This window comes from Homarus americanus, unplaced genomic scaffold (assembly GCF_018991925.1).
Source record: "Homarus americanus isolate GMGI-L3 unplaced genomic scaffold, GMGI_Hamer_2.0 scaffold25827, whole genome shotgun sequence".
Lineage (NCBI taxonomy): Eukaryota > Metazoa > Arthropoda > Malacostraca > Decapoda > Nephropidae > Homarus > Homarus americanus.
The window spans coordinates 11,298,145-11,370,233 of record NW_024738300.1 but is presented as its reverse complement, the minus strand read 5'-3'; the positions used below and the strand labels follow the sequence as shown (position 1 = coordinate 11,370,233).

At 45.8% G+C, this 72,089-nt stretch overlaps 1 protein-coding gene across 1 annotated transcript; it reads right to left on the bottom strand.

The window, feature by feature from the left end:
• Positions 1-18,948: 18,948 nt before the first annotated feature.
• LOC121873982 (mucin-2-like) lies at positions 18,949-66,481 on the bottom strand. Its single transcript, XM_042377863.1, has 7 exons — positions 66,344-66,481; positions 65,866-66,050; positions 65,588-65,763; positions 64,890-65,047; positions 61,064-61,437; positions 30,758-30,803; positions 18,949-19,011 (listed from the first exon to the last, which is right to left on the bottom strand). Exons 1-7 carry the CDS (start codon positions 66,479-66,481, stop codon positions 18,949-18,951), a joined length of 1,140 nt encoding a protein of 379 aa, XP_042233797.1.
• Positions 66,482-72,089: the final 5,608 nt, after the last annotated feature.

Here is a 72,089-nt window from a genome sequence, read left to right as displayed (position 1 = left end):
GGGTAGGGGTGTCAGGTGGGTATGGCACAGGTCTCAGGTGGTATAGGCACAGGTCTAGGGTTAGGGTGGTGGGTATGGCACTAGGGGTAGGGGTGTCAGGTGGGTATGCACAGGTCGAGTAGGGGTGTCAGGTATGGGTATAGCTGGAGTCTAGGGGTGAGGGGGTGTCAGGTGGGTGGCACAGGTTCAGGGGTAGGGGGTGTCAGGTGGGTATGGCACAGGTCGTAGGGGTAGGGGGTGTCAGGTGGGTATGGCACAGAGTCGTAGGGGGTAGGGTAGGGGTGTCAGGTGGGTATGGCACAGGTCTAGGGGTAGGGTAGGGTGGTCTAGGGGGTCAGGTGGGTATGTGGGGGGGTGTCAGGTGGGTATGGCACAGGTCTAGGGTAGGGGTGTCAGGTGGGTATGGCACAGGTCTAGGGTAGGGGTGTCAGGTGGGTATGGCACAGGTCAGGGGTCAGGTGGGTATGGTAGGGGTGGGCAAGGTGGGTATGGCACAGGTCGTAGGGGGTAGGGGTGTGGGTATGGCACAGGTCGTAGGGTAGGGGTGTCAGGTGGGTATGGGAGTCTGGGGTAGGGTGTCAGGTGGGTATGGCACAGGTCTAGGGGGTAGGGTGCAGGTGGGTATGGCACAGGTTGGGGGTAGGGGTGTCAGGTGGTGCACAGGTCTAGGGGTAGGGGTGTCAGGTGGGTATGGCACAGGTCTAGGGGTAGGGGTACATGGTGGGTATGGCACAGGTGGGTGCGCGGTAGGGTAGGGTGTCAGTGGGTATGGCACAGGTCTAGGGGTAGGGGTGTCAGGTATGGCACAGGTCTACAGTGGGGCACAGGGTCTAGGGTAGGGTGTCAGAGTGGGTGTAGGCAAGGTCTAGGTCGTAGGGGTAAGGGTGTCAGGAGGGGGTGGGGGGAGGTAGGCCGTGGTGTGGTTCACGGTGTGTGGCCGCGTAAGGAAGCGGCGGGCGGAAGTAACGTGAAAATGGCCGCCTCCTCTGCTCTGTCCCTTTAATATCAACTTGGCTGGCAACTGTGGTTATTGCAGCGTCTCTCTCTCTAATTTAGGGCCTTTTCATCCCGACGGCACCGTCGGCATGCTTCCTCCCGTCCTCCCCGTCCTCCCGTCTCCCGACACTCCCTCCTCTCATGACGGTGGTGGTGTTGGTGGTGATGTTGATGAGTGTGGTGGTGGAGGTGGTGGTGATGATGATGATTGTAGTGGTGGAGGTGGTGATGGTGGTGGTGAAGATTGTAGTGGTAGTGATGGTGGTGGTGGTGAGGTGGGTGATGGTGGTGATGAGGTGGGTGGTAGTGATGGTGAGTGATGGTGAGTGATAGTGATGATGGGGTATTGATGATAGTGGTGAGGGAGAGATGTTAATGGTGTTAATATTTAAAAAAAAGATAATTAGTTATATTGTAGGTTAACTAATTTAATACTTCTCTTTTTTCGTTTCTCCTTCAGGTAAGAGAGAAGGAAGGTTTGTTTATGTGTATCCTGTTACCTGATTGGTCAATGTTTGCAGGTAAGAGAGAGGGAGGGTTTGTTTATCTGTCTCCTGTTATCTGATTGGTCAATGTTTGCAGGTAAGAGAGAGGGAGGGTTTGTTTATCTGTCTCCTGTTATCTGATTGGTCAATGTTTGCAGGTAAGAGAGAGGGAGGGTTTGTTTATCTGTCTCCTGTTATCTGATTGGTCAATGTTTGCAGGTAAGAGAGAGGGAGGGTTTGTTTATCTGTCTCCTGTTATCTGATTGGTCAATGTTTGCAGGTAAGAGAGAGGGAGGGTTTGTTTATCTGTCTCCTGTTATCTGATTGGTCAATGTTTGCAGGTAAGAGAGAGGGAGGGTTTACCTAGTATCTACTGTTTCCTCATTGGACAATCCTACTAATTCTTACAGGTAATAAATAAATTGTCATCCAAATGAATAAAACTTAGATAATAATAATAATAATAATAATAATAATAATAATAATAATAATAATAATAATAATAATAATAACAATAATAATAATAATAATAAGCGTAATAAGAATAATACGAATAATTAATCTATGCTTCTCTTTCATTACACAGTACGTTAAATAAAGAATAACATTGGTGTAATTATCAGGTTAAATTGAAATACAAAAGTTGATAATGCTTTGACGGTGTTGAAAATTTGTTAGCCAATGGAGAACCGGATGACCTGACCACTAAGTTTGTTTCTCCTATTATGTAAAGTGTTCAAGTTAACACAGATAATAGAGAGTTTTAGCTAAGCGGTGTGAGTTTACGTAATCAATATGTATAACCCCTCACATCTCGTTATTAAACTAGCTAGTCAAGGTGTAAATACCATATTTTACTACAGGAATCCTTTGAAAGTTCTCCGATTTATTGAATGGTAATGAAACTTTGATGAAAAACTTTAAATCAATACTTGAAAAATCTTAGTTGTCAGAGCGGCCATGTTGGGAACTGGATTGAGAGAAAGGGCTCGTTAAATATCATTAGTCCAACTTCTGCTGCGACAGGTTTCTTGAAAATGCACACAAGGGTTTCTAAGAACACACACACACACACACACACACACACACACACACACACACACACACACACACAGCTGAGACTATAACTTTATACTCAAGCTACACCTCCACATGCCAGACACTACATCAGTCACATGTGCCCTAGTGACACCTTTCCTGTGCAGGTATGGGGGTGAGGAGGTCGCTGTCCACTGTCTGAAGAAGCTAATCTGACCCCACTTTTCTTCCCTCACGTTACAAGACCACAGCAACAACAACAAAAAGTAAAAAACAAAAAACAAAACAAAAAACATTACTTAAAACAATAAATATCTCACATATCTCACACCATTGAAAGTTATTCGAGGAGTTTGTTAATGAGAGTGACAACACGTATATAAGTCTTGTGAATACAGAGAAGAATACAAACAGGCGAGGGTGGTGATCGTCTGGTAAGATGGTGGACGGTGCTGCGTGAAATTCTTGGTATAGGGTTTAGTCAGCCCAACACCAGGCTCTCTTGACCTGACCAGTGTGGGGTTTTTTTTTTTTTTATACGAGGTGGATTTTTCCCCCCATGGCTTAACGCACCAGTTTTGATCTTGGTATTCCTTGCTTAGAAATTCTGTTGAGGAAAAATATCGTATTTTGGAAATCTAACTTGACATAACCTAAGGAGCGGACCCAACCTGAAACTGAAGTAACTTACCTCGGTTTCTGTAGTCAGGAGGAATGATTGCGGGCCGGGCTAAAGTTCATTACTGTAGATAGAGTGTTGTTACTTAACCCACATATAGCAGGAGGTAAGTGATCAAGGGTACGTACCTTCAGCGTCCTCCATCCCTCACTCGCCTAGGTGACAAAACGGGTTCACAGCTTCCTAGGTATGAGGACTACACACACACACACACACACACACACACACACACACACACACACACACACACACACACACACACACACACACACACTGAAGGGGTAGGTGTGTGTCTTGATCTAACTGCATAGCTTTAAACCATTGTGTGGAAGGCAAGGGTTTTAGGAGTCTTTAAAGCAGCAGTGTGTCAACCTTGGACTCCAGCAGCAGGTGGTCAGGAACCTTGACCCAGCAGGGGTGTGTGTCAGAACCTTGACCCAGCAGCAGGTGTGCTTGTGGGAAACCTGACCAGTGGTGTGTCAGGAACCTTGACCCAGCAGCAGGTGTGTCAGGAACCTTGACCCAGCAGCAGGTGTGTCAGGAACCTTGACCCAGCAGCAGGTGTGTCAGGAACCTTGACCCAGCAGCAGATGTGTCAGGAGCCTCGACCCAGCAGCAGGTGTGTCAGGAACCTTGACCCAGCAGCAGGTGTGCCAGCAGCCTTGACCCAGCAGCAGATGTGTCAGGAGCCTCGACCCAGCAGTAGATAACATAATCCCCCTTCGTCAGCAGCAGAAGTAAGACCAGGTAGCGGTCGCCCTAGTCAGCGCGGCCAGCACCATCCACTTGTCTCAGCCAATTAGCGCATCAGCTCAAGTGGCGGCGCGCGTGATTGGTGGGTGCACGTAACCAACAATCTTCCCCAGGAGATGCCAGCCAAGATAAGACAACGTAAATGACCCGCTGATGAAAATCCCCGGGAGTAGTCCGAGAGCCCAAGCTTAGCGCCCCGTGTCGTGGGAAGTGGGAGACCAACAGGAAGGAGAGGGAAGGAGGAGGAGGAAAAAGGAAGGGAGAAGAATGAGGGAGAGGGGAGATAGAGGAGGAGGAGGAGGGAGACGTCATCACCGAAAACTAATTAACCCACAATTAAACTATTGACCATAGATTCGGAATCCACATACTCAGGAGGACTTATACTGAGATTCTCAACAAAATCACACAGATCGCGATGTTTTTTTCCGGCCATGAAAATACCCTCACACGTATTTCCACCCAAATATGGCTTTTCTCTCTAACTAAAACTAACCCCCCCCCCCCCAAAAAAAAACATTAAATGGTTCCCAAGTTAAATTCCCCCCAAGCTGCAGATGTATGATTAAAAATATTAACTCTGAGGTCATTTCCAGTTGCCCCCTTGTTTCCGTATTATTGCAAATCTTATTTTGGAAACCTTTTGAAAATCTTGACCCAGGAAGACAAGACTATGTAGAAGACGGTGGTCGGCAACCCTCTGATTGATTCACACCACCATGTAAACATTACCTAATACCAGTACAACACGCGTAAACTCCGAAACCACACAAATATCTTTCTCTTTTATCTTTCTCTTATCAAAGGAGCCGACCCGGGGTAGAGAGGAAGACACCGACAGCTAATCTTGCCCGAGAAAGCTTCAGTCCCTGTTTGTCTCACTCACGGATCGCTGCTTACAGTGAGACGGGCTGAGAGATTATTACACTACTTCTACTGCTTCAGGTGTGTTGTGTTGAGCGGTGTATCAGGTGTAGGGATCATGGTGGTGCCTATATCTGATGTAGGGAGTCATGGTGGCTTCTGTTATACCCTTGGTGGAGAGAGAGAGAGAGAGAGAGAGAGAGAGAGAGAGAGAGAGAGAGACAATCGGTCACTGGTAGCATTAAATCGCACGTGTAAACATTCCCTCACTTACTAATAAACAATATGTTTTGGTCTGAGGGTTGGATACCACGGCCCTCTCCACCCTAAAAAGTGATGTACAGATTGTCTTTCCCATTCCTCTCATTTAACTCTGATTGCCCAGGTGTAACTTGAGGCCTGGATGTTAATCGATTAGTGGAGCGTGTTCTGAGGTAATGGTATGCCAGTGCAGTCGTCGATGCGTCCGATCTTCATGGGATAATCCTTGACACCTAGTTCATATACCTCGCTAACTTAAGGCGTGGTGCGGTTGTGTTGGCGGGACCTTTATAAATTTCCACACCATAAACAAGTTTCCCCAAGGTGTCCATAAACACAGGGACGACCAATGTAATTCTTCTTATGACTTTAAGTAAAATTTAGTCTAATAAGGTCACAGTGTGGATTATAAGGTCACAGTGTGGATTATAAGGTCACGGTGTGGATTATAAGGTCACAGTGTGGATTATAAGGTCACAGTGTGGATTATAAGGTCACAGTGTGGATTATAAGGTCACAGTGTGGATTATAAGGTCACAGTGTGGATTATAAGGTCACAGTGTGGATTAGACATCAGGTTATATCCGCCTCTCTCAGGATAATCAATTCATCTCAAACGGGTGAGTCAGCTAAGGCGCCACATTACTGAAAGACCTGCTGACCCAAGTGGAAACAGTGTAGACAGAATGACACTAATGATCTGACAGGTATAGGTTAAAGGTAGTCCAGGTGTATGATAAAGGTACTCCAGGTGTATGATAAAGGTACTCCAGGTGTATGATAAAGGTACTCCAGGTGTATGATAAAGGTACTCCAGGTATATGATAAAGGTACTCCAGGTGTCTGATGAAGGTACTCCAGGTGTATGATAAAGGTACTCCAGGTATATGATAAAGGTACTCCAGGTATATGATAAAGGTACTCCAAATGTTCTGCTACAACAACGTACACACAGCCTTCCATTTTGACCCCTAGATGAAAGGAAAACAAATATAAGCTTTGAAAGGTAATTGAAGGTCATTTTTCCATAGTAATTAAATGTAAGTTCAACCTTGTATGTATTCCAGCGTCGTATATTGACTCTCACAACTGACTTGGTTGAATGTATAGAATGTACAACTGAACAACTTATTAATTTCCTTTATAAACTAAAAATAAGTAAATTAGGGGAATATTAAAGTGTCATGTATTTTTCTTTGCCATAGTTTGATAATATAAATGTTTACTACTACTCCTACTACTACTACTACTACTACTACTACTACTACTACTACTACTACTACTGCTACTACTAAAACCATTCACCAGAGAGTTACAGGTTTGAAAACATTAAAAATACACAACTAATATAAATTTCTTCTCATGAATTCCCATTTTTCCAACTATTACATACAAGCAAAAAATTAATCAAAGTTACGTCCTGGCTCTGTACGTTCATCGGCATCTCCACATGAAAGGACTAGAAAGAATAAAAAAAAGCAACGATAAATAGGCTAAAATCAGTCACACAGACTCAAATTAGTGAAATAAGCTTAAATCAGTTTCTAATCAATAGGGATAAAATAGGGGGGAGAGGGGAGGGGAAAGGGGGGAGGAGGGAGGGAGGGGGATACCAACCCTTCACCCATCATTACAAGGAGATTTAGAACCCCCTTCGTCGATTCTCGCTTGTTTAACACAGTGGGGCCAAGATTTAATCCTTTAAACATCGATTGAAACACGTCGAGCATATTGAAGCGTGAGGCATTGCTCGTGTGTGTGTGTGTGTGTGTGTGTGTGTGTGTGTGTGTGTGTGTGTGTCATTACTGAGGCTCTCTCCCTAACTTATACGTGTAGGTAATGGCTCACTGTTGATGACTCTTAATGCAGACGCCATCACGGGAAGGATAAGGTGAGGGTAGGGAGGTGAGGATAGGATAATGGTGAGGATAGGATAAGGGTGAGGATAGGATAAAGGTGAGGATAGGATAAAGGTGAGGATAGAATAAGGAAGCGAGGATACGAAGACTGGAGAGGTATGTGAAGAGGAGATAAGGAGGAGGAGAAGAATAAGAAGATAAAGCCAGGAGAAGATAATGAGAATGACAGTCGGGACATAATAATAACAAACAGAAAACAAAACAATGGAGAGAGAGAGAGAGAGAGAGAGAGAGAGAGAGAGAGAGAGAGAGAGAGAGAGAGAGAGAGAGAGAGAGAGAGAGAGACTGGTTAATAAGTGTCTAAAATCTTCTATGTTTTGAATGAAAAATGAACCATAACCTAACCTAACCTAACAACAACAACAAGGAGGAATAACAACAGCTAAAAATTAAAACTCATAATGCCATAGATTCTCAAAACCACGTTGCTAGACAGGTGACAATTTTTTTTTAAACCCCCTTTTTAATTAAATAAAACCACCTTATTACACCTTATTATACCTTATTATATCCCCAGAGCATAATTACACCCCCTTACCAAGTGTTATTAAGCTATCATAAGTGAGTACTGGTTAAGTTATTATTGGTTAGCGTGTTTTTTTTTATCTCGGCTGCAGTAGGATTAGCGATGCACTATAGAGGAATTGGAATCTTTACATCCCCCTCTCTCTCTCTACGTTAATTGTCTCCCAACCCCTTTTCCATGATGCTCGTCTGGGTGTAATCCTTTAAAAGTCTCTCCCAGTCACGTCGGTTCATTTCTCTTATTCACCCAGACGGACCCCTCTATTCTATCGTCTTTCATTATGGTCTGGAGAGGATAATACAACACCCAATTATCATTATGGACGAGATTCTGACCACTGGTGTTTGTTTAACGTGTTTAGTGATTTATTTGATTGATTTTGTTTTAGATTTTGAACATAGATATTGTTTTTGTAAGCTCAATCACAGTGGTTATTTACATTACTTATCAGGAGGCACAAGATAAACTGGCCCTCTGATCTTCACTTGTCTCTAGCTTGTAGTTTGTGGGGACGCAACTACAAACTCAGCTTCACTACCACCAAGCTAACTTGGAACGAATCCCGCCCACGTGAAGCTGTCAGCCACACCATAGCTACACATCAGGCCTACAAGACCAGCCACTCTCCTGTACACACACACACACACACACACACACACACACACACACACACACACACACACACACACACACACACAGAAGGCGTGAGGGTGAGAGCATGAGTACTCTGGGCTGGTGCCAGCGAGGGTCGGTGGGTGCACTCAGAGGGCTTGTGGGTGCACTGTGAGGGTCGGTGGTGCACTGTGAGGGTCGGTGGGGTTGCACCAGGGAGGTCGGTGGGTTGCACTGTGAGGGTCGGTGGATGCACTGTGAGGGAATGGTGGATGCACTGTGAGGGTCGGTGGGTGCACTGTGAGGGTCGGTGGGGTTGCACCAGAGGGTCGGTGGGTTGCACCAGAGGTAATGGTGGGGTTGCACTGTGAGGGTCGGTGGGGTGCACAGTGAGGGTCGGTGGGGTGCACTGTGAGGGGCGGCCCAAGACGTGGGAGAAACAGTCTATCCAGCTACAGGACTTACCCAGCACAGTACCCAGCACAGTACCCAGCACAGTACCCAGCTGAAGAAACTTGCTTAAGCTCTTAACTCCGGGATTTTCCAATATACAGTATACAAAGTTTCTTTCTATCTGGACTTTGTGTGGAGTGGGCCAGTCGTTTGTCTGTTTTAGTGTCCGTCTGTGTAGCTCTGAGTGTATGTGTGTCCGTCTGTGTATCTCTGAGTGTATGTGTGTCCGTCTGTGTATCTCTGAGTGTATGTGTGTCCGTCTGTGTATCTCTGAGTGTATGTGTGTCCGTCTGTGTAGCTCTGAGTGTATGTGTGTCCGTCTGTGTAGCTCTGAGTGTATGTGTGTCCGTCTGTAGCTCTGAGTGTATGTGTGTCCGTCTGTGTAGCTCTGAGTGTATGTGTGTCCGTCTGTGTAGCTCTGAGTGTATGTGTGTCCGTCTGTGTATCTCTGAGTGTATGTGTGTCCGTCTGTGTAGCTCTGAGTGTATGTGTGTCCGTCTGTGTAGCTCTGAGTGTATGTGTGTCCGTCTGTGTAGCTCTGAGTGTATGTGTGTCCGTCTGTGTAGCTCTGAGTGCATGTAACCGTCTGTGTATCTCTGAGTGTATGTGTCCGTCTGCCAGTCTGAATTGGTCAATGTCCTCTGTAGAGAAATGTATAGTGTTCGGTGGGGCCCCCAAAATGTATGGGTGTCGTGCGTTCAAGGGTGTTCGTACGTCTGTATGGGTGTCTGTACGTCTGTATAAAAGGTTCAGGTCGTCTGTATGGGTATGTCTGTACGTCTGTATGGGTGTCTGTACGTCTGTATGGGGTGTCTGTATGGTGTCTGTACGTCTGTGGCGTGGGGTGTCTTCCGTACGTCTGTAGGGTGTTCGTACGTCTGTGGGCGGGTAAGTCTGTGGCCGTCTGTATGGGTGTCTGTATGGTGTTCCGTACGTCTGCAGGGTGTTCGTGGCTGCCCGTATGGGTGTCTGGTACGTTCAGCGGGTGTCTGTACGTCTGTATGGGTGTTCCGTACGTCTGTATGGGTGTCTGTGGCCGTCTGTAAGGGTGTTCGTACGTCTGTATGGGTGTCTGTACGTCTGTATGGGTGTTCGTACGTCTGTATGGGTGTCTGTATGGGTGTCTGTACGTCTGTATGGGTGTCTGTACGTCTGTATGGGTGTCTGTGGCCGTCTGTAAGGGTGTTCGTACGTCTGTATGGGTGTTCGTACGTCTGTGGTTGGGTGTCTGTAGGGGTGTCTGTGGCTGTCTAAAGGGTGTCTGTACGTCTGTATGGGTGTCTTGCATGCTCCTGTATGGGTGTCTGTATGGGTGTTCGTATGTCTGTATGGGTGTCTGTATGTGGGTGTCTGTATGTCTGTAGCGGTGTCTGTACGTCTGTATGGGTGTCTGTATGGGTGTTCGTGTCTGTATGGGTGTTCTTGTAAGGGCGCAAGGTATGTCTGTATGGGTGTCTGTAATAAAGGGTGTTCGTAAGGTGTCTGTATTGCCTGTGGCGGGGTGTTCCTGCGTACGTCTGTATGGGTGTCTGTACGTCTGTATGGGTGTCTGTATGGGTGTCTGTACGTCTGTATGGGTGTCTGTACGTCTGTATGGGTGTCTGTACGTCTGTATGGGTGTCTGTACGTCTGTAAATTTCTTGTCCGGGTTATCGATATATATTGTGCAGTTATAAAATGTCAGAGTAATATATATTATCATTTATGACAAAATAAACTACTTCACATTCAAGGTCATCACAACAGTGCAAAGTTCAAGGGTCACTGCTAGTTCATAGGTCACTGCTATAGTTCAAAAGGTCAAGGTCACTGCTAGTTCATAGGTCACTGCTATAGTTCAAAAGTTCAAGGTCACTGTTAGTTCAAAGGTCACTGCCAGTTCAAAGGTCACTGCTAGAGTTCAAAAGGTCAAGGTCCTTTTGTTCATCTCATCTCATCACTCTACTAAACTACACATTTCCTCTCTCTCTCTCTCTCTCTCTCTCTCTCTCTCTCTCTCTCTCTCGGGGTGCTGATAACACACACGGGTATCAAGTACAGTTCGTGACGGGCTCCACCTCGCCTTCCCCAGCTGTTTACTTGGCGTATGAGGAAGGTAGGGGGAGGGAGGGAGGGAGGAGGAGGGGAGGGAGGGAGGTGGGAAGAGGGTGGGAGGTTAGGGTTAGGTTAGGGGAGGGAATGAGAGAGGAGGGGAAGGGAAGGGAAAGGAAAAGGGAAGGGAAGGGAATGGAGAGAGAGAGAGAGAGAGAGAGAGAGAGAGAGAGAGAGAGAGAGAGAGAGAGAGAGAGAGAGAGAGAGAGAGAGAGAGAGAGAGAGAGAGAGGAGGGGGGTGAAAAAAAACGAACCAGTAGAAGTGGAGAAGAGAAAGAGAAGGAGAAAGGAGATTAGGAGAGAATAGGGAGAGAGACGGGAAGGAAGCAGGATAAGAGGGGAGGTGTGATAAAAGTGAGACACGGGCGAGAAGTTACAATATATGTGGACAAAGTTAAGGAGATATTCACCAACGAAATTGAGGGTGAGAAAGAGAGAGAGAGAGAGAAAATAAAGAACAAGGTGTGATAAGAGGGAAGACTAGGAGAAAACATGATGATGAGGGGAACTATTTATGAAGAGGGGGGCATGGCGTGGAGAGAGAGAGAGAGAGAGAGAGAGAGAGAGAGAGAGAGAGAGAGAGAGAGAGAGAGAGAGAATTGGAAGCATGAGGGAAGACGCCATGTGAAAGGGACGGGGGGGGTGGCAGAGGGAGTGGGGGGAGTGAAGGAGGCCAGAAAGAGAAGAGATAAAGGGGGATTGAGGGGGGGAGGAAGGAAGATAGAGTCATGGGTGTAAGAGTGAGGAGGGAGGAGGAGGAGGAGGGAGTGAGGGAGGGGAGGAGGGAGGAGGAGGGAGTGAAAGGAGGGAGGAGGAAAGTGAGTGAGGAGGAGTGAGGAGAAAGGAGTGAGCGAGTGAGGGAGTGAGTGAGTGAGTGAGTGAGGGAGGGAGGGAGTGAGCGAGGGAGTGAGTGAGTGAGTGAGTGAGTGAGTGAGTGAGGGAGGGAGTGAGCGAGGGAGTGAAGGGAGGAGTGAGGGGTAAGAATAAAAAGGTTGTGGGCGGGGTAGAGTCGGGTGGTTATCATATGTGGTACACTTGTTCCTCCCGCCGCCGCTCCCCTCGTCCCGGTTATTACGCCAGCCTTACCCTTGTCCCCGGTCACCCTGCCAACACTCAAACATTATTACATTTTCTCAACATGATGATGGTTTGTGGGTGTTCCTCCGAGGTGACGAGGTGGTTGGGGTGAGTGGTGCATCTGGGAGGTGTTTGGAAGGTGCCAGGTACAGCCAGGTGTCAGTACAGTGAGTGTCAAATGCCTGAGTGCCAACACAAGTAGCCCTCGGCCCCCAGTCTCCTCCCGGCGATCAATGGCGGGAACCAATCAGCGCCCGCCTCTGTCCTGCAGGGATCCTCCCAGCCGGAAAATCGACCATTCAGGCGTGAGCTGGCCCGTTCTCCATCCCCTCGTGTGACGCCACGCACGCCTCCCGCGTCCTCCCTCACTCACTCACTAGTGCCATGCACGCCTCCCGCGTCCTCCCTCACTCACTCACTAGTGCCATGCACGCCTCCCGCGTCCTCCCTCACTCACTCCAGGTGCCATGCACGCCTCCCGCGTCCTCCCTCACTCACTCACTAGTGCCATACATCGCCCTCTGCTCATCTCTCATAGGTGCCATGCACGCCTCTCGCCATCTCTCATGAGTGCCATGCACCCTCCCGCGTCATCCCTCATGAGGTGCCATGCACGCCTCCCGCTCATCTCTCATGAGTGCCATGCACGCCTCTCTCGCCATCTCTCACAGTGCTGCACGCCTCCCGCGTCATCCCTCAAGTGCCATGCACGCTCCCTCGCCATCTCTTATGAGTGCCATGCGCCTCCGCGTCATCCCTCATAAGGTGCCATCACGCCTCCTCGCCATCTCTCATGAGTGCCATGCACGCTCCCGCGTCCTGCCTCACTCACTCACTAGTGCCATGCACGCTTGCCTCGCTCTTCCTCACTCACTAGTCCCATGCAGGTCCTTGCCCCCCCCCCTCCTTCACTCACCAGAGTTATACAGAACTTTCCTCGCCCTCCCTAGTCAGCTTGTGTCATGAACATTCCTCCCCCACATACCTCCAGAGTGTCAGCTACTGAAAACGAGCGTATGTACCGCCTGTGTACACCTGACTTACGAACATTAACACTATCACTGGTCCTCGCCGGCCAGGTATGCAAGTCTTACCTGCGTGCCCCCCCCTTACAATAGACAACACGATAACCCCAAAAGGTATTTCTAGGCCCCCAAAAATCGCGATTTCTGAGATGTTGTTCAAAATCTCAGTATAGGTCCACCTGTACTCGCTAACTATTGGTTCCAAGGTGATTGATTGGTGTTTCTGAAGTTCTTCTGGATGTACTTAATTACTGCAGTTAATTCCATCAACCTTCAAGTCTAAAAGAAAAGTCATTAGTTGGCGAGTACAGTAATTAGTATTGAGAAATAAGTCATTAAAATATTCCAAGCGTCATTACGACCATTAATTACACCGCAATCGAAATGTCGACCATAGATTCGGAACCAACATATACTCAGGAAGACCTATACTCAGTAAGACCTATACTCGGGAGGACCTATACTCGGGAGGACCTATACTCGGGAAAACCTATACTCGGGAAGACCTATACTCAGGAGGACCTATACTCAGGAGGACCTATACTCAGGAAGACCTATACTCAGGAGGACCTATACTCAGGAGGACCTATACTCAGGAGGACCTATACTCGGGAGGACCTATACTCGGGAAGACCTATACTCAGGAAGACCTATACTCGGGAAGACCTATACTCAGGAAGACCTATACTCAGGAGGACCTATACTCAGGAGGACCTATACTCAGGAGGACCTATACTCGGGAAGATCTATGCTCAGGAGGACCTATACTCAGGAGGACCTATACTCAGGAGGACCTATATTCAGGAGGACCTATACTCGGGAAGACCTATACTAAAATTCTCTACAAAATCTCAGAGAATCGCGATTGTTTTGACCCTAAGAACACCTCCCACTTAGGCCTGATTTATTATTTTTTCTCAGAAGTGAAATTTAATGTGTCTAACTACTTAAAGCTATCCAGAACAACACAAAAAACCACCAAAGATGACCTTGAAAAACCATAGACAACGTGTAATTAGCGATAGTGAAGTAATTAGCGATAGTGAAATAATTAGCGTTAGTAATTAAAATTTTTGAGATATCATTTGGACAAGTAATTATACAGATATCAAATTGCGGACAACAGATCATTAACTGAGATTATTTGACTTACTGACTGACTGACTTACTGACTGACTGACGGAGAGACTAACTGACTATCTCCTCCTGCCATCCCTCTTTTTCCTCCTCTTCCACCTCCTTATCTTTCCTTTTCCATCCGACTTGCCACATCTTCCCTCTACTATAAACCATTTCTCTTCCATTTATCTTCCTCTGTCTCCCCATACTTGTCTTTCTTCTCCTCCTCCTCCTCCTCCTCTTCTCTCCCCCTCTTCCTCCTGTACGTCTTAGCTATATCCTTTCCCTCGTAAACCATTTATTTTTCTATTTTTTTATATTTTCTACTGTCTTCTCCCCCTACTTATTGTTCCCCTTCTCTTTCTTCTTCGTCTTCTCCTCCTCTTCCTCTTTCCTTCCTTCTTTTGCCCTTCCACCTCCATCTCTCTCATCCCTTCTATTTTCCTCTCCTTCTCCTCCTCCTCCTCCCTTCCCTCGCATCTCCCCTCTCTTTCTTCTCCTCCTCCTTTATCCTCCTTTGTTTCAACATACTTACTGTAAAATGTTGATGACTCTTCCCCCTCTCTGACCACTGTCCGTCTCCCCTCATATAGCAGTAAGGATACTCTCTCTCTCTCTCTCTCTCTCTCTCTCTCTCTCTCTCTCTCTCTCTCTCTCTTGTCTCACCTTCTCTCTCCCTGTTCTTCTTCTGCTTATTCCCTCATTTTCTTTTTCTTGTCTTAAATCTCACCCTCTTCCCTTCTCTTTGTTTCTCAATCTCTATCTCTCTTTCTCTCTCTCTCTCTCTCTCTCTCTCTCTCTCTCCCTCTCTTTCATTCTTTCTTTGTTGCATTCTCTCCTTGTCCCTTGTTTTAATCACCCTCTTTACCTGTCTTGCTTTCTCCTTTCTTCCTTCCTTCTCTGGCTCTTTCCCTCCTTCCTTCTCTTATTCTCTCCCTTCTTCCTTCCCTTACTCCCTCCTTCCCTGGCTGTCTGTCTGTGTGTTTAGTCTGTCAGTTTGACTGCTTGTGTTTATACTTCTGACTTCTTATGTGTGTATGTACATAACACATGTACGTATAAATGTGTACGTATTACATGTAGGTATATAATTGTGTGTAGTGTATGTATGTATGAATGTATGTATGTATGTTGCTAATTTAGTTATTATTATTATTATTATTACATCAATAGTACTTACACGAATTTGCCATTAACGTGTAAATATATTAATAATTCAGAAGTATTGACTACAGACAGGCAGACAGGCAGGCAGACAGACAGACAGACAGACAGACAGACAGACAGACAGAGATCAAATAGATAACAGACTGACAACAAACACTCATATTCACGTGATCAATTTAGTTAGGTTAGGTCAGGTCAGGTGAGGTCAGGTAAAAGTGGTTCTCACATTTACAGGTTTTTAATTATGTTAGAAAGCTAAGAACAGGTTGTAAGATATTGTAACCCAGGTAAGATTAATTAGTTTGGGTCAAGACATGTTTCGAACTTGTAAATAAACATCCAGGTTTAGACCCGTTCAATACTTGTTTTAACTCGGTCCTGTCTTGGTGTTTCCTCCCTTCCTTCCCTTACTCTTTCCCTCCTTCCTTCCTTCCCTTACTCTCTCCTTCCTCCCCCCATTCTCTCCCTCCTTCCTTCCCTTACTCTCTCCTTCCTCCCCCCATTCTCTCCCTCCTTCCTTCCTTACTCTCTCCCTCCTTCCTTCCCTTACTCTCTCCTCCTTCCTTCCTTCCCTTACTCTCTCCCTCCTTCCTTCCTTCCTTCCCTTACTCTCTCCTTCCTTCCCCCCATTCTCTCCCTCCTTCCTTCCCTTACTCTCTCCCTCCTTCCTTCCCTTACTCTCTCCCTCCTTCCTTCCCTTACTCTCTCCCTCCTTCCTTCCTTCCCTTAGTCTCTCCCTCCTGACATACTCTCTCTCCTTCCTTCCTTCCTTAGACTCTCCCTCCTTCCTTCTTACTCTCTCCCTCCTTCCTTCCTTCCCTTACTCTCTCCCTCCTTCCTTCCTCCCTTCCCTTACTCTCTCCTTCCTCCCCCCATTCTCTCCCTCCTTCCTTCCCTTACTCTCTCCCTCCTTCCTTCCCTTACTCTCTCCCTCCTTCCTTCCTTCCCTTAGTCTCTCCCTCCATCCTTCCGTAAACAAACGTCTTATGGCACAAACACTGACTATACAAATCTCTAGATGTACAAAATTACCTTATGACTACATACATGGGTTATATTGCCCTGTTGCCAGTCATGGTTAAAAGTGTGATGTTAATTGCTATACTAAGTTAATAAATAAGACAATAACTATTACCTTAACTTATAAATCTTTTTGTCTACAGAATTAACATTTTGCCACCAGAAGTACATAGTTGTTTAGTAAAAGTAGGGATTTGTTTTTTTAATGGAGTAACTTTTGTTAAGGTAATTGACTCTAGGAAAGTGACTCTTACGAACGTCTTTTGTTTTTAAGAGAAGATTTTTTATTTAATATTTTTTTTTTTTTTTATGTAAGTAAAGATTTCCTCCAACCCTCTCCTCTCCCCCAGTCTTCCCCTCACTCCCCCTTCACCCAGTCTTCCCCTCACTCCCCTTCACCAAGTCTTCCCCTCCTCCCCCCTTCACCCAGTCTTCCCTCCTCCCCTTCACCCAGTCTTCCCCTCACTCCCCAGCCATAAACTAGAGCCACGTCGCCGTCCCCTCACCACACCGCCGTCAAGCCGGGTCCTCTCCCCTCTCCTTCCTCTTATTTCTTTTACCTCCCATAAACCTTTTCCCCTCCCCTCCTCCTCCTTGCCCATCACGACCCTCGCCACGATAAAACACCGCCCTTCCCCTCTCTCCCCTCGCCTTCCCTACCGCCCTCACCCTCCCTCTCCATAATTCCCTTAACCACTGTTCCCCTCTCTACCCATCTCCCTTCCCCTCACTCTACCTCGTGTGTCCTTTCCTACCTTCCCTCTCCCTATCGTCCTTTCCCTACCATCTCCTTCCTTCTTTATTTTCCCCCTCATTCTTCCTCCCTATCTCCCCAAATTTCCCCCTATTTCCCCTCTACCTACTGTACCTTCCTTTACCTCTGACTGACTTCGTTTCCCATCTCCCCTCAGCACCTCCCCTCTTCCCTCCCTTGAGTCCTTCCCCTCAACCTCCCCTCGCTACGAAAACAGAAGTGAGGGGTCGCGGGCGTGGGCCACTGGAGAGGTCTTGGGGCGTAGGTAATGAGGGGATAGGGAGAGTGAGGGGAAAGAGTGATGGGACAGGTGGGAGGGTGATGGGACAGGTGAGTGGACAGGTGAGGGGATGATTAAGAAGGTAAACAAAAAAAACATTTCTTCCCCACCACTACTACCACCCTCAACCACCACTCCCACCACCTACTACCACCACCCCCACCACTACTACCACCCCCCAACCACCTACCACCACTATCACCAGCCGACCACCGGGGCTCAGGTGTCAGCTGCAGGTAGGAGGCACCATGGTACAAACACTAATTTGACATCCGGAACAAAATATTATGAATGATGGGAAGACTCGGGTGATAATGCCTGATTAAAGGTGGTGACACAAGGCAAACACCACACACTCGTATATTTCCACAGTGATTCGTCCGGTGTCACTTCTATTCGTCCGGTGTCACTTCTATTCGTCCGGTGTCACTTCTATTCGTCCGGTGTCACTTCTATTCGTCCGGTGTCACTTTTATTCGCCCGGTGTCGCTTCTATTCGTCCGGTGTCACTTCTATTCGTCCGGTGTCATTTCTATTCGTCCGATGTCACTTCTATTCGTCCGGTGTCACTTCTATTCGTCCGGTGTCACTTCTATTCGTCCAGTGTCATTTCTATTCGTCCGGTGTCACTTCTATTCGCCCGGTGTGTCATTTCTATTCGCCCGGTGTCACTTCTATTCGTCCGGTGTCATTTCTATTCGTCCGATGTCACTTCTATTCGTCCGGTGTCACTTCTATTCGTCCGGTGTCACTTCTATTCGTCCGGTGTCATTTCTATTCGTCCGGTGTCACTTTTATTCGCCCGGTGTCACTTCTATTCGTCCGGTGTCACTTCTATTCGTCCGGTGTCATTTCTATTCGCCCGGTGTCACTTCTATTCGTCCGGTGTCATTTCTATTCGCCCGGTGTCACTTCTATTAGTCCGGTGTCACTTTTATTCGTTCAGTGTAGGTGTCACTTTTATTCGTTCAGTGTACTGTTTCGCCTCAGTTTGTTTTAAGAGGTAACACACTCAGCAAAACACTCAGTAACACACTTAGTAACACACTCAGTAACACACTAAGTCACCAGAGGGTCTCGGCTGCCCCCTTCCTCCATGACCAGTGTTAAGTAAGAGCCGAGAGGAAAAGAGCGCTACTTAACTTTCATGATTGTGTAGGAGTGTCATCACCCCTGTCCAAATATTTATGCCTTACAAATATCAACCAGAAAATAAACACACAAGGCAACTTCAAATATAGATAAATAAAATGACATAAATAACACATACAATGACATAAATAACACATACAATGACATAAATAACACATACAATGACATAAATAACACATACAATGACATAAATCACAGTAACTTAAAATCACACAGAAACCAAAACAAAACCAGATGCAGAGGATCATCGTGTACGGAGTGAACGAAAATGGTTGATAACAAAAGTCACGGTACCTATACCTTTTTTCTTCCAGCCTTAACAAATGACTGATACAAGAGGCCAAAGAGGATTTAAGCCGGGTAATTTGATGGTGACATTGGATTTAACTCCTTCAAGGTACTCGCCGACGCTATTGTGTGTGTGTGTGTGTGTGTGTGTGTGTGTGTGTGTGTTCTCTTGCCGACTGCTTATACCCCCTCCGCTTTCGTCACGGCTCCCCCCTCCCACCCCCACACACGTTATGAATGAAGGATTTTTACTCTAGGATTCATACTCTAGGACTCTTACCCGAGGATTCTTACCCTAGGACTCTTACCCTAGGACTCTTACCCCGAGGACTCTTACCCTAGGACTCTTACCCTAGGACTCTTACCCTAGGACTCTTACCATAGGACTCTTACCCGAGGACTCTCACCAATGGACTCTTACCCACGGACTCGTTAACCCCCGTCTTGGTGTACTGAGTGAGAGTTAAATAATGTTAAAGTGAATAAGTTAAAGGTAAGCTTCCTCTGTAATAAACCCTTCACTTATAAGGTTTCACTTCAGCTATGATACCCCCTCCGATGCTCCACTTGACGTGAGGTTGAAAGTGACCAGGTGTCATCAGATAAAAAAAAAATACCTAAGCAGATGTGATATAGAGTGGAAAACTTAACTACGAATGAAAGAGAAATAAAAAGAACTAAATAAAGAATAGAGAGAGAAAGGAAAACTGTGTTAAAAGGATGAAATATTGACAATAATTATAATTGGATACAAGAATAAGATTACCAACATAGGACTGTGAACAACGAAGAATTTCAAATGATCTTTCAAAATGACTTTAATCCCTAAGAGAAAGATAAATCCGACTTAAACTGAACAAAGACAACGCCTAAGCCCCCCTACCGTTCAATATGGCTTCCTTACACATCACGGTAAGTCGGAGTTGACAGTTTACAATAGCAGTGCACCTGAGAACTGATTTCCTTTAAATATTTATCATTATTATTATTATTATTATAGTTATTATTCTTATTACTATCATCATTAGTCGCTATTCATATTACTATCATCATCATCATTATTATTATTATTTAACTTGTGACTAAGAAGCTGTGTTTGTTTACACTCTGAGGTATAGGGAAAGATTCAACAGCATCAGGCTCCCGCAAGCACCTAGTACACGTGTTTATCTAGGCAGAAGGAAAGCGAACGTTCGTCTGACGATTTTTTATTCAACATTTCATTGCATGGTAGAAAAAAAAAACACCTAGCGCCTCTGTTGTGTAGTGGTGACAACACTGGCTGGTACACAAGAGGGTGAAGCAACATGGTAGGTGGGAGCATCAGTGTGGGGTTCATTATGTGGGCTGACCAGCACAGTTGGGGCGTGATTAATGACCTGACCACATGACACCTACACTCAAGGGCTTGACTCTTGTTGTGTTGTGAAGGTGATGATCCATAACCCCCGTGTGTGTGTGTGTAAGTCGTACAGGGTCTATAGTTTACACATTCAGTTCTCACATGAATAAGTTAAATCGTTCTGAATATGAAGATAACACATAAAACATACATCAACATTCATTCACATAACACAACATCATCACCAGCCATCAGTTAGTTCCCTTCAATCAAACCTTCGTATTAGTCACCTCCTCCATGCTTATCCTCTCTTGACTCTGGCATTACCTTCCCCTCAAATCTTTCAAGCAACCTACGACTTTTTTAACCTAAGACAAACCCATACCTCAAGGAAAGGGGGAGGAGGAGGAGGAGGAGGAGGAGGAGGAGGAGGAGGAGGAAGAACAGGAGGAGGAACAGGAGGAGGAGGACACTCGAAGCATTTCCGTAGACCACCAGGGGAGTGTCGCTGGACTGGTTGAGTCACTGTGTCTTGATTCGCCACCATCACCAGCAGAGGGATGATGATGATGATGATGATGATGATGATGATGATGATGCACTCAAAACACTAACACCCATTTTTAAGCTTCTTCAATTTCCGAACTATTAGTCCCTATTTCTCCCTCTTCTAATCATATGTTAATCCCCTATTCTCCTTCTCTAAACGAATCCACCTCTATGTGTCCTTGTGTATTAATCTATCATTGTTTACACCATCAACAACGACGTGCAAGGGAGTGGATCAAGGGCCCACATCACCTGATAAACTTCGCCTTATACAAACACACGAATATCTTACATACTTCCTGAGAAAAAAAAATGCAGGCAGAAGGGACCCATTTCATACATGGTACTCTGTATACAGACATAAATTATAAATATATACATTATTTAAAGACTGTTGCTTACAAGGTGGGGTAGAGTGTGTCCTAGGGAGAATATTCCAGAAGTATGAGGCTTAGCGTAAGTTGCCGCTAAGTGTGTGTGTCTAAATTTGAGTTAGAAGAGAGGAAATTTAGTAGGGTAGGCAGCCAGGGGGAAATTACTGTATGTATACCATGTGTAGAGGGAAATTATACCCTTTAGGATGATGAGGTTTGATTGGTTGTTTTGGTTTGATTTCACGACACTTAACCTGCATAAAAATTTCGAATCTGTTAAGTGAGATACAAATTACCCAAACACATCTGAGTTGTTTAGGTTCACACACACACACACACACACACACACACACACACACACGACAAAATGAACACATAAGCTTCGGTAAACAAAAGAGAAGGATTAGTCAGATTTTGTTCCTCGTCCTTAAGTTTTTGTTTTTTATGGTTGAACTTAAGAGGAAACAGATTTATTTTTTTTAACTTTACTTCTTTACCCTGGCTGGAGTAAACAGGGGAGAGAGGTAGACAAGGTCAGTTCAAGGTCAGGTTAGAGCAAGACAAAACAAGTTATAATGAAAAATATTGTTCATGGGGTTGCTTAAGGGCTTCCTACCCTGCCCTACCCTGCCCTGCCCTGCCCTACCCTACCCTGCCCTGCCCTGCCCTGCCCTGCCCCTACCCTGCCCTACCCCTACCCTGCCCTGCCCTGCCCCTGCCCTATCCTACCTACCCCTACCTACCCTGCCCTACCCCTACCCTGCCCTGCCCTGCCCTGCCCTGCCCCTGCCCTACCCTACCCTACCCTGCCCTACCCTACCCTATCCTGCCCTGCCCAATATGTGTTTGTCTTCTATTTCCTATCCTTCCTACCTCCTCTTCCTTACCGTTCCTCTTCCCTCATTCCTTCCATCACCTTCTCCCTACCGTTCCCCATTCTCCTCCTTCCCGTTCTTCTTCCTTCATTCACCTTTTCCCTCTCGTTTATCTTCCTCCATTTTCCTTCTCCTTACCTGTTCGTTTTTCCTTACATTTTCCTCTTCCTCATCTCACCCTTCTTGTTGCCATGTTTCCATCTACTCCTCTTCCTTCCTCCTCCTTCTGTCTCACTTCCTTCCTACAATCTTCCTCTCCTGCCTTCTCTTCCTTTTTCGTGTTCTGTCTCCTCCTGTACGTACATGTATGTGTGTTTGTATGTGTGTGTGTGTGTATGTGTGTGTGTGTGTGTGTGTGTGTGTGCACCAAGGCCAGCTGGTCACACAAGATACACACGCCTCTTCTATCTCTCACTAATCCTCTCTCTCTCTCTCATCCTCACTTCCTGTACATTGTTTACATCCTGTGCTTCCTCATTTATCCCTATCCTCATCCCCACCTTTATTACACGTTCGCTACACCTTCCATTTTGCTTCTTTTCTTATTATTATTTTTATAATTTTGTCACTATTATATTTATTATTTATCTGGTTTTCTAATTTATTTTTCTCTTTTTTAATGTTTTAGTTATTAATTTTGTCTTCCTTTCACCCAGTGTGTGTGTGTGTGTGTGTGTGTGTGTGTGTGTGTGTGTGTGTGTGTGTGTGTTGATCTCGTTTTGGCGAGCTGGGGAGTGATACTAGGTTATGCTGTAGATCTGACCGTGTTATCTCCTGTTATCAAGATCAAATGTGAAAAAAAAATGAAGAAAAAAAATCACTCCACTTCACCGGGTTTTTGTTAAAGTGTTAAATAAAAGTCATGATTGTCCGGAAAAACAAAAACAAAATCCCAGTAACTTAACCGGGTTTAATCTGACATCACCTGAGTTAACCTAACCTTAAACGTCCAGGTGTTAAAAGCTCAGGTGGTCAAGGTGTTATTTCACCCAGGGAGCCGAGAGGTAAACTACTCAATTCCTCTCCACAGTACAGTGATATTGTCCACACACACACACACCGTAACTTACAGTGACCTACTTCTGCACCACACTGTCAATTGTCACGCTCAGTATTGATGTCAGTAAATGGGAAACGAACCTAAAATAACAAAAGTATAAATTTTACCAGGATAGACGAACGCAACACTACCGCTAAACAAGGACGGTCCGTGTCAAGAGATAAAACGCACCTAAAGACATTAAATTTAACCACGATGTACGAACAGCACTACGGACATACAGTAAATCCCCTCCCTAACTTCCCTGGGCGAGAGGAGGGGTTAAAAGGGATGGACCAGCACACAGTTCACTACGGCACTTGGTTCACTTGGTTAACGAGCACCGTGTGTGTGTGTGTGTGTGTGTGTGTGTGTGTGTGTGTGTGTGTGTGTGTGTGTGTGTGTATGTATGATGTATGTAGTAGATAATTACCTACACCTATGAGTTTACCTGTACAACACCTCGACAATTTTTCCCCCCATGTCGTCACAGTTATTTCCTTTCCTTTCAATCCCTTCTCTTCCACATCCTTTCATCCACCCATCCCTCCACCACCCCATCAATCTCACCACCCATTCCCTCTCCACTCTATCGTCACCTCTTCCATCTCTTTATCCCCACATCATTACCCCCCTCCTCCTCCTCCATCTCTTTCCCTCCACGCTATCGGCACCTCCTCCATCTCTTTATCTCCACCACATCAGTCTCCTCTCCCTCCTCTTTATCTCCACCCCATCTGCCTTCCCTTTACCTCCGGGCCATCAGGTTGCTCCCCTGACCTGAGGGTGGCTGGGGCCCAGAAGCCTCTCCACCCGGAATAAAATTTGAGGAAATGGTCTGTGGTAATTTTAGCTGGGCTTGTGTGACCTCCCCCCAGTGACCTTAACTCTCGTCGACACCACCACAGCACAGACACATACCACAGCACATCACATCACACCATCAGCACATCACACCATCAGCATATCACATCATTAGCACATACCATACATCCCATAACATACTTAAAACAACATACCACGGCATATACTATACAGCACATCACACCAAACACACTACCTCACATCACACCATCAGCACATACCACATATCGCATAATACACCACGATATACCACCACCACACGCACACACAATACATTGTCACCACACAACTCATCACCACACACAACAAACAGCACTTCCATACACCACACGTTACCATCATACACAATACAACACCACACAACATCACACACCACAACACGCCACCATTACAAAACACACCAACACAACCAAACACATTCAAGCTACGATATAAAGCCAATATTACATTAAGATATAACCTAACCTAACCAAACCTAACCTAACCTAACCAAAGCTAACCTAACCTAACCTAAGAGAACCAATTAGTCAAAACACATAAACAAAACAAGTAAATAAAACTACAGAAACTAAACAACAACAACAACATTTGAGTTAACACGCTGCCCTTAACTTAATCATCTGACCTAAAATAGCCTTAAACACAACCTAACAACCCTCTAGAATAGTTTAAGATCAATATACTGTACGAGTTTATTACACGATATCAACACGACGTGAAAAATAAATAAAAAGTTACCCTGTCAAAACAAACAAACCGTGATATTGACAAAGCAAAGAACTAAGGGGGGGGAGGGGTGACATGAAATTAATTACTAAACCATTTAACTGCCTTGTTTAAACCCGCGCCTTGTTAGACTTGAGACTCCTGTTTGTTTAATTATTTAGCTTATTTTCGGGAGGCTTTATCTAAATCTCATCAGTACCTGGAGAGAGGGGATTAAAACCTTCGCCTGAAACATGGGATTAGCACTGGAATCCTTGAATGGCGCTCGACCCCTGGCGGATCATGGGTGTGTGGAGTGGGGAGAGAGAGGTACAGGGAGGGGGGAGAGGGGATAAAGAGGGAGTGAAAGGGAGGGAGAGAGGGAGATAAAAATGGGGGGTGGAATAAATGGGGATAAAGCAGAGTGAGGAGAGGGAGTAGAGAGAGTGAAGGAAAAGGTGGAAGAGGGAAAGTGAGAGGAAATGAAGGAAGGAGAGAGAGAGAGAGAGAGAGAGAGAGAGAGAGAGAGAGAGAGAGAGAGAGATAAGTACCTTACATCTATCTGTTTAGTGAGAAATATAACGTTAAATTGTAATCTACCATAACATTAGTCACGGTAATTAGCACACCTGTAACATAATCAGTCACAGTAATTAGCACACCTGTAACATAATCAGTCACAGTAATTAGCACACCTGTAACATAATCAGTCACAGTAATTAGCACACCTGTAACATAATCAGTCACAGTAATTAGCACACCTGTAACATAATCAGTCACAGTAATTAGCACACCTGTAACATAATCAGTCACAGTAATTAGTACACCTTTAACATAATCAGTCACAGTAATTAACACAACCCTAATTAATCACTGTAATTAACACACCAACAACAAAAATTAACACCGATTCAACTAACACCACAATAATTGGTTCTGAAATAATTACATAAAGAAACTAAATTAAAACAAAATAAATAAAAATCATCTAAATTCTAGTTAATAATAATGTTTTGTTTACAAGCTTAATAAAACACTACAGTGGTCTCTCTCTCTCGGTGTAGATGAGTGACCAATGGAATTATTTCTAGTCAGTGTACAATGTTAAATTAAGTCAAGGTGTTGTGTTACTGGTAAGATAACAACATAGTCTCTCACCCCCCCTCCCCTCACCCCTCTCAAGATATTCTCTCTCTCTCTCTCTCTCTCTCCTTTCCCCACCTCAATTCACCTTCCCCCCCTCTTCCTCACACCTCCCTCTTTTCCCAACACACACCTGACAGCACGACACACACACACACACACACACACACACACACACACACACACACACACACACACACACACACACACACACACACACACACACACCCCTTCCCAAGAGTTGATATAATCGGATCGTGTCTATTATGGATCTGTTCGTCCCATTCACTTATACGGGAACCAATGGAATCCCGAATCCCTACTCAAGGAAATTTGTTCACTAGATCAGTACGTTTTAAAAGTGTTATTGCGTTCACGTGTATAGGAGGGGGGGGGAGGGGGGGGGGTGGCAGCTACGGACGCCCTATGACACGTACGCAGCTCCTGGATAGTGTACGTACGCAGACACGGACACAATTACCTCCTGTTGCCTCTTTTGTATAGTCTTCTTCCTCTTCCTCTTCTATGCTTCTTTTATCTCTTCCACAGTCTTCCTCTTTCACAGTCTTCCTCCTCCTCTTCTGGTCTTCCTCCTCCTTTTCCACAGTCTTCCTCTTCTGGTCTTCCTCTTTCACAGTCTTCCTCCTCCTCTTCTGGTCTTCCTCTTTCACAGTCTTCCTCCCTCCTTCCTTTCTGGTCTTCCTCCTCCTCTTTCAAAGTCTTCCTCCTCCTCTTCTGGTCTTCCTCCTCCTCTTTCAAAGTCTTCCTCCTCCTCTTCTGGTCTTCCTCCTCCTCTTTCAAAGTCTTCCTCCTCCTCTTTCAAAGTCTTCCTCCTCCTCTTCCACAGTCTTCCTAAGTTCACCTCGACTAAGAAAAAAAAATAGTCACTAAAATAACTTCGTAATTGCCTCGAGACTTGACTAGAATAAAAAAAAAATGGCGATTAAATTACACCAAGACTCGACCGAAACTTAGCCTAGGATACGTCACTTAACATGGCGGCTTAAAATGACTCCAAAATTGCATTGAGACTATAGATGGCTCCTCATGTCTTCGTGTGTGTGTGTGTGTGTGTGTGTGTGTGTGCTCTGTTTGTCACGGGACGCCCTTGTGTCATTCAAATCTCTCTCCTCTCCCAGACAGGTGAAGCAGCGTACTCACCTTCCCTCATACCTTCCTTACAACAAACATCATTTTCATAAACCATCGTCCCAAAACAACTTCCAAAAACCCCACAAACTTTCAACCAATCGACTAAAAAAAAAAAACTAATAAACTTAAAAAAAAAACACAATTATCTTTAAAACACACTAAAAATATATTAATTTTTATTGGTTAGTTGTTAAATTTTAGTATATGAACGTAAAATTCTGAAAGGTGAACGACAGGTTAAGGATAAGTGGAGGGAAACGCAAAACTGATCTGCGGCTTGAACGCATTTCTGAGGCTCCAGCACATTATCGCGGATTTATCTTAATGAACTTATTATGGGTCAGCTGATACCCATTCAAGACCTCTGCTTACCTCCTTGTTCCCTGTCCTGCCTCGCCTTCATATTATATACTCCCCCCCCACCACCCATGGTTATACCCACACTCTATACTCCCCACCCATGGTTATACCCACACTCTATATCCCCCACCCATGGTTATACCCACACTGTATATCCCCCACCCATGGTTATACCCACACTGTATACCCCCCACCCATGGTTATACCCACACTGTATACCCCCACCCATGGTTATACCCACACTCTATATCCCCCACCCATGGTTATACCCACACTGTATACCCCACCCATGGTTATACCCACTGTATACCCCCCACTCATTATACCCACACTGTATATCCCCACCATGGTTATACCCACACTGTATATCCCCACCCATGGTTATACCCACACTGTATATCCCCACCCATGGTTATACCCACACTCTATACCCCCACCCATGGTTATACCCACACTGTATATCCCCACCCATACCCACCACCCATGGTTATACCCACACTCTATACTCCCCACCCATGGTTATACCCACACTCTATATCCCCCACCCATGGTTATACCCACACTGTATATCCCCCACCCATGGTTATACCCACACTGTATACCCCCCACCCATGGTTATACCCACACTCTATACTATACCCTCGTCATACCCACACTGTGTATAGTTTTAATAACAATCAAAATCATTCTTTCACGACATAACATTTTTCTCCGGATTTTTATTTACATTTATAACCAAAGTAAATTTTTCATATAATATTTGTATTCTTCCGTAAGTGTTTTATTTATATTTCCCATAACCTAACCTACCCTAACCTAACCAAACTAAAATACGAGACAAGATTGGACCAATACAATCAGATACCGGCGCTCTTAACTGATAACGAGGGAGAAATTATCAATCTGAACTGATATTTTTCAACAGTTTTCACCACCGGGGCACCGAGTGTATATACAGACATAGAGAAGAAAAGAAATTAACCTACAGTTTCCTCTATGGAGCGCCTTGACGGATACACACACACACACACACACACACACACACACCAACATACACTCACATACACAGGGGACCGAATTATCTACACAGTACACCCCGAGGATATAGTCACTAATAGGAGGTGTATCCCAGGGTGAGACAGGTGTAAGTGGGATGAGTTACACCCACGAGAAGACACTCAGTATACTGTGTTTACCTGGATCAACACTCAGCTCACCGGTACCTGAGACAAACAAGAGGGATGGTTAGGTTAGGTTAGCACTAAATTATGTTATCTTTATCTTTGATTAGTTAACCTAAGTCCACCCATCAGAAGTGCTCTCATTATGTTCACTTAGGAGAATAAACTATATATATTTTCCACCACTTAAGTCACAAAAACTAAGGCTGTTACAGAAAGCTTTTACTTACGAGGAACAAAATATTTAGTAAAATAATGTACTACTGACTCCTAGATCCTGGAGCGGGCGGTGAGTATAAGGAAACGGCAGGTAAGCAACACCACCTTAGTTTACCTGGTAGTTGGTGGTAACACTGTACGTTGGACCTCAGATCTGTATTCTTAGTTTACAGTTGTAACCAAAATACATCGAAACCTAACCTAACCTGTCGTAACCTGATCTGACCTAACCTGACTTGTCGTAACCTGATCTGACCTAACCTGACCTAAAAATACACCGAAATCAGAGAGGTCAAGATATAAACATTGACTACGTGATGCTACACTACAAAAACATCCCCCATGTGCAAAAAAAAAAAACACTTATCAGTTAGATCAGGAAGACATAAAATTCATAAAAATAAATAGAGGTTAAAAATACTATTAAAACAATTAACACACAATTACTAGAAGCAACAATCTCATGGTCTGGTCACTGGAGGGGCTCCCGACTCATTCACCTCCTGTGTTTATTTTTACCCGAACTGGAGACGTGAGCAAGTACCTAACTCACTAAACCATTGATACAGAGACGCTCAAACTGTCGTCGGAATTGCACTGACGACGTAACTATAGATGTGTTCTAACGAGGGATATTACACCATTATGCTCAAAACCTCCCAGGAATTATTGTCCCCAAGAGCGAGGCAACATTGACAGCGCAGTTATATATACACTTGCACCAACACAACTACCCAGAGTATCAACAGGTAAAGGTGAATTATGACACCAACGGAGTAAAGGTTGCAAGTGACTCCAAACAGTACACAGCGAACTGTATACGGAGACCTGAGGGGCACATTATACGCTTGGGAAGGTCTATATCGTTATGTGTACCTCCCAAGACTCCTCAAAATGTAATTCTCTCTCTCTCTCTCTCGCTCTCTCTCCTACACACAGGCAGATGCTCGTTAGTAATGATATCAATAAACCAGCACCTCAGGCTGTCATCGTCCTTCCCCCCCTCACCTCCCTTGACTGATCAGCTGATGGTCACCTGGTGGGGCTGGGTCAGTGTCGATGACCTGATCTACCCAGCCACCGTAAAGATCCTTCTCTTCCCTCACCCTATGGGACACCAGCTCACTTGAAACTCTCACAGAGATTCGCGCGTGGCAATGTTTTGGGGCTGTCCACGTCGTTTAGATCAGTCACACCCATACCTGGTAGTCCCGGTGAGTTTCATACAATCTACCGTGTGTGAATGTCAGTCCTCGTCAGTCCTACTGCACTAAACACTGAAAACTTATCCTGACATCGGTGACGACACTAAGCTGACGTTCACAGGTGTTCACTCTCTTCGACAAACTAACACAGACTCGTCATTCTATCAACGTTCACTTTCTCTAATTTGATTAATAATATTTTAACACCTTACCTTTCTCAACTATAATTTCTACCATCAGTTTCACGTTGTAGTTAAGATGAGGCAGTTTGGTTAGGTTAGGTTAGATGAGTATCTTCTACAGACCTCGAACTCAGGTTACATACACGTATTAGTAGCAGCAGCAGTAGTGGTGGCAGCAGCTGGAGGGAGGTGAGGTGTAGCCTACTGTAGGTGCTGCAGGCTTAGCTTAGGATTAAATGGGTTTATCTGCCCTCCTTTGTTTCACTATACACCTCTCTCATCAGCGCCTCCTCTCACTTCCTATTCTTCTCTTTGTTCGCTTATTTGTCCTTGTTCCGTATTAGACGAGGTATTTGTTACAGCGGCGTTTGTCTGGGTTACACCATGGATTATTTCTGTGCTTCTTAACGTAACGATATAATTCTCAATGTAATTTCTATCACTCTGTCGTAAGGTAAATATGGTCGCGTTTATATAGGACTGATGTATGTATGTATGTATGTATGTATGTATGTATGTATGTATGTATGTATGACTAATGTTGTTGTATTTATCACATGCACCCTGCGTCAATTCCACCTCACTAATACCTGTAACACCACCACAACGTCTGCCTGTCTGTCTGTCTGTCTCACCTACAACAACAACAACAACAATTAAAGGAGGGTGAATGTGGTAATAAGTGTGTATATATAAATATTTATAATGAATAAATTTAAGTGTTTAAGTACATGGGATGTAGAAAGGAAATACAGCAATACAAGAGTTAGTTATGGTGCAGATGGAAGGAGGGATGGAAGGGGAGATAGAAGGATGGAAGGAAAGCATAGAAGTGACATAGAAGTAACATACACAACACCAAGGTTTAACGAGTCATAGAAGGGTAGAGATTGATGAAGTAAGAAGATACTTGTCAACTTCGAACACAGAGAGGATTGACTAACTGATGATAGATCTAGGAGCAATTAGTTGACGTGCCCCTTCCACACACAACCTGCTCTCACTCACTGTAATGGGGCCTGTAACTTGTGTATTCAGTTCTTTGGGTATTGAACTGAAACATAAGAACATAAGAAAATAAGGAGTCTGCAATAGGCCGGTTGGCCTGTGCATGGTGTATAGATATGTACATACCAAGATGTGTGAACGCGCCTGACACCAGGACTCTTGTTACCATTCATTGTACCATTTATTCACATGTCTGTATTACTACATATTATTATAGCATGTCTGATGTCCATGCTTATGTCTAATGCCTATGTTCATTTACTATGTCCCGATGTACTATGTCTGTACCGCGCTAGTCGAGTAATTAGAAGACCTCATTTATTGTCCTAGGAATGTCTAGCAACTCCCCTTGCCTGGCTAGCTAATTTCCCTCAGATCGGCCTCGGCCTACCTACGGTCCGGGGTCCCTAGTAATCGCTCCTGTATCGGTTGGCTATCACGCCCAACCTTGTACCACTTATTGAATATACCTACTGCTCGTGCCCTGGAGTTTCAAGAACCTTGTCTAGGATTACATCCACCACACCACATGGCGCAGTTTGAGTAGCTCCAACACGACAGTTTACAAGCCTCAAGAGCCGGCCTCGTCTGTCCCGGCCTCGTCTGTTTCCCGCCCAGAAGATATACTCCACAGTGCCCCTGGATTTAAAGTGCTTTGTGACCTTGTGAAGTGCCCTAAGTGAAGTGCAGTGCCTTTCATGTCTCTTTGCTATGTTTCTGCGGCCCTACAGGTAGCAGACACGCCTTCAGCCCAGTTTCCAAGACAGCACTTCCGGCATACACCCCCCATCCACGGAGGCTCGCAAGCCACTGCCCGCGTCCCCTTACCACTGAGCCAGCTCGCCCGGGCGCGCGGAGGAATACACCGCCGCTAGCCGCCTCCTCTCACTTCACAAATATTACAGTCAGTACTCTTTTACTTGCCAGCCAGTTCCTGCACTTAAGCAAATCCATTGGCGAAAATATAGCACTTCACCTTATTCTCCTTGTCTTTCCCATCGCAACAATACCAAGCACGAGATGTCTGACCACGACGATTTGCTGGGAAATTTATATGAGGATTATGAGGAAGACGACGCCTCACAGACCCTCCCACCCCCCCTCACGCCTCACACGCCGGGCGCGCCAAATTCAAAGGATGGGAGCCAGGATATACGTCGGTTAATCCACTTCCTACAAGTTTCTCAAGAGAAGGAAGCCCAAAGACGTCGATTAGAGGAGGAAAAACGACATCAAGAGGAATTGTCAAGACAGTCAGAGGAATCAGCTTACCGTCTTCAACTTCAACAACAACACCAAGCTGATAACCGCAAATTCCTGGACCTATTGGAATTGCTGGCAACGAGGACGACTTCACCAGCTGCCACAACCAATTCGCCAGCTTCAGCCTCTTCATCTATCCTTCAGACAACGCCCCCTCACACGTCACCTATCTCCCCTAGGTATGCCTCAGTGTCTTCTCCACCACCTGTTCCAGTCTCAACTCTCGTCGACCTCTCCGTGCCTCCTCCACCGCCTGCCGTCTCGAGTACACCCCTGCACAGCAAGTCTTCAGTTCCCAGTCCCCCACCTCTTCAATCTGATGCAACATATCAAGTATACCGTCAATGGCGACGTCGTTTCGAAGACTTTGCTGTTATGTCTGACCTCTACCGAATGCCCCCTCATAAACAACTCATCCAATTAAGATCGTGCATTTCCCTCGATGTTCAACGCCTCCTAGAGCACACGCTAGCCATCCCCCCTGACTCCCCCAGGTCAGTGACAGAGGTTTTAAACGCCTTGCAGAGTCATTTCCGTGGCCTCCGCAATGAAGCTTTGCGTCGTAGGGAACTGCTATCCTGCAAACAAGCTTCTGGGGAATCATTCTCAGACTTCTATGCACGACTTAAGGACCTAGCAACCGAGGTGGACCTATGTACAGGCGATCCTGTAACCTGTGCTGAGATCCAGCTCAAGATGATCTTGCTGATGGGTGTACGTGACGAGGACCTGCTTCAGAAACTCCTCACCCTCGACGCCGCCTCTTCCCTCACCGACTTCGTCACCTGTTGCAGGTCGTATGAGGCCACAAGAGAGGCTGCCTCAGCTATACACTCATCGCCATCTCAAGTCCACGCCGTCTCCACCTACAAGAGGAATCAACGCCAGATGCAGACGACGTCCTCTCCACAGCCCCCGTCACAGTCACCAGTTTCTTCTCCCGAATCCTGCAGAAACTGTCAGCACCAGCATGGTCCAGGAAAGTGCCCTGCGGCTGATAGTACATGTCGAAACTGTGGGTTTCAAGGCCATTGGCCCCGCACACCTCGATGTCCTGCCAACAAGGCCTCATGCAACGCTTGCAACAAGCAAGGACACTTCGCCAAGTGTTGCAGGTCCACCAAGAAGCCTCCATCTCCAGGTCAAAACGTCTCTTCACAGCCCGACAGAACGTCCACACCACCGTCTCCCAAGAATAACAAAGGATGCCGACGCGTGGATGATACCTCGAGTGACAGGTCCCCCAAGCCCGTCAATGTTCGTCTGTCCTACGGTACCAACTCTTCCAACCTCCTGATGATACCTGACACGGGCGCGGACATCACGGTGATTGGACCAACACACCTGGACGCCCTCAACATCCCCAGGAGTAGCCTGTCACCCACAGCCATGAACGACGTGCTCACAGCGGACGGGTCCCCGATGTCTCCACCTTTGGGTTGCTTCAAGGCAACACTACAGCTCGGTCCCAAGTCTTGCCTTGCCACAGTCCACGTCCATGAGGGCATCCAAACCCCTCTCTTGTCATGTGGCCATTGTCAGGACTTGGCCATCGTCTCATCCGAGTTCCCAAAGCCCATCCTCGCTGTGACACACCTCAACAGGTGTGCAGAGATACCTGTTTCAGCCATGACCACACCTGCTGCCGCCCGGGAGTTCTTTTTTCGTCAGTTCAGCGACGTCCTTGTCTCCAAGCCCGACCTCCAGAAGACGCCGCTCAAGAAGATGACAGGCCCCCCGATGAGAATCCACCTCAAGCCTGGCGCGACGCCTTTCGCCATCCACACACCCAGGCCTATCCCCTTTGCCATACGGGACAAGGTGAAGGCGGAGCTCGATTCTCTGGTGCAGCAGGGGATCATCAGACACGCCGGTGAGGAGCCCTCCGAGTGGTGCCACCCTATGGTCTTGGCACCCAAACCTGTAGGTGTTCGCATCACAGTGGACCTCACCCATCTCAACTCGCAGGTCTCCCGTCCCGCCCATCCATCGCCTACGCCCATCCAAGCAGTCCGCAGCGTCACCCCGTCTGCAAAGTTCTTTACCACGGCGGATGCACTACATGGGTACTGGCAAGTCGACCTGGCGGAAGAAGATCGCCACCTCACTACATTCATCACGCCCCACGGCCGCTTCCAACACTGCCGCGGACCCATGGGCTTCGCAGCAACGGGGGATGCGTACTGCCTCCGTGGGGATATGGCTCTGCAGGGTGTCACCAACTGCGTGAAGGTCGTAGATGACATCCTGCTCTTCGACGATGATCTCCCGGCCCACTTGAACCGAGTTCATCTGATGCTCACAAGATGTCGTGCCCATGGTATCACCCTGAACAAAGATAAATTTGTGGTCGCCGCCCCCCAAGTTAACTACTGCGGCTACAACATCTCGCCAGAGGGGATCTCAGCTGATGAGGAGAAGGTCAAGGCCATCAGGGACTTCCCTACTCCAGCGAACCTGACCGACCTTCGCTCATTTATGGGCCTGGTAAATCAGCTGGCCGACTTCTCCCCTAAAATCGCCACATCAGCCCAACCTCTACGCCCCCTCATGAGCCCCAAGCGCTCCTTCCTCTGGACTCCTGACCACGACCTAGCGTTCAGGAATGTTAAGAAGGCGTTGCTGTCACCACCAGTCCTGGCACCCTTCGACCCGTCCTTACCAGTGGTCCTCCAGACCGACGCCTCCCGTCTATACGGCCTCGGATATGCCCTCCTTCAAGACCACGGCCAGGGTAGACTGTGCTTAGTTCAGTGTGGCTCCAGGTTTTTGACGGACACGGAGACCAGATACGCCACCATTGAACTAGAGATGCTGGCAGTCGCCTGGGCTATGGCCAAGTGCCGCCTTTACCTGTTCGGCCTTGGGCATTTCACCCTCATGACGGACCATCGCCCGCTCATACCCATTCTTAATCACTACACGTTGGACGCCATCGAAAATCCTCGCCTCCAACGTCTCAAAGAGAAGACCGCCCCTTACGTCTTTACAGCTGTGTGGCGCGCCGGGAAGCTTCTGTGCATACCAGACGCCCTCTCCCGAGCCCCTGTTAGTCGCCCCACACCTGAAGATGAAGTCGACTGTACCACGGCCGCTGCTCACGTTCGGTCTTTAGTGACACACACAGCCACTTCTCTTGCTGACAAGACGACGACGACGCCCTCCATCGAAGACGATAGGACTCTCCAGGAGCTTCGCATCGCCGCCGCTCAAGACCCGGCATACGTCCAACTCCTCGACTACGTCTCCGCTGGATTCCCCACCAACCGCTACGACATTCACGCCTCCGCCCTCCCCTTCTGGAAGCTAAGGGATAGCCTCTATGCGGACGGAGAGCTGGTGTTGTACGGCCCCAGGATCGTCGTTCCCGCTGCCCTCCGCCGGCGCACCTTATCCCGCCTCCATGACAGCCACCGCGGCGTTGAAGCCACCAGGCGCAGAGCCCGTCAGACCGTCTTCTGGCCTGGTATTGACGCCGATATTAAGAGCACGGTTGAGGCCTGTGAGCCTTGCCAGCAACTCCAGCCCAGCCAGCAACAAGAGCCGTACCTGTGCAATGACCTCCCAAAGCGGCCCTTTGAGTCCGTGTCCGCCGACTTCTTTAATGTGGCCGGAAAGTCTTTCCTGGTGGTCGCCGACAGGCTCTCTGGATGGCCCGTGGTAGTTCCCTGTGGTCGGGACACCACCTCTTCCAGGGTCATCCGGATGTTTTGTTGCTTCTTCCGGGAAGTCGGAGTGCCTCTCCGCCTCCGAACCGACGGTGGGCCCCCGTTCAATAGCCACGAGTTCAAGAGCTTCGCCGAACGCTGGGGCGTCCACCACATCGTCACCTCCCCTCATTACCCGCAGGCGAATGGCCACGCCGAGGCAGCGGTAAAGTCCGTAAAATACCTCATCCTCAAGACAGCACCGACGGGGAACCTGGACTGCGAGGAGTTCGACAGGGGCCTACTGGAACTCCGTAACACCCCTACCCCTGCCGGACGCTCTCCTGCCCAGGTGTTGTATGGCCGCCCCCTTCGTACTTGTGTGCCTGCCCACCCCCAGTCCTTCTTAGATGAATGGCAGATCAAGGCGGACGAGTGTGACCGCCGTGAGGCTGCCCGGATGGCCCAAGTGACAAGCCACTATGACGCCCAAGCCCGCCCCCTTCCCAGGTTGGCCGTCGGCCAGCAAGTACGAATCCAGGACCCGACGTCACACCGCTGGGACAAGGTTGGGGTCGTCATGGGCCGTGGCGAGCCTCGTTCGTACCAAGTCCGCCTCCCCAGTGGTCGTGTGTGGTGGCGAAACAGACGCCACCTCCGCCCAGTGCCATCCTCTAGTGACGAACCTTCCTCCCCGTCCCCTGTGTCCCCTTGCCCAGACCAGGAACGAAGGTCGTCAGTTGATCCTCCCATTGTCCCTCGCCGCTCCCCCCGACTCATGGAAAAAGAGTCCGTAGCCGCTCGAGATTGCACTACGAGCGTAAAGGGGGAGGGAGGTGTATAGATATGTACATACCAAGATGTGAACACGCCTGACACCAGGACTCTTGTTACCATTCATTGTACCATTTATTCACATGTCTGTATTACTACATATTATTATAGCATGTCTGATGTCCATGCTTATGTCTAATGCCTATGTTCATTTACTATGTCCCGATGTACTATGTCTGTACCGCGCTAGTCGAGTAATTAGAAGACCTCATTTATTGTCCTAGGAATGTCTAGCAACTCCCCTTGCCTGGCTAGCTAATTTCCCTCAGATCGGCCTCGGCCTACCTACGGTCCGGGGTCCCTAGTAATCGCTCCTGTATCGGTTGGCTATCACGCCCAACCTTGTACCACTTATTGAATATACCTACTGCTCGTGCCCTGGAGTTTCAAGAACCTTGTCTAGGATTACATCCACCACACCACACATGGCAGCTCCTGTCGAGAGTTACTACCACTCTCTATCATCCATGAATCTATCTAGCCTCCTTTTGAAACTTTCCAGAGTACTCAGGCCCAGGGTTAAACCACGCCTCTATGTACATTATACACTTACACCACTACACCAGGTCGTTCTATCATCTAGTTACACACGAGCGCTACTTAAACCTCAGTTACACCAGAACACCAACAGTCGTGTAAGAAGATTATCACCCAGCTGACCCGTGGGCGGTAGGCAGGCATTACACCTATGTATACAATAACACCCGTCAACACCCGTATACATGTCACATTATATTCATGAGGACTTTCCCCACACGCTCGGTAATCTGCCCCCCTGACGGATCCCACCACTGTTTCATCAAGTTCCACCCACCATTCATACTGCATCAACCATTGCCTATGAATATTTGAATCTCTTTCAAAAGTGAATTTCACTGATCCAATTAGTTGAAAATATATTGCAATTTATGCTTGGGCTTCGAATACAAGGTTTTCTCTTTGAAATAAAATATATATAACAGCGCAGTTGTCAATTAGTTTCACGGGGTTTTTTTTCCCTCTCGTCCCGCATGTCGTCTCCTGCCTCGTGGTGCCCGCCGCCCCTCGCTCCCTCCACACCAACCATCGCGTAATGTTGCACCACCTAATTTACCTTCACAAATATAAAACAAACATCAAAGGGCAAGTTAGTGCATTACAATAACGAGGCAGAAGAGCACACAGCCAGGCCACGGGATACTGAAATCTAAGTAAAGGAATTATAGGGTCGAGTAGTGGCTGTCTGGTGGCCGGGGTCAAATGAACCAAGACCGTGATACTTACCTTACCTACCTGTGCTCTCTCTCTCTCTCTCTCTCTCTCTCTCTCTCTCTCTCTTCTACTTCTTTCCTATATCTATATTTATTCAGTAATTTATATACTTTTTTTTTCTTTTCACCAATAAATTACTGAATTTAGTAAGGAGAGATGAGTATGAGGAGAGACGAGTATGAGGAGAGATGAGTATGAGGAGAGATGAGTATGAGGAGAGACGAGTATGAGGAGAGATGAGTATGAGGAGAGACGAGTATGGTAGAAGAAACACTGGGTCATCATACTCAAACACACACCCCTTGAGTATGATGACTTAACACCTTGAGTACGATGTGAGGTGTGAGGAGGTTAGTATGACATAAAGTGTGAGGTGTTGGGGGGGGGAACACCTCACCCACCTCCCCCTCACCTCCCCTCCTCCTCCCCCCTCACCCCCCCTCATCCTCACCTCCCCGAGAGACATAAGCTACAAGCATTACTTCATATAGTCTTCCCTAACACTCCCCAACTCCCCTTCCCACATACCATTATCTCCCCTCCTCGTCCTTCCCCACTACCCTTTCCTCTTCCCCTCCCCATCGTCCCTCATTTCCACTCCCTTCCCCCACCCACCTTCACTTCCTCCCTTCCCCCACTTCTTCTTCCCTCACCTCACCTCCCCCCCCCCAGTACCCAGTGTTTGTACAAGTAGTGGACAAACATTATTTTTCATCAGGATCTTTCTTCATTAAACAACGCAAACACCATCCAGGGCTGGGGTGAGGGGAGTGTACTGGGGTGAGGGGAGTATACTAGTGCTGGGGTGAGGGAGGAGGTGAGGGGTGAGGGTGAGGGGACTGGGGTGAGGGAGGTACTGGGGGTGAGGGGAGTGTACTGGGTGAGGGGGTGTACTGGATATAGAGGGCTGACAGCTGTGGGTATGAGCGTGTCACCTATGACAGGAGCATGACACGGAGGGTGGCTGGGGGGAGGGGGGGGGAGGGAGGGGAAGGAGAGGGAGGAGGGTCATACCAGAGTAAACACACAGACAGACAGACAAAGCAAACTCCAATCAATTTGTCTCGGCTGGATGTAATGTGGGATGGTGGGTGTTGGGAGTCCTAGGGGGGGTGTAGGTGGGTGTTGGGTGTGTCCTAGGATGGTGTACGTAGGGTGTTGGGTGTCCTAGGATGGGTGTTGGGTGTTGGGTGTCCTAGGGTGGGTATAAAAGGGCCAGTAGTATCCTAGAATGGGTAGTGTGTGTCTTAGGGTGGGTGTTGGGTGTCCTAAAATGGGTGTAAAGGAAATAGGGTGTACTGAGGTGTATCCCAAGGTGGGGGGGGAGGTGGGGAGGGGGAGGTGTAAAGACTGATAGGGGAGGGGGGAATATCTATGTAAATTAAATTCCAAATTGATTCTTTATACTGAAGGAAGAAGGAGTGAGAAGAGAGTAAAACCTGGTTAATTCTCCCCCTAGTGTAGACATAGGGGAGGTCATCACCTACTGGGGGGTGATGAGGGGGAGGGGTGATGAGGGGAGGGATGATGAGGGGGGAGGGTGATGAGGGAGGGATGATGGGGAGGGATGATGAGGGGAGGGGTTGATGAGGGGGAGAGGGTGATGAGGTGGGAGAGGGTGATGAGGGGGGTGTGATGTAGGGGAAGGGGTGATGAATAGGTGGTGATGGGGAGATGGTAATGAGAGGGACAGAGGAAGGGGTTGATTATGAAGAGGAGAGGAGTAGGGGAAACTTACATCACACTTAATACAACAACACTTCCTTACTGCAACACGTATTAGTATGACTCAATAACTCACACTGACACTCTCTCTGTTTTTACTATCATACTAACGCTGATTTATATCGTTATCTCTTCACACAACACAAAAGCAATACTTCTCCTTGTCTCTACCGATTATAAAAAAAAAAAGATCAATGTGTTGCTGACGGTGTAATAAATAATACACACGGGGAAATACATTGAAAAAAAAATTATCCTTAAACAACTATAAATGATTAGGCAGAAGAGGTGAATCCAAACATAGGTCATAGAGCATCACGTTGAGATAAACACACACACACACACACACACACACACACACACACACCGCCACAGCAGTACCAGGTCAGCATAGAGCACATGTTACACTGGAGCCGAATCTAAATTTTACGCTCAGTGGTCACCAACTTGGCCCAGACAAAGGCGGCATGCCAGTCTCACTTTATTGGGTCTCGCGCCGAATTCTGACTTGTAAGTTTTTTGGGTTTTTTTTATCGGTTTATTCACTACCATTGACTTGTTATGGTTTTATCATCGTGGGTTTATAAATTCCGGTTTTATTTATGTTTTTTTTCTAATAATAATATTTAACTTCCTCTTAATTCTCAGTTTGCATCACATTTATTCATCATTTTTTGCCTCCATAATTATCAGTCATTTGGGTCATTATCATTCTCATTTTCTCAGCTGATTACGTATTTATTTTCTTTCCGGGGGAGGGGAGAAGGAGGGGAAGGGGAGGGAAATGAGAGAGGGAAGAGGAAGAGGGAGGGGAAGGGGCATAAAGGATTGACATATAAAGATTGAAAGATAAGAGATGATAGATAAGACAGATAAAAGACAATGGAGAGATGATTGATAGATGAGAGAGAGAGAGAGAGAGAGACTGCTCCTTTGTATATCCTATTTCTTCCTGTTTTCTTAGGTTCTTTCCTCTCAACGTTTCCCAACCTTGTTACACACACACACACACACACACACACATCCAGCCCATACGTGCACGAACTGATCGCTATAAGAACAGCCCAGTCCCAACCATTGTAAAAATTATCAATAACTTGTAATAAATCAGTGTATTCACTCCCAGTAAACACTGCTCCTTACACTGTCACTGTGTTGAAATGAACTGTAGTTTGAGCTTTTCCACATCTAGTTATTATATATCTTATTTGTGTCACTTATGTTACTTGTATATTATTTGTAATTCGTAACCCATTCCCCAAATATGTAACTGTATATTTTCAGCCTTCTGGCTGCCAAGCTCTTTCAATAAACCGTTAATTATTATTATTATTATTATTATTATTACACACACACACACACACACAGTTTGTATATTTTCAGCCACCGGCTGCAACTCCATTAATAAACCGTTTATTATTATTATTATTATTACACACAAACTGGTCCCTTTAAAAGTATCTTGTTATTTTAAGTGACAGTCCATCGTGTCCACCTTAGGTCAGGTCAGGTCAGGTTAGGTTATGACACTCGAGCTACTCTCCTACACCCGACACACACATCATCGAACCTGTGTGAGTAACATTTCCTCACCCCTCCCACTCCCACTCAGCCACCAGCCAATAACCCGCCAGGATGAAGACACTGCCTCACTCCCCACTTGAAATGCGCGTGAAATCGTTCCCCCAGTTTAATAGGGGCGCGAATTTGTTGCATGTGGAAAGTCTTTTTACCAATCTGGGCCAATTTGTGTCCCGTTGTCGGCGACCATTTGAATATGAAAGAGCCAGTCACGTGACCCGGTTGGGGTGAGCGGGGAGCTGTGATTGGTCGACTGGGAGCCGTTTGGCTTTGATGGATGCCCATTAAAACTACCACGACGGTCGTTAGTTGGGATTTGCGGCCGTTAACATCGAGGACCAACATTTGTACCTCCACACACTGTAAAAATTAAGAATTAGTTGTGAAGATTTTGTTTACAGTGTGTGAGCTGCGGGATACCTTGAAGAGAGCCTCCTATAGGGGTAAACTTTCTTATAATAAATAAACCACATACAGCAACCATAACAACAACAACAACAACAACAACAACAACAACAAAAATAACAACAACAACAACAACAACAGCAATAATAAAAATAATAATTAATATTTCCATTCCTTATCATTACTATTATTACCATATATCACCATTATCATCATAACTAGTAAACAGACGACATAACTCAGATAAGGATAGTAGGAGGGAGACGGGAAGACCAAGAAGAAGATGAAAGGATGCGTGAAGGACTCGGCAGTGTGCGTGAAGGAGTGGATAGCAAGGCGAGGAGAGATTTGCTGGCGAAAGGTAACGAGTGGAGGAGAAGGTGGAAGGCAGATGTGAGGCCTTGTTGTAGAGGCCGCATGAACATACACAGGTGACAGGAATTTATCTCATTAAGGGTTGCCATACGGTGATATATAACCAGGTAAGCCAGAGTAACTAGTCTTGAGTGACGTTACCTAAGGTGTTATTGAAACTGAGTGACAGTACCTGAGATGTCACTGATACTGAGTGACGTCACCTATGGTGTTACTGAAACTGAGTGACGTTACTTAAGGTGTTACTGAAACTGAGTGACGTTACTTAAGGTGTTACTGAAACTGAGTGACGTTACTTAAGGTGTTACTGAAACTGAGGTTTGAGGATATGTGGATAAGCGGATAATCTAAAAAAAAACTAAATGGATGTTTACTCAGGATAATCTCTTTCAGGTTGTCAATATAATCGAATAAAACTCCGGATAGTTACAGGATGAACAAATAACCGAATATCGTATTGAGATATCCGAACATTACGGATAAATGACATGAACGTTGACTGACATGCGGATATTCGCGTCTTTTATAGTTTTAAGTACAATTACAACGAGAGAGAGAGAGAGAGAGAGAGAGAGAGAGAGAGAGAGAGAGAGAGAGAGAGAGAGAGACTATATGTATGTGTATCAACGTATAAAAACAACATGAATTATTTGTTTTTCAGGGAGGGACACGCGAGCTACCAACGAGGAAAGGTCCAATTAAAACACCGAAGGTAAAAGCATAGACAAGCTAACCCGGAAGCCGACCCCCAAGCGCCACCCATCACAAGTGGCGGTTGGTTGCGTGTATGTGTACTGTGTATTGCGTGTATGTGTACTGTGTATGTGTAGTGTATGTGGTACTGTCGACTAGTTACAACCACTACATTGCGGTATTGTTGTTTAGAAACCTAACCTAACCTAACCAAACTGGACAGATGTGGAATATTAGTTAGTGATGTTTTCTTTGATTATTATAAGATTGCGTCTCATAAAGGTCAAGTGCCGTCGTTGTGTGTGTGTGTGTGTGTGTGTGTGTGTGTGTGTGTGTGTGTGTGTGTGTGTGTGTTTAAATGAGACTTTTTTATCGTATATTTTTTTTAGTGCAATATCAGGATTTAACACCTATCAGAAAACACTTACCAACACACGGAACACTTGACAATCAGAACATCAGAAGCGAATACACAAGTTAAATATTCTCTTGAACAAATAAAAGCAAACTGGGGCACAAAAATCACGAATTTTTTTATATGTATAATATATCCTCCTAAAAAAATATATATATATTGAAATTCCTACATAAAATATACTTTTTTATCGTAATCTTTAATATACCTATCATGCCAAGGTTGCCAATCAGGATTTAAGAGAGGCGTGTGTGTAGCAGCGAAATAATCTGATGGTATCACGCCGGGGTGAACAAAAGGTGGCGGAATTATTTCATCAACAATGGTGTGAACAATCTGATAAAGGAGAGGGCAGAGAGGGGAGAGAGGGAGAGAGAGGGAGAGAGAACTGGGATGGACGAGGGAGAGGCAGCAAAGGAGAGACGATCACAACCCCCCCCACCCCTTTCTCCTCCCCCCCAAAAAAAATTGGTTGGGAAGTAAAGCGAATTAGACATTGGATTAGAGAGAGAGAGAGTTAGCAAGTGAGTGATTGAGAAGGATAGAGTGAGTGTGTGAGAGAGAGAAAGAGAGAGAGAGAGAGAGCTAGGGAGGGAGAAAGAGAGAGAGAAACGATGTGGAAGATAAGAAAGGGAATTAGACTCAGTTAAGCGAATAAAAATTTAATCGACAAATCAGAAAATCGATACTGAGAGAGAGTCCCTTAGCTTTGACCACTTTACCCTAACAAAGAACAAATAAATAGTTTCCCCTGATTACTCTCCACCAATAGGCTAGGCCGACCCACGGATAGTTTTACCATCGGATAGTATGTACGTATTACCTTATCAAGTGCTGTAAGAGAGAGAGAGACAGCTATAGTCCTCCACTCCGGCTAAGAATCGAACCCTGGACGCTTGAATTGTGAGGCTAATGCTCTCTACCACTGAGCTATAGGCCGTCATTATCTTCCTTACTCTGTTTCTCATTTAACCTAACCTGACCTGACCTGACCTAACCTAATTTAACCTGACCTGACCTAACTAAACTTGACCTGACCTGACCTAACCTAACTTAACCTGACCTAATCAAACCTAACCTGACCTGACCTGACCTAACCTGGCAGCTCCTTAAACATAAGAACATAAGCAAATAAGGAGTCTGCAATAGGCCGGTTGGCGTGTGCATGGCAGCTCCTGTCGAGAGTTACTACCACTCTCTATCATCCATGAATGTACCTGCTAATTAGTCATTCATTCAGAGGCTCCTACCACTCAGTCAGTCAGCCAGTCACTCACTCACACAGTCACTAATAACTAGCCAACGCGTAGTACCCTTACTATCAAACATACACAACACAACACAACACAACACACCTACACTCGCCACTAACCAACACAACTCAAGATAAGACAAGACAACACACCTACACTACACTCGCCACTAACACAACACAATACTCGCCACTAACACAACACAATACTCGCCACTAACACAACACAATACTCGCCACTAACACAACACAATACTCGCCACTAACACAACACAGCCATAACACACACACAGCGAGAGGGACCCGGCTTATCTAACAGAAACACCCAACACGATAATCACAGAGTCAGGCCAGGGCGACACACACACACTCCTCCCCTTCACCAATATTTTCACAATTTGGTGCTCCATTGTTTCGTGTGTGGAGTGAAGGTGGCCGATGCGATTAAAATTTACCAATGGAATAAAATCGTAAATCAGTCGTTCGGCTGTCGGTGTACGATGCTTCCTGGTGGACGTCTGGCCTAGTAGTAGTAGTCAGGGCTGTGGAGTCGGAGTCGGAGTCGAGGAGTCGGAGGAAATTTCGGCTTGTGGAGTCGGAGTCGGAGTCGGTAAAATTGTCCAGACTCCGACTCCGACTGAAGCTATTCTGTTCCTAAGAACAAATATATGAACTCAGGCATATTCATTGCAGTGATTCCACTGATCCCACTAATTTTCTTAAATTATTAAAAGAATTTATTTCCATTTTATAAGCATTATTATGAATTTATTGTAGCAGGCACAGTATAGCACTATAATTTTGGACGATAGTCTCTTCTTTACCATTTGAAATTTTGAATTATATCAAATTTTGTTTCGTTGAAAACTGCACAGAGGCTCTCAGCTACAAAACAATTAGCTACAACCTGTTTTTGGTGAGATTAAGGCAAATTTAATTTAATAACTTAATCATGTAAGGTTTATCCATTTTCCTTAATAAGGTATTCATTTCTTTAATGTACATAAATATATAACTTTACTTTAAAAGGAATTGTAGGATCATCATTTAGATCCACATCAGATTATGAGCTTAAACAAAATTCATATGCTGAGATCGAACTTTTAGATATACATGTAAATGGTGTTTTCTAGTTAATATCTTGAATTCTTAATAAATTTATTTTTCTTTTGATTGAAACTTTGAAAGTCAAGCCTATCATCTTTTTGTAGTTCTTAAATATCGTCCAGATCATTAATAAAGCTGTAGCAGTATAGCCACGGTGTTTTACTTTTTACCTATGCAGGTTACAACATACAAATTACAATTAGGATGGTAGAAATAGTTGTTACAAATAGGCCAAGGAGTCGGAGTCGGAAGCATAAAAATTTGAGGAGTCGGAGTCGGAGTCGAAGGTTTTGTCTTCGACTCCACAGCCCTGGACTAGTAGTAGTAGTAGGTGGAGGAGGAGGGGGGTGAAAGAGGAAGGGGTGGAGAAGGAGGTTGTGGGAGTTAAAGTCGTAGGAAGTAGTTGTGTGGGTAGGGGGTGGTGTGGAGATAGTGTGGGTAGGGGGCAGTGTGGAGATAGTGTGGGTAGGGGTGGAGGAGACGAGACATTTACACAGGTGCCAACAAAAACAGAATAAAAACATCTCTTAATTAACCTGCCGGAGACACCTGAAGGCGTGGCTCAGGTGTGGCCACCAACCACCATCACCACCATCACCACCACCACAATCCTCACTCTGCAGTTTCTCCTTCAAATAATTCAATTACTCAGTTCTATGGCCTCAAGACGGTGGACACATTTGGACATCGCTGATCTAAGCACGATGTGTGTGTGTGTGTGTCTAACTGATAGATGAGAATTTTATTAATTTTTCTTGTAATTTGGCCTCGGACAGCAGCTAGTTTATTGTACACCCCATACTCATCCTGCGAACAGTAGCGCAAAAAGGATCACAGAGCAGAGGCCACAAAGGGTGTTTATCACATCCCAGTGGTCAGGATATTGTGGCGTTGATGTTACCGATTATTTCCAGTACATTTTATGTTTAATTTGGTGCATACTGTAGAAGTTTACTGAGTTCCTCGGTGCGAAACATTGATAGGCTGTGTCATTGCATATATAGTTCTATTTTCTTCAATCTAAGACATACTGTTACAGTGTGTGGGCGTTTAGTTTTGTTCAAATGTGCGCGAGTGGGATACTGTCAGAGGTACAGTCCCCTTCACTAGTGCGTTTACAGGGGCTCGTCAGGTTTGGTGCAGTGTGGTAACCCTGTCAGTTTGTTTACATTCGACAGAAGAAAACTGGCAATAGTAAACATATTATGGAATAAAATTAAAACAATATTAAAACAAATATCTCAATGATAATGAGTTGAGGAATGTTTATATAACGAGCCCCTGTAAATGCACTAGTGAAGGGGACTGTACCTTGGTATAATGGTTACAACATCTTGTAAACTATTGATCTTGTTAGAGCCTGGCTTAACTTGCTGTGATTCTGTCCAGTACTGAATTTCTAAACCCGTGTGGCGCACACGCACACACACACACACACACACACACACACACACACACACACACACACACACACACACCATTATCAAAACACCATCACCATATCAACAAAACATCCACACGTCGCCTCAAACACACACCCAGACTAACGAGAGCCCCTATAGCCTTCGTCTTAATGGTATTAGAGAGTGTGTGTGTGTGTGTGTGTGTGTGTGTGTGTGTATGAGCGCCAATGTGAACGTCTGTGTGTACGAGCGCGTGTATGAGGGCGTGTGTACATCATCATATAAACACACTAGCGCAATTAATTCATTTTTCAAGACAACGTAAGCTGGTCGCTGACGGAGGGAGATGCATTCACTACCATTCTACCTTTTGTGTCCAAACTTCAAACACGAGGCGACAAAACTCCCAAACTCCGATATGAATCAGTTCCCAGCGCGGCTCCGCTCTCTCCAGTCAACGGCCGCCAGTTATTCCAGTCAAAAGAGAATTCCCGGTTATTGGAATTCCTGTGCGGGAGAAACACGCGTCCTGTGGCGAGCTGCGTGTGAGGCCGCATACCTGCCACTCAGAGGAGGGAGGGGGGAGGGGGTAGTAAGGGGTATTATGGGGGGTAGACTTTCAACAGGGAGGGGGGTTATGAGGGAGGGGGGGAGCAGGAAGGGGTATTGGGGAGTGTAGCCTTTCAACATAGCTGGTCATGAGGGAGGGAGAGGAGCACCATTGCACCAGGCTAGTAAGTAGTACGTTGGAATAAATAGCCAATCCTAGTTATTGTTTTTGATCGGGAAGAAGACGAGAAAATCCCACGAAAACACGACCTAAGAAATCTACCATAAATAGCATTCATGACGGGGGACAACTATATGATCAAGCCAACACACTCAGGAGCTTCAAGTCATCTCATAATACGGCCATTGTTCCTGAGCGTCCTACCAACTCCATAATCTATTTGCTTATTATCTTTACTCCCTCTCCCCCCCCTCCCCTCCCTCCCCCTCCCTCCCTCCCTCCCTCCCCCTTCCCCCAGTCTTGTGTAAAAGGGAGGAATCTGGTTACTGAATCATCTCACTGGGGAAGATCATCACAGTAACGGGTTAAGCTATACATGGATTAAATACAGGGATTAAGGCTGATTATTATTGCCCTTGTCTGTTGTTCACTCGTTATTAATTAAAATCCTAACATTTTCATCAAGAGATTAATATTACACTCAGTAAACACAAGGTCGTGGTATGTGCAGTGAATATTAATTACTATCATCAAATCCTGACAAAATTTAAACGTAAAATTTCACACACACACACACACACACACACACACGGAAACCAATAAAGGACTTTAATAGTTAACTGTACGTAAACTCGTCTGAAGAAGAAAATAATAATAATAATAAATAGATCACGGGACAAACACTGGGCAGAGAAGGATGTAGTTCTAAAGGTCTCAATGTTTTATGTAATAGCGTCACCAACAAGGTCGTCACCCCCTCAGTAACAAGACCAAACATCAATTTATAACTATCAGGTGTGTTAACTAATGTCTTGCCCTCTAATGACTACATACAGTTGACCTTTGACCCCAAATTGAGGGTTTTTTTTGGTATCAACAAGCAGCACACTATTGAGAAATCGCTTACTCACTCACTGACTCATTCACTCACTCACTCACAGTCTCACTCACTCACTCACTCACAGTCTCACTCACTCACTCACTCACTCACAGTCTCACTCACTCACTCACTCACTGACTCATTCACTCACTCACTCACAGTCTCACTCACTCACTCACTCACAGTCTCACTCACTCACTCACTCAAACACGGCGAAGGAGATAACACATTTACACTTGTTTTAAATTACACCCAAAAATACAACAAATTTATGAATCAGGAAAATACAGTAGACATTAATTTCCCCCTTGTAGATGTAGAGCTTAACGGCATGTATTATTGTAGCTTCCCCCAACACCATCTACAAAAAAAAAACATTAATATTTCACTACAATATTATCAGCGTTAAGTAATTTCCCCCTCATTCCCCTCTCACTCCCCCTCATTCCCCTCTCACTCCCCCTCATTCCCCTCTCACTCCCTCTCTGGACGGTCAACAACCATCACCTCTCCTCATCCCTTACGATCCGCGATATTGAAATTCCGTGAGCGTGTCTGCGGCTGCGACGGCGGCTGCGGCACCGACAGTAACACCAGGGAGATATGGCCACGAGAGGGGACACACCCGATTTGGGATTTTTTTTTCAGGGGGTGGAGTGAGGGGTTGAGGGAGGAAGGGGGGAGGGAAGGAGGGGATTGAGGGGGGAGAGAGGGGGGGAGAGAGAGAGTCTTTGTCTACTTTAATCAGATTACTGGCTCGGAAATCGTGAGAATATTAAGTATTTTTTTTTTGGTTGTGTTCAGGAGCACCAGAGTGAGGCTATACCAGGGTGTCTCCTACGCCTCCATGATTCATTGTTTACATAACTTGATGCTGTACTGACATGTCTTTACACATCTCTCTCTTACTGACTGACTGACTGACTGATTGACTGACTGACCCACCCCCTCCTCTCTCTCTCTCTCTCTCTCTCTTCTTTGTTGTCATTTTAGTGATCTTATTTGATACAACGAAACAACAGGTAGTGACCGTGTTCATTTCTTGTCTAGCTTGTTCGGGTATCAACTCTTTAAGGTATAATCATAATAATCTGTCGTAATAATTGTAATAATAATATCAAGTGAGAAGGTGTAATAATAATAGTAAAATATGTAAGAAAATGTAACTAATAGGTTTGAGAAATATAGTAATATTAATAATAGACCAGAAAAATCTACTAACAAACGATCTGAGAAAATTCAATAGACGTAATAGATATCAGAACATATAATAACAACGATAGACTCGAGAAAATGCAATGATAAAGAATAAGAGAGATGATAAATAGACGTAAAGCAACAACTCCAATATTAACAACAAGCAATAGATAATAAGACTGACCACAACACCTTCCATCTGACCTCCTGACCTGACCTTACGACCCCAGGGAGCGAGGTGAGAGACCAGGCAAGGACCTCAGTGCCACCTGGAGGTTCCCGAGGCACAAAAACCACGAGGCCGGGGGGGGAAAAAAAAGTTCTCGTGTTCATCCCGGAGCGTCAGGTGGCGGAGACGAGGAGGAGCGCCCCCTCGCATACGGTTTTAACCCCTGGCGGTTTTTCTGGCAGGAGGGAAGGTGAAATATACGCGTCTTAGTGGAGGAGGAGGAGGAGGAGGAGGAGGGGGAAGAGAAGGAGGATGAGGATGAGGAAGAGAAGGAGGAGGAGAAGGAAGGGTCATCATCCTCCTCCATTACCTCCCTCTACCTAGTTACCTGGTTGGCGGGGTGAAGGTAAATATTGGGAAGGGATGTAAATGACTAAATTAATGGTCGTACCAGGTGTGTACATGGAAGCGTCCACACACACACACACACACACACACACACACACACACTAAAAACCATCCTAGTCGCCTTTAGGAAGAGTAAAAATGGGGCTCACTTATGTCCAGATTATTAAGGGACTGTGATGGCCCAGGGTGACATAGCATAGAGAGTCAGACGGAGGGGGAGTGGGGGAAAGGGGGACAAGTGAAAAGAAGGAACTAGAATAGAGGAAAAGTCAGAGAGAGAGAGAGAGAGAGAGAGAGAGAGACGAATAAATAGAAAGAAAGAGAAAAAAGAGAATCAGGAAGAAATACGAGAACAAAGACACACATACAACAAAAATAGAAAGAGGAAACAGAAAAAGAGAAGAGGAAAGGGAGAAAACGAAGAAGAGGAGGGAACCGGGACGGGAGCGAGAAACCTAATCTTCTAGTAGGCCTCATCTCCCCTAATCCAAAGGCCAGCCTATGTACAGTCCCGTTCACTAGTGCGTTTACAGGGGCTCGTCATATAGCCTATGTACAGTCCCCTTCACTAGTACGTTTACAGGGGCTCGTCATATAGCCTATGTACAGTCCCCTTCACTAGTACGTTTACAGGGGCTCGTCATATAGCCAAGGTACAGTCCCCTTCACTAGTACGTTTACAGGGGCTCGTCATATAGCCTATGTACAGTCCCCTTCACTAGTACGTTTACAGGGGCTCGTCATATAGCCAAGGTACAGTCCCCTTCACTAGTACGTTTACAGGGGCTCGTTACATAAACATTCCACAAATCATTATCATTGAGATATTTGTTTTAATATTGTTTTAATTTTATTCCATAATATGTTTACTATTGTGAGTTTCCTTCTAACGAATGTAAACAAACACAGGGTTACCACACTGCACACAACCTGTCGAGCCCCTGTAAACGCACTAGTGAAGGGGACTGTGCCTTATTATTTCACCAGCCACTAACAGACAGACAGATAGATAGATAGATAGATAGATATATAGACAGATATAGACAGACAGACACGAGCAGACATCAGTGAGGCGCTATAGAACACCCTGCCAGCCATCAAACCGGTTACAGACTAATAAACCGGTTAGGTTAGGTTACGATAAATTAACTCACGGTTGACTTAACTTACTGCAGTTAATGGAAATAAATTTCTATCACAATGTCATTATTACATTCATAGATAACTCAGATTAGATTAGGTTAGGTTAGGTTAGGTTACATTTTAAAAAGGTAATTAAATTGAAACCCTGAAAACACTAATTACATTTTCAAGTTTGTTATTACGTGTTGATGAGTAATTACTGTACATTTAAGTGTAATTATTATCTAAGTTATGTAATAAGTTTAATTATTATAAGTTTGATGTTATCTTCAAGGGAATAATTACTTGTTTTATATTACATTTAAAGCCGTTGTAATATTATAAGGGGAGGTGAGACAAGCAGGTAAGGTAAGCAGGTGAGACAAGCAGGTAAGGTAAGCAGGTGAGACAAGCAGGTAAGTTACACCTCACACATCTGTCCTCACACCTGACACATCTCTCCTCACACCTGACACATCTCTCCTAGGTACACACATCATCTTAACACCCTCACTGATTAGAAGCTACTCGAGAGAGAGAGAGAGAGAGAGAGAGAGAGAGAGAGAGAGAGAGAGAGAGAGAGAGATTTGATGATCTGGTGTCCGCAACAGCAGGGGTAAGGAGGAGGGGGGAGAGGAGGAGGGAGAAGGTAGGAGGAAGGGGGGGGATGTGGCACGTGGCATCTTCCAGGTTGTCACGACTCTGACAACAAGAATGACAAAGGCCGTGACAAGAGCAAAGAACCCTCATTGATGCCCCCTGGTCTAGCCCCCCTTAGGATCGGCCCCCGATCTGTCTCTCCCCTGGGTCTGTCTCTCCCCCTCGCCCCCCGGGGTACACAGACCAGATAGAACCCGCAGAGACAAAACTCCATTGAGGATGAGAGATTAATTTCAGGCCTGAGTAACAACCAATAGAAGTGATGCTGTCGACAGATGTGTGGTTCAGATGGTGGTAGTGGTGGTGGTGGTGGTGGTGGTAGTACTGGTTATACGTGATGATGCTGGTAGTAGTTATAGTGATGGTGGTTGTGGTGGTGGTGGTAGTACTGGTTATACGTGATGATGCTGGTAGTAGTTATAGTACTGGTGGTGGTGGTGGTGGTGGTAGTACTGGTTATACGTGATGATGCTGGTAGTAGTTATAGTGATGGTGGTTGTGGTGGTGGTGGTAGTACTGGTTATACGTGATGATGCTGGTAGTAGTTATAGTACTGGGTGGTGATTGTGGTGGTAATTATTGTTACGGTGATAGTTGTTAATGTGATGATGTAAGTGTGTGTGTGTGTGTGTGTACGTCAACATCCCAGGTGTGTACAGGTGTTAAGTACACATAGATAAACAATACCTTTACATACCTCCCACCCCCCCCCCATACCTCACTTCACCCCCTCACCTCATCCCATCACCTCGCCTCACCCCATCACCTCAAGAAGCGTATGGGGTGCACAATAAACTAGCCGCTGTAAGTGGGGGAGGGGGGGGGGACCTAAAACAAAATCAAGACAACACTGGGCCTTCCTTCCCCCAACTGAGTGACTGACAGACTAACAGGACCGAATTACAGTCACAAAACGTACAGTCACAGTCAGTCCTCCTCTCTTAAACCTAACCTAACCTAACCTGAGAGAATTTGGACCCGTATAAAAATAGTCTGGCCACACTATCAAGCAGTCACTGCCTGTCACACCGTCCGGTACCGTTGCGTCTGCCTGCACGGGCAATCACAGCTCCAGACGTCACCACAACACCACACATCTATCTGGACAATCACGGTACAGAACACCACCACGTCATTACACAGCCAACCAGTTATAGTGTCTAATGTTTCTACGTCATCACACAACTGAGCAATCACAACTGCTACATCAACACGTCATTACACAGTTAGCCAGTTATAGTGTCTAATGTTTCTACGTCATCACACAACTGAGCAATCACAACTGCTACATCACACGTCATTACACAGTCAGCCAATCACAAGGACCAACAAGATAACGTCAGTACCTGGCTGTATAATCACATTACCATCAACATATCATAACACATACTAGCAATCACAATATAAAGCAAAGTAACATCATGACACAATCGACCAATCACAATATAAAACAACGTTACCTATTTACACATCCGGCCAATCACAATAAAGAACAACATTACGTCATTACAAAGTCAACCAATCGCACTATAAAGCAACGCCACGTCATTATAAAGTCAGCCAATCACAATATAAAACAACACTACGTCATGACAGTCGACCAATCTTAGAAACATAAGAGAGTCCTACAATGATTTTGGAGTCAGTCACGAGTCTTATTTACAGGTGAAAGAGCATACTAATTAACCTTTGAGTTCTCACCTTGATGCAACTATGAACGTATTTTGAACATTAAACAAATACACTAAAATTAAATTCTTAAAACTTTTTTATTCCCAAGTTGCAATTATATTATTATTAAGGTAGAAAACAACACAAAGATATTGTCATCAAAATACTATTAATTTTTAACTCTAATACTAATTGATGGACCCAGAGCCCCGCCCACTGAATCATTAGCCAATCACATCACTTGATTTCGACACACCTGGCTCCACCCACTTAGGTCTAGCTTGACAAGGGATAAACTCTCCCTCACGACCCATGAGTTAGGTTAGGTTAGGACTTTTTCAGTATAATTTCCATTGATTAATATACTATACTGACCTGCTACTTATACTGTTATATTTTCTCCCTTAGCAAGAAGCAACACAGTGTAGAATATAATGACTCTTTAGAGGCTGATGATAAACTTATTACACGTAGACACAGACGCCGATGGCACAGGAATTAACTAACACGAAGAGAAAAAATATATTGCTTTAGCCTTATGCTATCTTTCACCCCATAAATTTTACCTCAGAGGAATTTTATGGTTAAGACAATACCAAAGACAATATTTTAAGATCGGGGAACTACTTTACGAGTTCAGGTGAGTTAATGAGTTTCCAGAAGACAGGTGTTAAGATATTTGTTGTTGAAAGAAAAGATCCACAGGTATATCAAGGTACAATCAGTCCCCTTCACTAGTGCGTTTACAGGGGCTCGTCAGGTTTGGTGCAGTGTGGTAACCCTGTCAGTTTGTTTACATTCGACGGAAGGAAACTCACAATAGTAAACATATTATGGAATCAAATTAAAACAATATTAAAACAAATATCTCAATGATAATGATTTGAGGAATGTTTATATAACGAGCCCCTGTAAACGCACTAGTGAAGGGGACTGGACATATAACCTGACGAGCCCCTGTAAACGCACTAGTGAAGGGGACTGTACATATAACCTGACGAGCCCCTGTAAACGCACTAGTGAAGGGGACTGGACATATAACCTGACGAGCCCCTGTAAACGCACTAGTGAAGGGGACTGTACAATGGCACGTACGCTATAACGCTCTTTCCAGACAGTGGCAGGTCAGCTCAGGAGACGCACGGACCCAAATTTGAATACAATGGTTTGGCTGCCATATTTAAGACTGTTTATCACCGCACTTCCTTTATCATGAATTATTGAAGCTGTCTGGGTACAATTGTCTTGATGTTTATGTAGCTAAAGATGACCTAACGTAACCTAACCTTGTCAAGTTAGTTTAGGTTAGGCTGGGTCAGATCAAGTCATGTTAGTCAAGGGCATATCAGGTTATATCATGTTAGGTTAGGTTAGGTTATAGTAAGGTGACGGTCAGCGTCATCCTGGCCAGACCTTATAGGGGCAAACACACAAGACTGGACTAAAGGAGAGTTTTTTGGCGATGGAAGAGACAGAGAGACAGACAGACTCTCTCTCTCTCTCTCTCTCTCTCTCTCTCTCTCTCTCTCTCTCTCTCTCTCTCTCTCTCAAGGAAGGGTCTCGTTGTATAGTTAATTAACAAGACGTGAACAGGTATACGAACTAGAATTCTGTATATATTGTTTTTACATGTTGACAGTGTCCAGCTTATATGTAAACGTGTATATAGTTGATTTGCACAAAAAAAAAAATATATATATATAGAAAATGTGTGTACCGTTGTTGCTGCGGTATTTTTTTTATAGTGGAATTTTAACAGGGGAAAAAATATCATCATGGAATTACTATTTTTTTATGATTAAATAATTCATAAATGGTTATAAGCAGCCTTTTGGGTGGGTGGGGGGGAGGAGTGGTTCTTTTGACACATTATATGAGTTTTTACACAAGCCTCACTGATGTGTGTGTGTGTATAGTTGTTCTTTATGTTGATGACGAGGAAGTTAGGTAGTGGTGGTAGTGTGGTAGTGGTGGTAGTGGTGGTAGTGGTGGTAGTGTGGTAGTGGTAGTGGTGGTGATGGGATATTAAAGTGAAGGCCTATGTGTTAGTTACCCCTCACTCGTGAAACACTCATCATTAATAAATTGTGTTGTAAGATCTTTTTATGTTGTGTTGTCTGGTGTTTCTTAGCTATGAAACACTGAGAGAGAGAGAGAGAGAGAGAGAGAGAGAGAGAGAGAGAGAGAGAGAGAGAGAGAGAGAGAGAGAGAGAGAGAGACAATGAAAAAGAATGAGAGGGTGATAGATAAAGACAATACGAGAGAGAGAGAGAGAGAGAGTGACTGATTGTGAATGTCAGGAGGGCTACACGTCCACGGCACCACATTAAAAACATATGCTTATGCTATCTCCGCCACCAGACAATACCGCAGGAAGGACAATGGTTAAATAATTCGCTGACAGAGCCTCGACAAAGACAGATCAGCGGTGCATCGTCCGGGTTGTCAATCACTTATTATCATAGAGTGTGCATCACCCCTCTCCTCCCTCCCTCCTGCTGTCCCCCAGGTGTTGACTATCCATCACCTTATTACTACTACTACTACTACTACGACACTGCTTCTGATACTACTACTATTTCCAATATTGCTACTTTTTCTTACTGCTACTATCCCTCCTGCTTTACATTACTCATTCTGCTTCTGCTGCTTACCACTACTACTACTACTACTACTACTACTACTACTACTACTACTACTACTTACTACTACATACCAATAACTCTCACCCCCACCTCCCGCGCGCGATTTTAGAGAATTTTAATGAGATGTTCTTATTACTACAGTTTTCACCACTCTGATCTCTACATGTACTGTAATGGCTTGTGTAATGTGCCTAGAGTATTGTACTTAGAGAGACCCATTGGTGTACTGTACTCACTCACTCACCCACCCACAACTTAGTTTATTGTACGTTGATAAGTGGTGAAAATTAAAACAAAAATAAAGTGTCCCTAATCATCGTAAGTAAACTGCAAAATATCATCATCATCATCATCATCATCATCATCATCATCATCATCAATGTTAATATTAAGCTGAAAGGACTGTATTAAGGGCTAGTTAGGAGTATAGTTAATAATGAAAGGTATATTCAGTGACTGACCCCATAGACCTAATCTTAATGTCCAGCCAACACTCGATGGTATGATATGCCACTGTGTTTAGACATAGTATTAGCGATACAGGTAAAATTACAGGTACAGGTAAAACACAGGTACAGGTATACATTAGTGATGCAGGTGAAACTACAGGTATACATTTGAGTACAGGTAAACACAGGTACAGGTATACATTTGAGTACAGGTAAAACACAGGTACAGGTATACATTAGCGATACAGGTAAAACTACAGGTATATATTTGAGTACAGGTTAAGGTCCAAATACACGCAAGAGGCCACAGGTACTAACTACAATTACAGGTCGATGTTTGAGTACAGATACCTATATATATACAAACCCACGCAAAATTACAGAAAAAATTAAGAGTACACACCTGTAGAATCACAAGTACAGGTAAGACTTCAAGTGTGGCTACAGACAATAGTTACGAGATACAAAAAAAATTTCAACACTAACAAAACCTAAACATTATTCAGCACAGTGTACATAATCACAGCACAGTGTACATAATCAGCACACATTATACTGTACACAAAAGGGACAGAGACACATACACATTTATCACAACTTTATTATACCTGGAGTGTCATTATTAACATACCTGCATAATATTTTTTTAATTAAGGTTCCGAGTTGATATATATATATATTCTGTCTATGAGTTTTAATTACATGCTGTGTCTGTCTGTCTGTCTGTCTGTCTGTCTGTCTCTCTGTCTGTCTGTCTGTCTGTCTGTCTATCTATCTATCTATCTATCCATCCTTGTTTATGTCACCAACCTCCAAACACAAAACGGTGAAATATAATTGAGTGACTAAGAATTAATTACCGGTTACGTTAAATTAAGATGTTATCAGTCAGGTCAGTAAAGGCGGTCAATAGGTGCTGACTGAACAGGCATAAACGGGTGAAAATTGAGTATAATAACGTAAAGCTGTTAGTCTGTTAGGTTAGGTTAGGGGCAATCACTCTAGGAACTATAAACAGCCTTTGTAGTAGGACTGTGTACGTGTGTGTGTGTGTGTGTGTGTGTGTGTGTGTGTGTGTGTGTGTGTGTACAATCATCGTTATAGCATCTGTAAGTTTAACAACACGAGTACTGTTTATAATCTAACAAAATGAAGTGAACTAAAGTGAACATGAGGAAGTTCTCTCGTGCACTCAAAAATTTTCATAACTTTAGGTTGGAGTTCATTGGTTATATACACAACAAATACTTTAGTGAACTAACATTAGTACACAGTTGTCAGAGTGAATATATAAGAGCCCTCAGTAAGCTCGCAAAATGTCGATTGATCTTCATTTTTTTTTTTGAGGTACCTGAGCTGAGGAATGCGTCCCGGACAAGGGTAGTGGTATGAGCCATGGTATGAGGGGTTGTGGAGTACCGCTGGTATCAAAAACTTACCTCAATGTAACTAGCCAAGACGGGGAGGGAGGGGGGCATGGAAGCCAGTCAATATTTTCACTGGATTTAGTTCAGGTTTTTATTTCTTAGGATGAGGAAAACTTGGGAGTGTGGCGGCGGAGGAGAGCGAAGGGGACGTCTCATAGGTTGGAACTTATGACTGAGGAGCTGACACGTCTTGATATGACTGACCATTCAAGATCCTTACAACTGCATGATTTTTTTGTCATTATTTGTCCGTTAGTGGTTTGTGGGAGGGCGGTGGCGTGGATCATGCAAATGGGTCCACTACTACACCTTCCCATCACATGCTGTGGACCATTGTCAAAATCATGTGGTTTGCCTAATTATGAGAATAGATCACTGGGTGAGAGCATGAAGGGCATGTCCTAGGTGACTGCAGGACGTAAGGGACGCCTGTTTTACCCTAGGTGGAGGTAATAGGGTCGTCGGCAGCGCGTCCCATCCCTCTTGAAGGATACCCGGAGGAACCCGAGGAAACAACCGTGCGAATCCCTTCACCAGTTACCACGAGGCGTCCATCACTGCTACCTTATTATGTCACAGTTAACATTACCCATTATAGTCACAGTAAACATTGGTTACACTAATTAATCATAGGGTGAAGGGGTACCTGAGGGGACGTAGAGTGGCTGTGAGTGGTGGTCAAGCCAGGGTCAGCGTACATGAGGCAGGGGTTGGGACGCGCGACAGGTGGGGCGGGCAGAGCGGACTGGGCTGTGATGGCGGCGCGGCCCTGACGACGTGAACAAATATAAAGAACGCATTTTACGCCACGTCAACTTGCTGGGGGCCCACGGGGGTTGGTTGCTCCCCCCGTTAGGCTCCCTGTGGCTCCCCCCGACACAGCCAGGTGCCAACCCCAGCAAGGAAACTGGCCACACAAAGAATTTATTGTGCACCACAACAGGGCCGCCGAGGGAGGGTTGTCTCCTTTTTACTCTTGCCTTTCGCAATCGTCAGCCAAGCGTTGTTGCTCTTTCACTGATTCTGTATTTATCTTGGGGATTTACCGTGTCTGGTTACAATCATAATAAACTGTTTGCACGCAACTCCTCCGCCGTCTCACCCAGCACCGGTGGCCGAGACTCCTAGATGATTCTTGCATGCAAATGAGACCCCAAGTTGGCCTTACGGACACCAGGTGACAGAGGCGACCAGCACCACATCACTCTGGCCGCTTAGGTCTCACTTAAGTGACACAAGTCAGGTGTGGTTAACTGGCGGTGGACGAGTGTTGACTGGTGACAACAATACACTTAGGTGACCGTCCCAATGGTGACACAACTTTACACTCACCTCAACTGTTCCATAAATCTACCCTTCTGATTTTCAACATTTGCTTCAAGTTTACCTCAAAAACTTCAACATTTGCTCAAATTTACCTCAAAAACTTCAACATTTGCTCAAATTTACCTCAAAAACTTCAACATTTGCTCAAATTTACCTCAAAAACTTCAACACTTACTTCAAGTTTACCCCCAGAAAACAGCAAACTACTTGACCCATGTTGCTGTGTGGTAAGCTGACACAATATCTCGACTTGGAAGTAGAGTCAGGCTTATGAAGAGGTGGTGATAGTCTACTAACTCCCTGTGTACGAGGCCGCCTCTCAGCTGAATAAAATCGCTTGACGTTACACAAATAAAATATTAAAATTTACATCCCAGTAGTGAAGGTGTTAACTTATAGCTGTGAGTGTACTTTGTGTCCCAGGTAACCATGGAGGAGGGAAAGTCCATTACAGTGTCTACAGTACATGACTTGCTGTAACCTTAAGGAGAAAGCTACAGTACCTGCACTTTATACCTGAGTTTACCTGTACCTTATACTGTACCTGCACTTTATACCTGAGTTTACCTGTACCTTATACTGTACCTGCACTTTATACCTGAGTTTACCTGTACCTTATACTGTACCTGCACTTTATACCTGAGTTTACCTGTACCTTATACTGTACCTGCACTTTATACCTGAGTTTACCTGTACCTTATAACTATACCTGTACCTTTACTTGATACTTAAATCTTTACCTACTGTATATTGACACTCAAAATAAATATCTGAATTTTACCTAAATTTAACAGTGTGACTTCTCAGTAAACCAGTGTTGTGAGCATACGACACAGTAAGACATCATAAACCCACCTATATGCAATTCATAATACTCTTCCTTGTCTTAAACTTCCAACACAAAATAATGTTATTAGACTGTTGTATTAGTTCATGAGCGACCAATGTTGTTGTAACGTCAGGTCACACCACTGTCGGGAGTTAGGGGCGAGTCTGAGGGCTGTCTGAGCGATGTTTACAAACAAAACATCTTCGTTATTTTCACTCATTTAGACGGGTTGGCCAGAGGAGCTAGGACAAAATCTCAGTAGACAACTTTTTAATTGGACAAAATCCCACCACAGTATTTACTACTCGACAAAAATCCCACCAAGTATCTTAAGATCTTCACAGTTTGATTAGGTTGCGACGAGTGGGATTAGGTTAGGTTAGATTAGATTTTGTAAGGTTATAAAAAAATACGATACGTGTCCCAAAAATACTTCACCCCCAGGTACCAAACTTCCCCAAACTCCCTAAAAACTTCCCTAAATATCCCAAATACCAACGTTAACTTACCATTTACTTCACCCTAGATCACAAACGTACCACAAACTCCCCCAAATACTTCATCCCAGGTCGTAAACTTTCCCCAAACTCCCCGATCCTTCACCCCAAGACACACACATCCCCCTACTCCCCAGTTACTTTCCCACAGGCCCCCAACTAACCTCCAAACTCCCCAATGCTTCACCCCAGGCCTTCATACCCTCCCCTCCACAATGCTCCCCACAAAAACCCCCGTTGCGCAAGTTGCAGAGGGCTCCCACGACCCCATAGAGCCATAAGGAGATATGTACACAGCGCCACGGCCTGCTGGTTTACCTGTGTCACGATTTCACCCTTAATTACCTGGTTGTAAATACAGGCTGGTCCCGGGTGGCTCCTGAGGGTGTGTCTGAGGGGTCCTGGGGCGTCGATGGGAACCAAAGGGGGTGCTGGGGGATCCTGTGGGGTCCTGGGATGTGTCTGAGGGTCCCAGGGGCGTTGGTGTGATCCTGAGTGGAGGGGGTGCTGAGGGTCCTGTGGGGTCCTGGGGTGTGTCTGAGGGGGTCCAGGGGCGTCGGTGTGATCCTGGGGGTGCTGGAGGGATCTATGTGTCTGGAGGATACAGGGGGAGTGGCTGTGGGCGTCTGTAGGGTCCTGGGAGGTCCTAGGCAGTCCCGAGGGGTTCTAGACAGGTCTGTAAAGTCCCCTGGGGGGTCTCTGGTGGGCCCTAGGCAGGTCTGTGGGCGGACGGGCGGTAAATAAGGGGTATATGCATGCTGAGTCCTCTGTGTTCAGCGCTCATTGTTAGTGACTTGTTTACGTATACTGTCTGGAGGTGGGGGGGGTAGGGGTAGGGGGGTGGGGGTGGGGGGGAGTGGGGAGGAGGGGGGAGGGGGTGGGGGAGAGGGGGTAGGGAGGCAAACAGGGTAGAGGGAGGCATTGGATGAGGGGTGGGGAAAGATAAGGAGGTTAAGGGAGGAAAAAGGGAAAGGAAGGGAAGAGAAAGAGAGTAGGGAAGGCAAAAGTGGAGGAGAGTAAGGGAGTGGGGTAGAGAAGAGAGGGTATGGAGGATAGAGAAGGAGGGCGTAGAAGGAATGGTAGTAAGAAGAAGACGATGAGAACATCAAGAATGAGGGAGGGATGAAGAAAAGAAATAAATAAAGGAGGAAAGAAACAAGGAGTGGGGGGAGGAAAGAAAGGAATTGGGGGTGAGGGATGGAAGAGGAACAAGTGAGAGAGGGAGAGAAAGAGGGAGAAAGGAAAGGGGAAAAAAGGATAAAGGAAGGAAGAAGTAAATGGAAAAGGAAGGTGAAGAAAATGTGCAGTGTTTATAGAGGTGGAGAGAGGATGAAGGAATAAATGGGTGAGAGAAATGTGGGAAAGGGGGAGGAGAGAATACAGAGAGAGAGAGAGAGAAAGGGAGAGAGGGGGGAGAGGGAGGGTGGGAGGGAGGGAGGGGGAGGGTGGGAGGGAGGGAGGGGACGCCGAACAAGATGGTGATGGTAGAATAGGAACACACACACACACACACACACACACACGGTTGGGTGACTCCATGTGTTGTGTTGGTTCCATGTGTGTAGTCATGTATGTATGTATGTATGTACCGCTGTGTTTATATAGGAATTACTTACCTAATCAACATGGGTGAAGGGAACAGAGGCAGTTAACCCCCATAGTCCTTTACCTTAAGACGACCAGGCAGGTATAAAAGAAGTGGAATATCTTAACTCCGTGAGACAACAGTGAAAAGGTTAGGTTAGGTTACGGATATCATAACTTAAGAGAGAGAGTTAATTCAGACCTTCGTAGAGTTAATATCTCTGTGTATTAGACCCAAAATAATATTCAGTTTAAACACAAATACTTTAACTTAAGTCTCGTATTAAAGAACAATAATATAGTAAATACAAGCAAACATAATTTTTTACTGGGTGTTAAACATCTACGGATGAATCACCTGTCTATAACCCAACCAGTTCGTACAAGTTTTTCTCACAGGGAAAGAGAAGTTGAAGACACGTATCAGTACAACCTATATCATCCGTTTATTACAATTATGCACATCAGTAACGTTAGACTTCCGTGCTTTAGAAGATCTGATGCGTCTGCTGCTAAATTTCCCGTCAGAACTAAGAACTGGAAGTATTATTATCATCTGGGAAACAACGACCTATCCCCAGCAATGTTTCCAGTTAGAACGGTGACTGTATGTTATGCAGGTCTAAATTCTACACCAAGGAGTTTCGTCGTTCTCAAATCGTGTAGCTGAGGTAGAGTCTTTATCCGAGTGCAGGTTTGTTATTTTTTCAAACTCGAAGGTCATAATAATGATTTGGAGAAGACTGGGGACACTCAGCCATGGCTCACGTCTCCTGTAGCTGTGTGGGGCCGGAACCTCCATGCTCTAGTTCGATGTTTGAATCCACCTCCGCCCCTGTTTGAATCCACCTCCGCCCCGGAAGTAATAATTTATTTGGTAAAGTCTGGATACAAACATGGATGTAACGAGTTTTGTAATTGCAGCAATAACAAGATACCATGCAATGAGGTATATAGCTGTTTGGGTTATAGCTGCAACAACAAAGCTATCACAGGGAACACACAATCTCTCTCTCTCTCTCTCTCTCTCTCTCTCTCACACCCAACGTTTCGAAAGCAGTGCCGTGCCAACTATGAACTGATATGGTCCTTTAACACAGCCTAACTCCCAAACCAGACTACCCAACACAGTAACTAAGTGTACTAAGAGAACAAACCCTTCCAAAAATAAACTTCAACACAACAATAACTGAGTGACGTTGATTGATGTTGATTGATGTTTGATTGATGTGTGCGTCTTTACAACATCCAAGGGACGTACTGTTGTGTGTATTACAGGGGATAAGGAATTAAAAGTATCAATGGACGATTCACCTTTAAACTAAACAAAAAAAAATCCCCTGTGAACGATGGAGAACCTCAAGTGAATCCCAAGAGTTAAGAATAAACCTAAAAAACCGATCATTCATCACAAGGTAAAACACAATTAGCAAGTTAAAAGATCCTCGACTCCACTAAAAATACTCAACGTGTGTGGCAGCGTACAACAGTGTGTGGCAGCGTATATCAGTGTGTGGCAACGTACAACAGTGTGTGGCAGCGTATATCACTGTGTGGCAGCGTACAACAGTGTGTGGCAGCGTATATCACTGTGTGGCAGCGTACAACAGTGTGTGGCAGCGTACAACAGTGTGTGGCAGCGTACAACAGTGTGTGGCAGCGTACAACAGTGTGTGGCAGCGTATATCACTGTGTGGCAGCGTACAACAGTGTGTGGCAGCGTACAACAGTGTGTGGCAGCGTACAACAGTGTGTGGCAGCGTATATCACTGTGTGGCAGCGTACAACAGTAGGAGTAACACACTTGACCCCGGTGTAAACAAGCACAACCAACACTAATGTCGTCTTCGGGACATGCTTAAAATTGGCAGAAAATGTGTTCCTCGTGGAGTACTGACGACGCCTCCTACAACAAAACGATAATCAATTAATTCTTTGTCTTTGCATATAATAACGAAGTGTACTTTTGGTATAAAGATTATTAAAAAATATATAACCATTTCAACGTTGGCCGTAGTCAGTAAAGGAGATCCTCAATAATTCATCCAGACGCCAACAGTACCAAACATGCCAGGTGAAGTTCCTCAAGTAAGAGTACTGAAAAAATCACCAACTTCTTTAAATCAAAGTAGAATATCATGACCTCTTTGTCAAATGACTTAAGCACACAATGTTATATCACTACCCGTATCAAGTCGCTGGTGATGGAGCCTACCTCAGAGTACTGGTACCATGGAATAAGGGTACCTAAGATTGGGGGTACATTACAGTTGAGGTACCTCAGGGTGGTGATGATTCAAGGATGGGACACATCAGCGTTGGGCTCCCTGGATGTTGGAGTACCACAGGGTTAGGATCAGCAGAAATTTATTGGGAATATTTCGGTTTTCGGGATATCTTTGGATTAGGTCAGCCTGGGTCAGGTGTACTTAAGGAATATATGAGGCAGGAGTAGCCTACAAGACCCCGAGTAGTTCTGGTGTAGGGAGGGAATACCGCAGGCCAACTCCTGGGACCGTGAACATTAGCCGTTGAAGGGGAAGGATCGCTTACCCGGGTGTGGTCATGGACATTGATAGGTAAAAACGCTCATAATGGCTGAATAGGACCCATTGAGGACAAGGAGGGATTTCCGGTGGTTATTGGGCGAAGAGATGAAGAGATACGAGGTGATGTCCGGCGCGGGGCTGTGGGAGAAAGGCGGTGCGTCGGGGCCTGAGGGCGGGGTCTCCGTCAGGGACACTCCTGTAGGCGGATTAGACGTATAAAGGCTTTGTGGGAGGAAACAAGAAGACAGAACTGGTGTAGGGTACATGAGCTGATGGGAAAACACGCCAACAAAGACACAGCGAGTGAGTTGGTGATGGTGATGCTGAGCAAATAATGCTAAAGTCGTCACAACAACAGTAACGGGAGGGCTTTTCAAGGGGGCCATCACAAGGGAACTGTGACAAGGGACTGCAACAGTGGGCTGCCACGGAGGTTGTGACAGAGGATGTGACAAAGAATGTTGTGACAATGGTGCTGTTACAAGGGGCAATAACAAAGGGTGCTGTGATATGGAGTTAATACAGAGGGATACAACGGACAGAGAACTAACAGGGAGGAAGGCGGGGGGTCACATGAACAGCAAATATCGACGGAGATGCAAGAGAGGAGAAAGTGACCAACAGGGAGGTGTAACAAGGAGCTATTAATGAGAACTGTGGACCTAAAAGAAGCATAAATGAGGAAGACACTACCGTAGAAGGGGAGATTGACTAAGACACGGAAGAAGTAACTAACTAGTATACACCAGAAGTGCCAGAGACACTGCCAACAGTGAAGACATCATAGGGGCTGTGAAGAGGAGTACCAAGTAGTAGGAACTGCGATTGATGGAGCACCAGGTTGTGGGGACTGTGTCACATGGAGCACAAGGTTGTGGGGACTGTGTCACATGGAGCACCAGGTTGTGGGGACTGTGTCACATGGAGCACAAGGTTGTGGGGACTGTGTCACATGGAGCACCAGGTTGTGGGGACTGCGTCACATGGAGCACCAGGTTGTGGGGACTGTATTACATGGAGCACCAGGTTGTGGGGACTGTGACACATGGAGCACAAGGTTGTAGGGACTGTATTACATGGAGCACCAGGTTGTGGGACTGTGTCACATGGGCAGGTTGTGGGGACACATGGAGTGGTTGTGGGACTGTCACATGGGCACCAGGTTGGGGACTGTGTACATGGAGCACAGGTTGTGGGGACTGTGACACATGGAGCACAAGGTTATGGGGACTGTGTCATGGGCTGGGTTGTGGGGACTGTGTTACATGGACACCAGGTTGTGGGGACTGTGTCACATGGAGCACCAGGTTGTGGGGACTGTGTCACATGGGGGGTTGTGGGGACTGTGTCACATGGGCCTGGGTTGTGGGGACTGTGTCATGGAGCCTGGTTGTGGGGACTGTGTCACATGGGCACCAGGTTGTGGGGACTGTGTCACATGGAGCACCAGGTTGTGGGGACTGTGTCACATGGAGCCAGGTTGTGGGGTTACATGGACTGGGTTGTGGGGACTGTACATGGAGCACCAGGTTGTGGGGACACATGTTGTGGGGACTGTGTCACATGGGCGCTTACATGGAGCACCAGGTTGTGGGGACTGTGTCACATGGACACAGGGTGGGGACCACATGGAGCACAAGGTTGGGGGACTGTGTCACATTCAGGTTGTGGGGAGACTTGGAGCCTGGGTTGTGGGGACTGTGTACATGGAGCACCAGGTTGTGGGGACTGTGTCATGGGGTTGTGGGGACTGTGTCACATGGAGCACAAGGTTGTGGGGACTGTGTCACATGGAGCACCAGGTTGTGGGGACCGTGTCACATGGAGCACAAGGTTGTGGGGACTGTGTCACATGGAGCACAAGGTTGTGGGGACTGTGTCACATGGAGCACCAGGTTATGGAGACTGTGACACAAGGAGCACCAGGTTGTGGGGACTGTTGACAGAAGGAGCACCAGGTTGTGGGGACTGTTGACAGAAGGAGCACCAGGTTGTGGGGACTGTTGACAGAAGGAGCACCAGGTTATGGGGACTGTTGACAGAAGGAGCACCAGGTTGTGGGGACTGTTGACAGAAGGAGCACCAGGTTATGGGGACTGTTGACAGAAGGAGCACCAGGTTATGGGGACTGTTGACAGAAAGAGCACCAGGTTGTGGGGACTGTTGACAGAAGGGGCAGCGTCTATCAGGCCACAATCACACTCCCTGGGGCGACGCACCATTTAGGTCGATCCTTCATCACCACAAAAATAAATTTTCCGGGTGATACACAGGAAGGCAACTTCAGCTACATTTGCCCGTGGCTTTGGCTACAGATGTGCGCTAATTGAAGCGTTCAAATCGCGTACAATCGAGCGTGGATATCGTCGACAGCGGTGACTCGAGTGGTCCACAGGGAGGGCCGACACCCTCTACCCTCATGCCTGGGGGAGAGGGGAGGAAGCTAGCTCACGGAGGCTAGAATGGGGAGGCAAACTTGGGAAGGTTAACTAGTACCATCACTAGCAGGTTAGACTACTAACTGGTGAGATTAGGGATACGTGGGATGCTTGGCTTGGGGTGACACCCTCTAGAGCTGAGATTAAGGTACAAACAAGCTACTGGTTTGGTAAGACACACTGGCTTTGAGAGTAATGATCTGGGAGGACACTCTTCACCACCACGCCCGAGAGAGAGAGCTACTATCTTAGGAGAGACTTGACTTACACCATCTGCTACTGGGGAGATTACAGGCTACGAGAGGGGTGACGACACGGTGAGAAAGTTATCCCAAGATTAGGAGTGTAGAGCAAATAGAGAGAAGTTGACGTGGAGTGACTGAGGGAGTAGAGGGATGACGTTGGCTTGAGAGACATTGTGTGGGAGAAATCATGTGAACTCCCTAATCTAGGCTGGAGTGGGAGGCAGACCGGGGAGAGGGAGGGAGAGAGGGAGAGAGAGGGGGGGAGGGAGTTGTATAGGGGCGTAACCCAGCCAGCTGACAAAGCAAAGGGGAGTGGGAGGGGAGGAGGGAGGTGTGGGGGGAGGGGTGAGATGGGGAGGAAAAGGAAAAACTACAGGGAGATGAGGGGAAGGGTAGGGGGAGGGGAAGGTAGTGTATGGAGCAGAAAGGGAGGATGAAGAAGGGTAGGGGAAGGAGGGTAGTGGAGGAAGGAGAAGGAAGCGTAAAGGGGGAAAAGGGGAAGGGAAAAGGAAGAGGGAGGGGAGGGGAGGAAGGGGGAAGATTAATGAAGACAGGTTGGGGAGATGGGGAGGACTTTGGATGATGGGGACAGGGTGGGGAGGTAGCTAAATGATGGGGAGATTAATATGTGAGAATGAAAGACTGGCTGGGAGGAAAATTCCAAAAATATTCCCATTCCCATTCCCGGTGGTTGTCAGAGCAGAAAATGTGACCTTTTGGCGTGAGGTTACGACAGTACATAGCAACGTCCTTCGTGGTGTAAGGTCTCAGCACACTTATATCTGTTATGGATCACATGAAGATTAGACACCCTTGTTTATTTCACCTGTTGATTAACCACCCTAATATTACCTGACCTAACCCCACCCCCCCCCCCAAGGTAGCGATAGGTGTTTAATCATCAGGTCATTATAAACTAGGATGTCTAATCTTCACGTGATCCATAACAGTAAATATCATAATACATTTTCATTTATCACTTCATAAAAAAACAATAAATGTAAGGATTAGTTTGATAAGCGACCACAATATTGATCCCAGCGACACTTAAACACTCAACACAGAATCCAAACCTCTTTACACATATTAAACAAAATCGAAACGAGAGCTTCCAACCACTCATCTGGCAGGCACTTGAAACTGTATCGTGATTGGCTGAGAGGCGCCACGTGACTGATGACGTATTATGACGGATGAGCTGACGTAGGGGTGACCGGGTCTTCAATACCTCTTGATGACAGGGAGGTAGAGTACCCCGTTGAGCCTCCTCCTCCTCCTCCTCCTGGGATCTCATCGAGCATAATAACAACAAATACGTAAACAAAAAACACAAATCAGGTATATTTTGTCCATAAGTTGTAATAATCTTGTAATAGTGACGTCATGTGGAGCTTATACTATACATCTTAAATCAGCCAATCAGAGGCGTTGTTACTTTTCCGTGGATGAGGGAAATTTCACGTAATTTACTTTAAAATCGTAGCCATGATTGTCTTAAGAGTTTACTATATATACTAATACTGTAACTTGCCTTACCAATAATAATAATAATAATAATAACAACAGGTAAACTATCTATATATCAGTACCTGTGTCTCCCTCTTCGTTAAATTCATTACGAATTTAACATTTTTAACAGACGTATAAACTCACTTTTAACACCAGAAAACAAACACAAATATTAATACATTACAAGCACACACACACACACACACACACACACACACACACACACACACACCGAAATTGGTTCAGGCAATTATTTTGATATAACAATTCACTCTATGAATTTCAGGGAGGTCCGTAACTGGCATTTTAGATAAAAACATATACGGTATATGGTAACAAAATAGCATAAATGGTTAGCGGCGACTCCAGTATTAATATGACAAATGTGCCAACAATTTCAATGGCCAGCGTTTTTTTCACATTTTTATACTGATAGCATTTGGGCCAACGAAATAGAGAAATGGTAATATTTGGTAGGTCAGAATATAACTCTGTGTGTGTGTGTGTGTGTGTGTGTGTGTGTGTGTGTTCATTAAAGGTAGCCGTGAGGAATATTGTTCGGGAAGGAATGAGGAGCCTATTTGGGGTGAGCAAGATCCCATAGAAAAGACTCGGGACCTATCTGGGGTGACCAAGATCCCATAGGAAAGACTCGGAACCTATCTGGGGTGAGCAAGATCCCTAGAAAAGACTCGGGACCTATCTGGGATGAGCAAGATCCCATAGAAAAGACAAGTCAATATCCCTCGACTTGTAATGTTTATAAACCACGACATGACAAGACTTCCCCAGGTTTCAGAAGGCTTAAGATTGGTTCTGTTTACGCTTGACACAGCTTAGCCCAGTACCAGGATCAGGTCAACCACTCCTGGGGCCCTGAGAGAGGGATTTAGTACAACCAAGGCAGCGATACTCTTACGGTGTGGACAGGGACGCTAGTGTATGGTGTGGAGAGGGACGCTGTAGTGTATGGTGTGGAGAGGGACGCTATAGTGTATGGTGTGGAGAGGGACGCTATAGTGTATGGTGTGGAGAGGGACGCTATAGTGTATGTTGTGGACAGGGACGCTATAGTGTATGGTGTGGACAGGGACGCTAGTGTATGGTGTGGACAGGGACGCTATAGTGTATGGTGTGGACAGGGACGCTGGTGTATGGTGTGGACAGGGACTATGGTGTATGGTGTGGAGGGACATAGTATATGGTGTGGAGAGGGACTTTATAGTGTATGGTGGGACAGGGACGCTGGTGTATGGTGTGGACAGGGACGCTATAGTGTATGGTGTGGGGAGAGGGACGCTATAGTGTGTGGTGTGGAGAGAGGACGCTATAGTGTGTGGTGTGGAGAGGGACGCTATAGTGTGTGGTGTGGAGAGAGGACTATATAGTGTATGGTGTGGAGAGGGACTATATAGTGTGGTGTGGAGAGGGACGCTATAGTGTATGGTGTAGAGAGGACGCTATAGTGTATGTTGTGGAGAGGGACGCTATAGTATGTTGTGGAAGGGACGCTATAGTGTGTGGTGTGGAAGGGACGCTATAGTGTGTGGTGTGGAGAGGGACTATAGGTGTATGGTGTGGAGAGGGACTATAGTGTATGGTGTGGAGAGGGACGCTATAGTGTATGGTGTGGAGAGGGACATATAGTGTGTGGTGTGGAGAGGACGCTTTTAGTGTGTGTGTGGAGAGGTGAGGGACTATGGTGTATGGTGTGGAGAGGGACTATAGTGTATGGTGTGGAGAGGGACTATAGTATATGGTGTGGAAGGAACATGCTGGTGTGTATGGTGTGGAGAGGACGCTATAGTGTATGTTGTGGAGAGGGACGCTATAGTGTATATTGTGGAGAGGACGCTAGGTGTATGTTGTGGAGAGGACGCTATAGTGTATGGTGTGGAGAGGGACGCTATAGTGTATGGTGTGGAGAGGGACGCTATAGTGTATGGTGTGGAGAGGGTCGCTATAGTGTATGGTGTGGAGAGGGACGCTATAGTGTATGGTGTGGAGAGGGACGCTATAGTGTATGGTGTGGAGAGGGACGCTATAGTGTATGGTGTCCCGCATGGTGATCTGGTGCCTGTGTTATTTCCTGGTTACCATTGTATATTGATTGTTATTGATGGGTCTATATCTATGTCTGGTGTAGTGTGGTGGTGTAGTGTAGTGGTATAGTGTAGTGGTGTAGTGTAGTGGTGTAGGGGAGTGTGGACGGAGGCGCTGTATAACATATGAGATTTTACAAGGGAGGAGTGAGAGGTGTTGGAGTATAATCTCTCACTGAGCTGAGCAGGTCGAGCAACTCAAGGAATAAACAGGGACAGATTAGGTCCCTCCTCACCTTACGGGATTTACCTCTACCTAAACTGCTGATACCATGTTACTTATTTATTTTAAACGACCTATTTGTTAAACTAGTCAACACACTTGCCCCTCCGTCAAAAATATTAATACCCAACTATTGAAAAATATACAAAATAATATATTCATCCGGAACATAATTATTCAAGGGAAAATATTTGTTGGCATCAAGGGATCAAGATGGTGGGCCGTGTACGACCTTCCAGCAGCGGTCTTCAGTAGGATTACCGCTACGAGTTTTCTTCGGCTTTGTCTTGTGCATGTAAATATACTCAAACTGAGCCCGCCACTACGGGCCTCACCCGCCACCATCTACAAGACGCCGCTAGCACTTGTGAAGAGAGTGTGTAGAGCTTAATATCAGGCTAGTAAGAGCGGTGATAATCGCTCCTGAAAACCTTGGCGGCCTAGTCAAAGAGGAGGCGATGAATGGCGGGCTCGGCGGGCGCTGCAAGATACCCCCACCCGGGACAAAGGCGCCACGCACCGGCCAGGAATTACGCTAATATCAGGTGCTGAACACCTGTAAAGACCTCTCAAGACCCAAGAAAACGGCTGAGCGGCTTCTGGAGGATGCTGATGGAGGGAGGGACTTCGAGGACCAGGGGGAGATGGTGGGGACTGGGGGCAACGGGTATAGTGGTGGAGTGTTAGGCTGGTGGGGGCTGGGCCTCTGTACTGGGTAAGA

Bases quoted from the DNA above. Each gene is read 5' to 3' on its own strand.
- LOC121873982 (XM_042377863.1), bottom strand. From the start codon at position 66,481: ATGTGGTCCCCACCCTGTGTCCATGTGACACAGTCCCCACAACCTGGT. The intron at 65,764-65,865 runs GTAATACAGTCC...CATGTGACACAG, and splicing joins CCCACAACCTGGTGCTCCAT to TCCCCACAACCTGGTGCTCC. The intron at 19,012-30,757 runs GTGAGTGAGAGC...ACTCTCACTCAG, and splicing joins AAGTTACAGGCCCCATTACA to TACACCAAGACGGGGGTTAA.